The 56,343-nt window shown below is 40.2% G+C and overlaps 3 protein-coding genes across 3 annotated transcripts; 2 read left to right on the top strand and 1 right to left on the bottom strand.

Annotated features, from left to right (window-relative positions):
- Nucleotides 1-6,949: 6,949 nt before the first annotated feature.
- CHMP4C (charged multivesicular body protein 4C) lies at nucleotides 6,950-22,036 on the bottom strand. Its single transcript, XM_061343026.1, has 5 exons — nucleotides 21,708-22,036; nucleotides 14,513-14,690; nucleotides 13,456-13,570; nucleotides 10,407-10,515; nucleotides 6,950-7,887 (listed from the first exon to the last, which is right to left on the bottom strand). The coding sequence occupies exons 1-5, from the start codon at nucleotides 21,901-21,903 to the stop codon at nucleotides 7,823-7,825; spliced, it is 663 nt and encodes a 220-aa protein (XP_061199010.1). The 5' UTR covers nucleotides 21,904-22,036; the 3' UTR covers nucleotides 6,950-7,822.
- An 801-nt stretch (nucleotides 22,037-22,837) lies between these two features.
- ZFAND1 (zinc finger AN1-type containing 1) lies at nucleotides 22,838-34,462 on the top strand. The gene is made up of 8 exons (XM_061342764.1): nucleotides 22,838-22,911; nucleotides 24,003-24,045; nucleotides 26,271-26,310; nucleotides 26,675-26,802; nucleotides 26,888-26,979; nucleotides 27,767-27,891; nucleotides 33,646-33,801; nucleotides 33,955-34,462. Exons 1-8 carry the CDS (start codon nucleotides 22,857-22,859, stop codon nucleotides 34,123-34,125), a joined length of 810 nt encoding a protein of 269 aa, XP_061198748.1. The 5' UTR covers nucleotides 22,838-22,856; the 3' UTR covers nucleotides 34,126-34,462.
- A 6,217-nt stretch (nucleotides 34,463-40,679) lies between these two features.
- On the top strand, nucleotides 40,680-52,362 carry IMPA1 (inositol monophosphatase 1). The gene is made up of 9 exons (XM_061343035.1): nucleotides 40,680-40,808; nucleotides 42,582-42,662; nucleotides 43,881-44,014; nucleotides 45,941-46,045; nucleotides 47,353-47,398; nucleotides 47,531-47,639; nucleotides 48,357-48,465; nucleotides 49,970-50,121; nucleotides 50,557-52,362. Exons 2-9 carry the CDS (start codon nucleotides 42,600-42,602, stop codon nucleotides 50,673-50,675), a joined length of 837 nt encoding a protein of 278 aa, XP_061199019.1. The 5' UTR covers nucleotides 40,680-40,808; nucleotides 42,582-42,599; the 3' UTR covers nucleotides 50,676-52,362.
- Nucleotides 52,363-56,343: the final 3,981 nt, after the last annotated feature.

The following is a 56,343-nucleotide window of genomic DNA, read 5'->3' as shown; positions in this document are numbered from 1 at the left end:
AGATTAGATAGATAGATAGAGAGAGAAAGAGAGAGAGAGAGATGAACAAATGTAGTTTAGGAAGCAGCTGCAATGTGTGGAAAACCTCCTACTAGATCTCTCCTCCCACATTTCTATGTCTCTTCCCTAGAAGTTCCCAGCATTTCTGATAACCAGGTTACACGGTGAATAGCTTGTGATGTGTGGGAGGTGCCTCCCTTTCCCCCTCATTCTGTAGTATACATGTGCTTGTTACAGGGGTAAGCAGAGGCATCAGGCAAGAGATCTGCACTATTATGGCAGCTGCTTTGTACGTTTAGAGAAAGTATTGCCCTGATAAGTTTATTTTTTGTGTGTTGATGTGCGCTGTTAATTTAGAACTCTTACCATGTGCTTGTAGGATAATGTGAGCCTAACAAAACCACCTTGTGGTTCTTCTTAGATTTGACTTGGGCATTGAGATAATAACTTGTGTGGGAAGAGGTAAGTGAGAAAACTGTCTCATTCTATGTAATCTTTTGAAAAACAATTAAATGAGCCATTCAGTAAGATGCTGATGTGCATGTGGAGGTGGTGTTTTTGCTTATGTGTACAGAAGAGCCCAGCATAAAACAGCTTGTGGAGATCACTGTGTTTTCATCTCACACCCATCAGATCTGAACCAAACATCACTCCTTAAATAGGCAATTAAAAATAAATAAAGAACATTGTGAAATTAATGTTTAAAGTAATGTGTTATGAAGGAGTATTAAACAACGAACATTTAAACTTCAACCCTTCTGTGAGTTAACCTAAGAAACAGAACATGTGCAAATCATTACTTTTATCTGTCTGCTGTCTGGATGCTGTAGTCAACTGCTGGCATCCTCTGTGAGATTGTTGTTTTGATTCTGAACCTGGAAAGACATAGGAAGACCAACATCTTTCACTTCTCAAATGACGTGAGTTACACAAGACCCGTGATCTTCCAAAGGTCAGAGCACAAGATCTTTTCTCCCAACAAAGAGGCTGCTCTGTTCTGCACTTGTGAAGCAGCTGTTGGCTCAGATTTCAGTTTATTCAAACACAGTATGAGCTCTAGACAAAGTCTCAGGGTACATAAATTAATCTCAAATACTTATCACTTCCCCTCCCCCCATCATTTTTCTTCTCCTATTGTCTTGTGAAATGAAACCCTTTCTGACCAACCACAGCTGTCTGATACAACCTCTAGATAAGATCAGGTGTCAGTCAGTGCTATTACAAGCCTTTTCCAGAACCCCTTGGTCCTTGAAGGATGATTTTTTCTTAGCTCAGGAAACAAAACTGATCAGCCACATTTTGCTGACAGAGCTTGCAAAACATTGGGAGCTGAAGGTTTTAACCTGAGAAATGTGAGGTGGTTTCTGCTACCCACGCCCAGCTACTACCTTCTGAATCCCTGCATTACAGACATATGAACGTCAGAGGTAACATAACCCATTTTACTTGTGCAGCCATACACTGTTTCCACTGCATTTGGTTTTGGTTTAGCAGAAATTACCTGAGCCAAAGGCAGCTTTTCTTTTAACCTGCTTTGGCAAGCAAATCTGTGTTTGCCACTGCGCCATTGCTACTAGCGCTGCCAAGGCACTCTAGCAGCCTCTTGCTGCAGAGCTGAAGGGTTTTTCCTCTCAAGATGCTGCTTGTGCAGTGCAAAAAATATATTTGCGAAGCACAGTGAAAGCATCAAAGCACTACCTATATGATTTATGATCCTTGTCTTTGATATTCTCCTATTATGGTTTCCTCTTTCCAGCCTATCACCTTCCTTCCTTCAGGAGGAACATTTAATAGTGCCTTACTTTAGGTGCTCTTATAGTACTTGAAGGGATTACAGGAGATGATCCAGAGCACAGCAATACTTGTTCAGTGTCATACCAATTGGTCTGGAGTGCTCAGTAAACAACCCCAGTCACACACAGACCCAGCACTAGAACAACCCACTGGGCTAAGGAGTTTGCTCCTTATTGGGCAGAGGGCCCAAATCCAGTTCAGCTCTATGTAGCCAGTCCTGAAATGGGGCCGATCTGCGGACCATGTCAGCTCAGACCAAGTTTCCTTCCTTTCCATCATGGTAAAATTACCTTTTAAGCTCCAAATCCTCAATAAAAGTAGTGATTCGTTCTACACCTGAACCTCCTCAGCAGCCTCAAAACCAACAGTTGCAATACCTTCCTATAGACATGTCCTATGTGTTCCCCCCTTAACCCAATGCAGCACTGGCATTACCATACAACTACAGACATGCACTGAACCCTAGCAAGGGCTGAGAGACACAGGCTTGACTGAGAAATCCGTCTTCGCAGCTCAGTGTCTTGAGCTTGTCGTGATGACACCCAGCTTGCAGCTGGTCACTGCCAAGCACAATTTGCTGAACCAGCATTAAAGAGGTTGAGCCCCTTCATCATGCTGGGCTGAACTTCTCTTCCAAAATGGGTACCTTTAACTGATTTAATGTTTAACTGATTTAATGCTCCAATTTGTCATGGAGTGAGTGTGTAAAGAGAGGACTGATAAACTTCTTCATGAAGGTTTGCTTCTGAGGTCCTACTGAACTGCATGTTTGCAAGTCCAGAGCAGGAACCAAGCTGTGTGCCAAGGTAGCTACAGAGCAGCTTGTGGGGAAGGTAGAACAGAGGCCAGAAAAGCAGCTGAAAAGGTGGATTAGTATTTAGAAGCACATTTTAGCTTTGAAAAAGTGTGGATTTGGGGGAAAGTCAGAGGGTTCCCCCCCTTTTTTTGAGCAGCACTTCCAAGCAGGCCCTTTTCCCTCCAGCACAAGGAATAAGACTGAAACCAGATCCCGTGTGAAACAGCCTTCTGAGCCGTTGGTGTTACTGCTGTACGCTGAATCCAGAGCTCCTCCTGGAGGTCTGAAGAGTCCAAGCCATGCTGCTGATAGAGTTCATCCCTCCCGCTTGCCTCTTAACAGCAGAGCACCAACCACCCTACATACATATAGCGTGTATACACCAGGTAGGCACAGGATAATTACAGTAATCTTACATACACCTATATGTATGCAGTCCTAGCTGACTTCAGTTAGTTCAACAGCTTCAGCAAGCTACCTTTGACAAGCTGAACCCTAGCACAAATGTAAAGATAATAAATCTGGATATATTTACACATTAAAATATATCTGAAGAGTTACATTCCTCCTTTTTTTTTTTTTTTGAGGAAAGGATGCTTAACTCAGGGGGTGGAGTAAGTAAGGGGGGGGTGTCCATATAAATCCTACTAGAACCTACAAAACACTCCTCCCCCAGTCAGACGGTACATCTTTGCAAGCTGATGTAGCAATGAGAAGTATCGAGACTCATTCCCTCCATGTGAAAAGTCAGCTAGCTCAGACCAATTAGCCTCCCACCTCTTCTATTAAATTTAGCTCACTCACAAACCACAGAGCCTCAATTTAGACACACATTGCTATTCAATGTGTGTCTAGCTGGGGGCCAGAGGGAAGTTAGCTAAGCATAGAACATGAAAACACGAGGACGTGTACTATGCAGAAGGGGGGAGCAGGGCAGCTCAGGGGCCATGGTGCCATCTGACTTGCACGGGGGTGTTTAGAAATTTCTAGGCACATACTAACATTTTACAACTCCATCTGTTACACTGCAGCTATTGATCCCACGAGTTCAGTGACGGCCAGGTAATTACTTGTTGATAACAAAAGAATAAACCACTTAAACCATTATCAGCCACATGAACAAGGCAGGTTTTCCCTACAGTGCACATCTGACTGTACAGTGCTACAGCAGTGGGTCTTGTAATGGTCTCTGCAACATGGACAGACATGAGAAAATACGACAGCTATATCAGATTTCTAGTATCTGCCATTTCTTAAGATGTTCAGGCTATTCCCTGCTGTTCAGTCACTTTTGAGACTAAAGCTTGCTCCTTATATGTCTAAAATAATAATTTAGGTTCTACATCAGGAAAAACTGAGATTTTCTCATCAGAAACACTCACCATCCCTGCCCAACCTGTCTACACACCCACAGCTGTACGCACAGTTGCATGTGGACATACTGTACAGTTCCCTGAGGTTTTGTGATGAAGGCTTTAGGCTCCATAAAGAGGTAAAGATGAAGTGCCCAAGCAGTCGAACCCTCTCCACATCAGATAATGAATGTTAGTCTTAAGTCACTCCAACACTGTATACGTGTACAAATATACATGTATGCATGCATAAAAAGTATGAAATGCTATGCACACACACTTTCAGTTTAAGAGTTCAATGAGCTGCATTAAAAAGTGCATTATTTTATTTACGTCAATTCAGCCTTGCCTGTAGTAATTTTTCTTTTTGATGTTTAAAAGACCTGTCTATTCTTCGTTTCCTCTACAGGCTGGAAAGTGAAATACATATATTTATGAAACAATGAAGAGAGGGTGGGGAAGTGAAGTAGGTATTTTGGACATGTTAAAATAAAAGAAGCATTTGCTAAACAACTGTTACGTGTGAAGGAATGCAGCCCAAAAAATACAGCATATGCTGTTTGGGTTTTTTATTGTTTGTTTGCTTTTTCAAACCATATCACCTTCAAAGAATTCCTGGATTCTAGCCTGATGCTGAAAGATTAATACATTATAACAACATTTCCTAATATGCAGTATCCTCTAAAGAGCACTGTATCCTAATGACAGTGTAAGGAGAATACTTACAGTCTTGCCTGATAGGAAAATAAATTTAATAAAAACATATAAGACAAATATGAGACCAAAATACTTATTTACAGTATATATATATTAACTCTCTTTTTATTGATACATTTCCCTCCCTTTTAAAGATATCAAGATTAAAAACATCCAAGCCTGTGCAGAGAAGAAAACTTTCTCAAAACAAGTAAGAAACAAGAAAGGAAGGAGCTATAGTGCACCATCTGCTGCCAGTCCTCTTGTAAAATATCTTCCAGTCAACAGACAGTACATTTACAGTAACAGGTTGACACTGTTCACTCTCATCTGCTTACATACTAAACAAATACCATCTTGGCACGAAGAGAGATATGTTCAAAGAAGGAAGAGCCATTTGTCATACTATCATCTGAATTTATGAAGGAGAGAGCCGCCACCTCAGCTGAATTAAGCCTCTAGAACCCCTCTGCTTTTGAAGAAAACCCATCACCTACTGCCTGCCAGACAAATCTGTCAACAAGCACTCCTGTTCTGGAGACCCAGTGTTTTGGTGTGTACACCACAGTATCCCTGAGTATAGTGTCACCAACCACTCACATCCTAGCCTATAAACGGGTATGTGACTCTCTCCTCCAGAGCCACCAACTACCACACACAGGCTTTTATGGAAGCTCATCTGAATGACCAGTTTATTTTCTTCACCCTCCCTAAATCTTGTTCCTAAAGCATCTGGTCTGAAATCAATAAGCTGAAGACACCTGAAGTTTCCCAGGATCAACACTTGGCCAAAACATTGCTGAAAGTCAGTAGCCAGATGCTAGCTTGCAAAGGAGAAGACTTTGCCCAGATTTCTTCACCCTTGCAGAGTGTTCACATACAAAGTTCACATAAAACAGCAAGTCCACTTTTTCCAAAGCAGACTGAAAATCACTTTAGTTTCAAGCTGGAAGCTTAGAAACATATTTTGGCTAGGCTGTAGAGCACTTCAAATATCCCAAGTGCTAAGCAAAGTGCCAAGTATTGAAAAACTACTAATTCAACCAAGAACAGATGCTAGAAGCCAACTTTTCCAAGCTAAGCACAGGACTATGTTGGTATGGCCTCACATTTAGAATACTAGATGTGTTCACAGACACATGGCCAGCCTCACATAGTGGTGCAATCAGTGTACATTAATACTTTCTGTACCCAGTTCAGAGACTTGCATAAACTGCACACCTTGAAAACAGGATTCCAGCCAACAGGATTATGAATTGGATTCTAAGTAACTCCAAATACTTGTTATTTTATCAAATATGCCTGCTGTCAGCTGGCATCTCATCCCAAGTGTCAGCAAGCATTAAAACTGAGGAACATTTTGTTAGTGTTTGATTTCCTACTGAGAGTTCAAAATGTATTTTTAAATTTAAGGCAGGTTGGGGTTTTGTTAGGGTTTTTTGTGGTTTTGTTTGTTCCAGGTTTTCTCCACTCAGCAGAAAGGAACAATTTTTCTGGTACCTCCAAACCTTGGGACAGAATTAACACACTTGTGTTTTTTTCCGAGTAAGAAATGCATCCAAAGTAAAGTAGCAAAGCTTGATTGTCCTTTCAAATGGATGCAAATCAAAAGCAATTCCACTACAGAGAATAAAAAAGTCCTGAAAAACTGAATCTCTCCACAGGGTTTGTAAATGTGGTGTTTCATCCACCAACTCAAGTTGAAAGGTTTTGAGCATGCCCTCATGCCGTGCCCAGAAACACACATTAACTTATGCTTAACCTAAATCTAAGAAGCTGAAGCCTATTGCAGCCTATCGATGCTGAACACCCAGCACATCATAGCCTAAAGCCCACAGCAGGAGGAGTCGGTCTTCCACTGAAACAGAACTACAGAAACCAAGTCTCTCACTATACCCAAGTGGTTCAATCATCAGCAAATTTAAATTAATACGAAAACAAGAAGAGTGATTGATGTCACTCTGCTTCCCACATTCCTCGGAACTCCACAGTGTTTTACTATTTCCGTGTGGCTGACAGCAGACTACTAGCATAGAGCTTAAGTTTCGTTTAATAGAATTTGTTAGCTCAAAGCAGCCTATTCAATTCTTGTTCTGTATTAGAACGGTGATTTCTCTATATATGTAGTAGTTTAGCACTCAGAGTGGCTTTTTTTCCTCAAGCTATAAAGTTGTCAGTTGGACAGTAACACATCAACTTTACAACTAACCCAGAATCAGCTTTTAATCAGGGTTAAAAAGGCATTTTGAATGCAACATGCTTGTATTATTTCCATTCAGAAACTGAGTAATAGAAAAGAACGCTCAGAAGATTATTTTGAAACCGTATAATTAAAAATGTGTTACTAATTGCTTGGACGATGGGTATTATCATACAAAGTAAAGACTCAGCCTAGAAAGACACAGTAGAGTAAAACAAAGGAAGGTCAAATCTCTTCCGGATCTTTGACAGGGTTAGCAGAAATCAGTTTTGTTTGGCAGAGCTCTATAAGAACTTAGACATTTAATTTTCCCCAATCACTGTAAAAATGTTCTTTAACCAAGAGCAAAATAGTTGAAAACACAACTCAACCTGACCTACAGAAGTGCAGGGGATATTGTGGCCAAAGTTAAACCAAAAATACTTATCCCACTTCAAAATCCTGCAGAAGAGTCTCCTCTTAATATCTAGCTCATCATAAATTGCTCCAGGCAGACTGTTTAAATCTCCAGGTCTAAATGAATGGCTATTAGCTCTTGGGCTCAAAGGAACTTGCAAGTCAGGACATGTATAAGGTTTCTATGCTAATATTCAAAGTCTGAACCAAATAACCCTCTAGAATAGGGCCTTAATGACTTGAACTTTTGCACTTCAACAACAAATCCAGTTGTGTGTGAAGGTACATAGGTTTTACAAACCAGCCATAGTACAATATCACCTAATAAAAACTGATACTGATAACAACACAAATTTCTGGCCAAGGCTGAAAAAAAGTTTGATGCTTGGAGTTCTGGAAACTATTGCATTTTTAATTGTTTATTTTTAAACTAGTTTTGTAATATGGCAGTAACACTATTCGTAGCAAGATTGGCCATAAAAAAACAGCCTTCACGAAATGAAACCACAGTATATCAGTAGTTATAAAACAGCTTTACAGCTCTGTACATCTGCACTGTAATGTTCAGTGCTATAAAAGACCATGGTATTATGAAGCCCAGGCAGCAAGCTTCTTCATTTCATCTTCATCCTCTGTTCTCTTCCTCGCTGATGCTGCAAAGAGAGCAACAATAACCATCAACTAAATGTGATAATCAGAAACATTTTATTTATTAGCATGAGGACTGGAATAGTGCTTCTCAGTCTAAATATCTCAGATTAATTTATTGAGTAGCAAGCTAAACCTAGATAATAAAGTAATGAAGCTGATGAGGGATGCAACTACTTTGCTCATACTGTTATCTCAAATATAACCCTGAGATTAACAGTATGGGTCTGATGTAACTCGGAGCAATCCCAGGCACAGCTACAGGCTGGGCAGAGAAGAGATTGAGAGCAGCCCTGTGGAGAGTGACTTGGGGGTTTTGGTCAATGAGAAAATGAACATGACCCAGCAGTGTGTGCTCACAGCTCAGAAAGCCAAACGTATCCTGGGCTGCATCAAAAGGAGCATGACCATCAGGATGAAGGAGCTGATCCTGCCCCTCTACTCTGCTCGTGAGACCTCACTTGCAGTATTGTGTGCAGTTCTGGTGTCCTCAACATAAAAAGGACATGGAACTGTTGGAACAAGTCCAGAGAAGGGCCACGAGGATGATTAGGGGCCTGGAGCACCTCCAGTATGAGAAAGTTGGGGCTGTTCAGCCTGGAGAAGAGAAGGCTGCTTGGAGACCTCATAGCAGCCTTCCAGTATCTGAAGGGGGCCTACAAGGATGCTGGAGAGGGACTCTTGACTAGAGACAGTAGTGATAGGACAAGGGGTAATGGGTTCAGACTTAAACAGGGGAAGCTAGGTTGGATATAAGGAAGAAGTTTTTTACTGTAAGGGTGGTGAGGCACTGGAATGTGTTGCCCAGGGAAGTTGTGAATGCTCCATCCCTGGCAGTGTTCAAGGCTAGGTTGGACAGAGCCTCGGTTGGCATGGTTTAGTGTGAGGTGTCCTGTCCATGGCAATGGGGCTGGAACTATATGATCTTAAGGTCCTTTCCAACCCTAACTATTCTATGATTCCTACTGAAAGGCTCCCACAGAAAATACATTTAATCTCTAAGAGTTGTCACATAAAGCAAGTGTCCTCCGGAATGCTGCCAGTTCTCTCACTGCCACTTGAGGAGGCACAAGTGACCGATCCCTGGCTGGCTGCACATCCTGCTACCTTTCAAAATAGCACTGAAGAACTCTGCATGTGCAGGTCCAGCCTCACTGCATTTTAATGGGAGCTGCCATTTGTTAAAAGGAAGAAATTCCTGAACTGTCTTTGTTCAGGTGACATCAGTTAACCAGTCCCTACTCTGCAAGTGCCACTGGCTCACTGTGCGACTAGGGAAGATCACTATGACTTGCTCCATCTCAGTTTCTTCAGTTCGAAATCAGGAAGGTAACATGTATCTCCAATGAGAAATACTAACGGTTCTTATTTTTCTACTGCTGTGTAACAGTAAGCATGGAGTTTCAGAAAAGACAAGCTGGTTTTGCAAGGCCTTAAACTATAGAATTGTAACCAGTTAATTTAGGCTGAAGCAGCCATACAGATAGATGAAGCAGCAAATTAAAAGAAGCACACAGAGATGGCCTGGGTTTAATAAAAATGTCAACTGGCACAGTTAGATCTGGAAAAGGATGTATGAACAAGTCATAAATACCCAGACTGCAACTTGCACTGGGCTTTCCCAAATCCGTTTTTCTTTTTACTAGCTGCTTTGCAACTGACTTCAGTAGATGAGGCCACAGTCTCAATCTGAACATTTAAAACTGCTTCTCAGGATTTAAGTGCTGTCTGCTAAAACACATGTAAGAGTCTCTTAGCTGAACTGGTCTACGTAACCTGTCCTGCAGCAGAAAGCACCATAAACAACCTGTGTAACGTGTGTGCTGTCCTTATCATCAAACATTTATACTGTTTTACTAGCATCAGTACACCGCAAGTCTTTCAACTGGTAGAGGATGACAGGGACATGGTGAAAGATGTAGTAAAAGTCAACTGTCTTCGGGCTTAATTCAAAATGAACAGAGCAGAACTACAGAAAAAGAAGGCTACTGCTTAACACCAGGAATAAGTCTGCTCTGTAGAAAGCAAGCAAAGGAATGACAATATTTCTTTAAATGTGTACTTCCTGCTGCTTCCTTAATTTCTCATTAAAATACCAGCAGTAAATATCAAACCACTACCCTACAAAGCTGGATCTTTGCGATGCAAACATTTTCAATATAGGTCAGACTCCAATTTAAAAAGACTAAGGATTTAATTGTAAAAAAAAAATAAAAATAAAAAATGTATTCCCCTTCCTTGGTAATCTCACTGTTCCAGAAGATGCATCAGTACATGCCCAAGGTCAAGTTCTCCAAGTTTGTCTCCCCAGATCTACAGAGAATTTAGTGCTAAATGCTTTCATACAGGAAACCAGAATTCCATTCTGCTTTTCCTGATAAACGGACACAAAAATAGGAACAGGAATCTATAAGACTTTAAAAGTTAAACCAGAGTTAAGTATATCTTTGAAATTCTCTCTCCCTCTCCTTCTCACATCATGGCTTAATCATGAGAAATGGAAAATTGCAAGCAGGCAGTTTACCAGGGCGAGAAGGCAGCGATGTGGACGGAACACTTGGCAACCTGACATCTCTCATTCCCTTGTTCAATTCTTCTTGCTCCAGTTCTTCTAATTCTGCCATCAACTCATCCTAAATTCAAAGAAAACATTATTTACAGTTCTACTGCCTTGACAGTGACCTCAGGCAAGGGCACATTTAATCACCATGAAACAAAGCACTACTGAAATAAGCAAACAAAAAAGAACAAAACAAAAACAGTTTACACCTGAAAATAAATATGAAAAACCAGCATATCACAAGTATGATTTTTACTAACTGTGAGCGGTAAGAGTAAACCTCAGTTGAAAGTTGTAAGAAGGATAATGGAAGTTAGAAACAGGACAAGGAATAAAATTAGAAAGAAAACTGATACCAGTGTAATACTTATCAAAAGGCAAACACGGGAAAAAAGAGAAGTCCCACTGCCATCCTCAGGTTTGTTCCAAACTGGATCCTGTAGTCTTTAACAGATTCTGATTTTAATGTGCAATTTCTTCCATTTTAAAAACAGTTTCCACTGCTTACACTGTACGCTGACATTGAACATTATGCTTCAACCCTATCACACAAGTCCAGGATTATATATGATTTCAAAGGAGCACTAGAATCAGAGCTGTCCTTCTGGGTCCTGTGAAGCATGTAACACGCTTGGACTTCTAGCTGCAGAAGCTGATTTGGACAGATGTTCTGATCCACTTGCAAAATACTAAAAATAAAAGAGGCTATACATTTTTTTAAAAAAAGCCTATTTGTTGGCTGGACTTTCTCAAAGAAAGGAAGCTAAGTATTACATATTTATAGGGCAATGGACCTTTGCCACATTAATAAATAGTTTAAAAAGAAACACTTGGCAAAAGTGGCTGGGGAAAAAGTGGCTGTAGCAATGTGAGATCAATAGGTACTGAAATGGGCTTTGCTTACCCATTTATACCTAACATCACCAACATGGAAGTTCAAATGTTAACCACATAGTCACTACAGGCCTTCTCAGACTTACTTTCTCATGTTTTTATATCTTAATGCCAAAGAAAGGCTAGTTTGCCTACCTGACCTAGTTCACAATGCAAATGCTGGGATACCATCTATAAATTTCAGCATCAGGTCAATAGCTGATGATGTTCAATTGACAGCTGACCCCTCAAGGAAATGTGCAAGTTTGGGACCCCATATCTAACTTAGGCATTTAGCTGAAGAGCAAATGTGTCTGTACTTTAAGTGCCCCAGGCAGTGCTGTGAATACAAGCTTCTTTAAAAGTTAGTGTCCAAGCTGCTGTAAGGTCAATGGAAACAGGTAATTCTGAAGACCTCTACATGATCATCTAACACCCTCCAATACCAAATCAGTCCTTACCAACCTCTGCTGAACACAAACAATTCAGAGGTAGTATCAGCCAGAACAGGCTCTCTTTAAAAAAAGAAAAGAAAACCATGATCATGACTCCTACAACTTTAACATAATGATGTAGTGGCTAGAATATTTGCTATCAAAGTGAGACAAGTTATTCTCATCCTCAAGCATGGATTTAGCTTATATTTCCCACAACTCAGGAACTGCTGTACAACTAGGCTGTGGAGTATCGCAATAGCTATAACAAATCTCCTCTCTCTCTTATCCTAGGCCAAAAAGAGCAGGGGAAGAGATGCCAACTCTCAGGTTCTAAGCTTTGTCCACGGGAATGTATTTCACATCAGAAGCAGGCCTCCAAGAAAAGACTGCCTCTCCCAGTAAGCATCCTACTCAGGAAGGACAGAGCTTTTTTGCATTCTTCATAACATACACTGTGTCAATCCAAAGAGAAAGAGTCCTTAAGTTTCTGTGTCTGTCTGAAGCAGTAGAAATTACATGTTTCCATGATCTCCTTACACCCATGGAACACATATGAAGAGGAAATTCAAGTGTGTGGCCAAAATGTCCTTCAAAAAAATAAAATTAAATGTCATCCTCCAACACAAATCACCTCATAACCCAGCAATTAAGTCACTGATTCCAGTGCTCTCAAGCTGAAGTGTCCTGGAGACCAAACTTCCCAGTTACTGGACAAGTGCTACAAGTATTAGGCCCCAGTACAAAAGCAAGTGCTGATAAAATGATGCCCTATGTGACAGTGGCTTAGTCTCCCAGAACAGGAAATGTTCCCATCAACTTAGACTAGTATCTCTTAGGAACTGCCAGGTCAGTCTACAACATGCTTACTAAGTCTAGACTCCTACAATTTAAGCAATGATGAAAAGTAAAAGACACTGTATAGCTCTTTGGGATGGCAGTGTTTTTCAGTTGTTTGACACCCAGTTTATACAGGTCAAATCCCATTCCTTATGCCAGTAACAATTAAGCTGTTTCTTGAAAAGTCTATTTACATTCAAAGTGGAAAAATAGGAAAGCAGATAATGGGAATAAAATACAAAGAATCGTTACTGTTCTCAACAAATTATAACTGCTGAACGAAACCTCCCTTCCCCCCAAGTCAACCTAATGGATCTGCAGAAAATCTGGAACACAGGGAAAGCACCTGCGTTTCCAAGCACCAAAAATGACCTTAAAAAAAATGGTCCAAATATTCAGAATTGTGAACAGTTCATGGCATACAAATATGCACTTAGTCAAATGCATGCCTATTTGGAGCACAAAAAATTATATATTTCAGTGTCCACTTGTAGCAGTACAAATCACATGTTTTAGTGACCTCCTCCCATGGTACAAATGAGAATAACAACTACAGGAGTGCAGTTAAAGTTGCCTTTTTCAAAATGTATATACAAATAGAAATATTTTTAGAGTTTACATTTTTATTAGTTATGTTATATATATTAATATATATATAAATACATATATAAACACACACATATCTATCTATCTATAAAAAAAAAGATGTGAGAAGTAGTCAAACATCCTTGATGGGGTAAGCTAGAACCAAGAAATTTCATACCAACACCTTTTGAGAAACAAACCACCAGAACAAGCCACTAGACAACAACAAAATAGCTATGGAATCATTTAACAGCTAAAACTCGCAGGCCTGAAGTACTAACCTCATCAAACTCATCACCAAAGGCAGCTCGGTTTGAGATAGCATCTGAAATTTCCTGGGCAACATCTTGCTGTTCAGTGATATCTTGCATTAAATCATCGATTTTGTTCAAGTCCCTGGCAAGATAACATAGAAACATTTTTAAAAGATAGTTCATCATTCAAATCCTACAAAAGAGACTTGGAAAACCTTGAACAGACTCTATTTTCTTTTTATGCCATGGCTGCATATAAACAGCAGAATTCACAGGGAGTAATTTCACCCACCTGCACCTTAATGTTTCCTGGCAAGCTTCTGTGTGTTTTAGCCAGTCAAATTTCTTCCACTTTGGGACTGTAAGAAAAGGTCAAACTGCAACAGTTTGTGTCTCTCTCCCTCTCTGTGCTTCTCAGCCAAGAGTCACATCCTCTGGGCAGATCCCACCTCTTTCCTAAAGTCAGCATCTTTACAGATGGATCTTTTTTGATGTTAAACGCGGGGGAACTTAACAGGACTATACTCCATTTTAAATCTTCTCCTTATTGTTAACTTCATTATTGTTTCAGTTCCTGTTTACTTCTCCCAGAACAATTTTTCTCATTTAACTGTTTATTCAGGCAGGAAAACAGCTCATGAAATATGGGACATATAAAAATACTACACAGACAAAAAAAAAGTCCCTCTCCTTTATTCACGTCTAATTAGTACTTTGAATCACACGGCCCAGCTTATAGACTTTGAGGAAAAATGTCCACTTAGTTTCTTCAACTAAATTTTCTTCTGAAAAAAACAACCCAACAAACCAGGGGCAGAGGACAGTCTCCACTGCCAAGGCAGACTTAAGAAAAACCAGGTACTACATGAATCTCTCTAGTTAAGCGAGCTTCCTTTGAGACTAGCTGTTAAGAAGAGACATTTTTTTTGCCAAATGTAACACCACTGCATCAACATCATTCCTGACATTAAATGCCTGAGCCAAAAATTAAGTCAGAACAGTTTGATTTGATAAAATATTCTTCAGTGATGAAACAGCTTGAAAGTCGTTAATAGAGCTCAACTTGAAAGCTATTAGCACTTACATGTTTTCATGTACTTTTTTCATAGCTTGTGCAGCATAGCCCATATTCTTGAGCACTTCTGTGTTGGTGTGGGAATTCTCCAATGCCTCTCTCTGGAACTCAATGGTTGAAAGTGTCCCATCAATTTGACTCAACTGTTTCTCATATCTCTTTTTTCTCTTCAGTGCTTGTAAGGCAGCTGGAATGGGAAGAGGCAAAGTGCACTGTGTATTTTTATAGCAAAATGCAAGGACAAGAAGTTCAGCACCAAGCCAACCTGCAGAATTTATAATTCTCACCCTCCTACCTTACTAGTAGGGAGACAAACTTTGACCACACCAGATCAGCAGCCTGTTTATCACCAACATGCTGTTGCATTAACATGCTGGGAAGTCTCTTTTAGATTAACTCCTTTGAACACCACAGGGAAGAGCATCTTCTTCCTCCACTGCGGGAGATCGTAAACTCCATCCTGTGCACACAGGCGAAGCAGGGAAGACAGGGAGGAAAAAGAAAAATGTCAGAGCAAAGTCAGAAAGGAGGAGAAAGGGGAAAAAGAAAAGAAGAGGCTGCAAAACGTAAGTAAAAACTAAGGAAGACAGTGTAAGATCTGTCACAATAACCACACCTCCATCAGTGATGCTTTCTAAACTTTGTCTCAGCAGCAGAAACTGCCAGATGTAATGGAAAGCGCAAACAGCGTAACCAAGCAGGTTGTTAGATCAGATGAAGACTCATTTCTGTGGCTTTCAGCTGCATCTATTTCTTTATAATCACTTATGAGCATGATCCTTAAACCTTAGAACTTGAAAACATATAAAACTTCATAAACACAGCCACGGTCAAGTCCAGCTACTCTATTAACTTTGCAAATCACCGAGATTAGTCTTTTATATTTGCTAAATTATGAGCAGCATACTTTGCCCAGAGTAAATCATTACCAGAATGAATGCATGTGACACGGAGAAGGAGAAAAGAACTTTCTCTTGGCCGCTGGGTGTGGATCACACACAATCTTGCCACAAGCATTTCCTGATCACTGTCCTTTCCAACCTACACATGTGCCAGGCAAGACAACAAACAAAACCAAGAGACTGAGTTAACCCATAGCTTTTTCAATGCTATTAATAGCCATGCCTTTTCCTTTTTCTCTTACATTCAATTTTTAAATCAGGTTCAGAGACAGCAAGCAACAGCACTGCGGCCCCCCAAACTCAACCAACAAGCAGCAATTATTGTCGCTTTCCTATTCCAGTAATTGCCCACATGCAATAATACTGAATCTTGACACTGGGGTACACAAATTTGCAGAGTTAGGATCCTTCCAAGAAGGGGCATAGATTTACGGTGTGCAACAACACACTAAAAAAAAAAAAAAAAATCTACTGCTTTGTTGACATATGCTTGAATCAACATGACCAAGACTGCTCATTGTTAGCTGTGCAAAGACAAGCATTTGCACAGGCTAAGAGCAACCTGGCTTAATGGAAGGTGTCCCTGCCCATGGCAGGGGGGCTGAAACAAGATGATCTTTAAGATGATCTCCCAACCCAAACCATTCCATGATTCTAGCACCAGCAGTGAAATGTTTCAGGACAGCAAACCACAATCACAACAGATTAATCACAGTATTCAAATTCAGGATTTTCCCAGGTCTTGGGCGATGGTTCAAAGATCATGCATACTCTGAAAGCATGAATGCCAGGTGATGTCATGTAAACTGCAAATGTGAAAAATTGTAGAATTCCCACCAGCAATTCCAAAATACACCAGTTTGATTTAATCACAAATATTCTTTTTACATACTTATTTCCCTACTTATTTATGCTTATTATTGTTAGTATTAGGACACCAACCACTTCCTTCCTTAGCTTCAGTTGAATCAAAATTTGATCTTAGGATTCTTATGTTAGGAAGACAGAGATTTCAGGTAAATTTAATAGTCTAAAACTGTGCATAACACTGGCTGTGCCAGGGAGGACTTCAAAGCCCTGTGGACTGAGGAACACTAACTAGCTGGTGCAGAAAGACTTCCACTGGTGCAAGTAGCTACTACAAGGTGATATTTCCAATTGTTTTTCAGAAATGGGACTCTGTAATGGTGCTGTTATTACTGACTGCTCACAGAGAAAATGGGTTTCCTCAGTTACATACAAAGAAGTTGTTTTCAAAATCCTTAAGGTTCCTGTATTAACACTTAATTAAACCACACCCAAACTAAGAAACCACAGAAGCAGCTGAAATCCATGTGACTTCACCTATTCATAAACAGCTTTTCCTAATTACTGTAGTGCAACATATCACCTTTTTTAATTCTGTTTAGGTTTACCAGTGACTTATAGAACAAAGCGCTTCACAGGAAATCAATTCATATTCCTTCCTTACGAAGACATTATAAATTCCCACACCACACTACGTGACTTTTCTCATTTATGTTAAATGACTGCCCTTCATTGTGCAGTTTTGTTATAGTAGCTTCTATAGCTAAGAGAATTTCCTTATTTGAAATGTATTTTTTTGGTTTACAGATTATCATGAACTTTAAGTGCATCTCTACTGCACATACAAGCAAGTCTAAGAATGGTACTGAAAAAGGGTGTAGCCCATTCCAAAGATTTCAAAGGGAGACAGCCCAGGGAGGAAGAGTCTAAACAAGGGTAAAGTGAGGAAGCAAGTGTATCTAATACCAGAAAGAGGTGGAGATCTTCTTCTGGGGGGTAAAAAAAGCATCTCATACACTGTCTCTGTTGCGCTCCAAAGAAGCCAGTGCAACTCCTGTATTTCAAAATGAAATGATCAGCACTTGGCTGGGCTTTAGCACATTTCCAGCAAGCAGGAATAGAACAGAAGCTCACAGAATAAGAAACACTGCTTTTAATCTAAGTTTCTAACATAAAGGGTGGAACATCAGTAGACTAATACGTCAGTTTAAGTATGTGTATTAAAGAACTACTATTATTAACATACAAAAGGACTCTTTTTCCATTATCAGTATTATGCTTCATTAGGAAGCAGAAATGGCCAGCTAGGCAACAGTAATCCTGGATACATTTAATATCCAGATTTCTTAAGCAAAGAACAAAAGTAGTGACACAAAGATCTGTGGCACCCTCCTCATGGTTTCATGACAGATCAGAATGAAAAGACAGTTCAGTGATATCACTACCTTTACCTGTTAAGCCCACCACCAACACCCATTAGTATAGGAATTACAGATGATTTCATCTTTTGAAGTACAAACAAAAGCATGGTCTTTTAACCCTTAAAATTCCCGGGGGGAATTGGTGAAGAAGAATGTTTCTTAAGGAAATATAACACCCCTGTGAAAATACTCACTCATTCTCAGATACAGTTCACAGACCTCAACTTCATTCCTGCAAGAATTACAATTTCTGATCTCCCTTACACCACAGACAACCAAAAGAAGTGCTGATGAGGTTATAAAAAATTATACCACCCTAAGTAAACTCATTATCAGCATTCATAATCCTTAAAACCTTGAGGAAGAAACCACATACAGTTACAACTGAGGGGCTAATTCAAGAACAATAATGAATTCAACTTGTTATAACCACTCCAGTTCATGGCAAGACACTTGAAATGTGATCATGGAGATCAGAGAACAATAGTTGTAATTCACAGAACAAAGACACTTGTAGGGCTTCCTCATATCTCTCTGACAGAAACCCTCAGCCCCAACCTGTCATAAACCCTGCCACAGGCATGATCGCCCTGTCTGTGTTGAAGTGCAACTACTGTACTGTTGTTTGCTTTCAACACCCTTCTGGTTACAACTAACTCACTGAAAAGGAATGCTACATGGCCACATGAGCCCTGTTCATATGTACCACACAACATATTTAGCTACACCTACTTGTAAAGGCCTACCTATTACTCCAACTTTCTATATTGGTTCTGTCCCTAGTGGTACTATGTGACTCTTCATGGTTAAGATGTAGTCCTATTCTGGATGGCTGCTTTTAACTTTATTCTTGAGTTAGCTATTTTTTTTTAGGTTCTGTGAAAGATTCCAGGCTGAACCAACACCCAGTCACATGTATGTTATTTTCACAGGCATACGCACACTTCAGGAAATGCATTTCCTTTTAAACAGAGTTCTCAAATACTCAGCATCATTTTATGTCCTTTGAATTTTCCTGTATGATCTTCAAAATAATGAAAATGAAAGGCCAAATTGCACATGGAGTTGGCAGCTATGAGCTGGTTGAAACTGAGATACCCAAAAAAGTACAGCAAGAGATACCAAAAAAAAATCACGACTTTGGACCTGGAATTAGGAAGAGATTAAAAGGCAGTGGTAACTGTGAAAACAGATATTGCTTATCATGACATAACCTCTACAGAGGGAATTCCAACACACATACCTGTTTTGAAAACCCCTGAGTGGCCTGGCTACAGTAAGATATCAATGGGGAATACTGGAAATGTATTACAACACGAACTGCAGAGCTACTCACTTCATAAAGGAGAAGCCAAAAATATTTACATGATGTTTCACATCTATTAGCATAGCTAATGTGTTACAGCTTTTAAATCAAGTTAAGCCTACTGATGTCACATGAACCCATTCAAGAATCATCTGAACTAATGAAAAATTGCTGGTGCCTGAATCTGCTCTCTCCTGTGACAGTATTACTGACTCAGACTCACACACCTAAAATTAAATGAGATCATGCTAATTTGGTGCATTTTCTATACACAGATGCATCTGGCTCCAGTCTTGGACAGTCCCATTTTGGTTTCCATAGGCTTCTCCACAGATGCAATTAAGAAAAATCAACATTAAAAATTACCTGCAAGGTCCCTTTGAAAGATTCATTTTAACAAGGCAACATAGATTAAAACTTATTATCTCATGCTACAATATATGCTGGTTAACACAGATTTCCTGTGAACTATATAGTACAGTATAGCAGCTAATACACTATCACATGTAAATCAACAGCAATCAAACCGTAAAGCAACTGACATATCAAATGAAGAGGAATCATTAGGGATTTAAGTTCATTCACTAGCCTGCTAAATTCAAGCACTTCAGCACATCAAGGTTAATGTCTCTTGTTACTCCTCTGACTGGACTTAACACTGTCCCATTTTAGCTTTACAATCATTTTTGGCATGAAAAAAAATCCCACTCTGCACTTTTTGCTCTACTCCTGTCTCTTTATTGTTCTTAGCTGTCCAGTCCTGAACAAACAAGATAAAAGGGAGTTATTTTTAACTATGATCAGCTCAACAATCCAGTTTGCAGCATAACTCCACAAATAATCACACAGGTAAAGCACTGGGAAACTGCATACTGAGCACAGCAGCAGACACAAAGATCTGAGAGAAAAGCTTCATATGTCAAATGCTGCACGCCTGAAGCACAAGGCCAACACCTGAAACCAGCATCAATCAGCCAAGTTAAAGGAGAAGCAGATCCACCTTCTCCCAAGAACAAGTACTCATTCCTGCCTGTGCATCACCATTTCATTCAGAGGTACCCAAGCACTTGTGCAGCTGCTGAGACAAATAGGTAAATGGAACTTAATCTACCCTGGGTAAAAAAATAACCCAGTCACAAAACCCCACATTATACATCTGCATCCAGCTTTCTGAAATATGCCCTTCAGGGAGCTCTGACAAGGAAAGGCATGGAGCATTTCTTCTTCCTACAACTATGACAGCTTAAAGTCCAGGCTTGGAATGACATTCCACAGCAGCATGTCTGGATCTAAACAGGAATTGTTACAGTCACAGGAGCAGTCCTGTTCTCTTGCATCCACCCTGATGCCCAGCCATGTGCACAATGAACACAATCCCGGGAGCTATATGGTCACTTTGTCCCACAGCAAATTAGTTCTCAGCTGGATCACCTTCCTGAACTAGCTCACTGCATTCACACACAGGTGCCAGTACCTGAACAAAGGGATGAGACACTCCAGTTGCACCCAAGCAAGTGCAAAGTGTGGGACTGGGACAGCCCTGACAGCTCCCATGCTGCAGAGGAGCAGGCTGTTATGCTGCTGAACTGGCTTTACTCCCTCTGACCGTGCCTTCAGATCTGTCCCATCTTGACTCATGCTTTTAGATCCTTTCTAACTAAAAGTTTATCTGCCTTTTGCTAATAATTACTAACAAGTAAAATCATTAAAAGTAAATTTATTAACAAGCTAAATTATTACATGTATTTGGTTAGCCTTTTTATGGGACTTTAACACACAATTCTTCGCAAGTTACACCACAGTAGTTTGTTAAATTATCAAGCAACAGAGAGAACAGATGAAAGAGCTACTCTTGTTATGCCACAAATTGTTAACTCAAAATGTTTTCCTTCTGTTTTGAAGTATGTAAAGAAAAACAAAGCTCAGAGTAGACAAACAGGCCTCCAGGTAACTTCAGAAAGTAATTTACTTGTTTCTCAAAGGCCTGTATAATCCCTAAGACATTGCCTACCATTATTCCCTTTACAGAGATACCAACATCAGTAGAAGCAAGATCCAGCTCTTATTATCCCTTAGTATCCTCTCATCTGCAGATAACAGCAGCCCAGTAGTAACAAATATGCTGAACTATTATTCATTTTTTAGTGGTATCATGTACTTCCTATGTGATTTGAGACAAATAGCTGAATCACTTTGTTCCTCAGGTGCCAACACATATACTTTCCAACTCTCACAGTGGATATAACCTGTTTTCCTCCACGGATATACTGAAGATCCTCATGTGCTTCAGCTTCTTTACTATCTGCACAACCAATGCTCAAAACCCAAGCTGTGATCCCCTTCCCACCTTGAACAGAAGTACTTCACACAGCATGTATCCAGCTGATGCCTGCATTGACTGTGATGCTAAGCACAAATGAACATATGACACAGGGAACCACAGACAGTAAACTAGTGAGGAATAAAGCACCCCTTTATCATCCCACCACAGTAAATCCACAACGCCTTGAATACCAAGAGATGCCCAAGACTAAAAGCCATCGTCATGTCCCAGCGTACACGCATCATGGCAATGTTTGCTTCAAGCCCACAGCTGAACCACCAAGCACGCTGCATACCTGGAGAGCGCAAGCAGCAATGGTTCCCACGAGACCTCCTCTTAACAGAAACCACAACCTAGAAGAGTCTAAACCTTGGTATTTAAAGCCCCGCAAGTCACCCGGCGGCAGATGGAGAGCAACGGGCCCGGCTGCTCTACTGGGACTCACCTCGCTTGTTCTTGGTGCCGTGCTGCCGGGCCAGCGCCAGCTCCCGCTCGATCCTCGTCTCCAGGTACACCTGCTTCTTGCTGAGCATCTCCTCTGTCTCCCGCAGCCGGGCCAGCGCCTCCTGCGGCGAGGGCCCCCGGCGGCCCTTCGAGCCGGACGAGCCGCCTCCCTTGAAGAACTTGGAAATCTTGCTCATGGCGGCAGCACCTGCTCGGCACTCACCGACGAAAGCTCTGGCCAGGCCGGCCCGCAGCAGCCTCTCCCCCGGGCCGTGACGGCACTTCCTGGACCCGCGGGAGGTGGCTCAGCACCTGGCGGCGGGGCGGGCCCGGCCCGGCCCCACCCTCAAGCTGCCCACTCAGGGGCGGCTCTGCGGTGACCGAAGCGTTGCTGCTGCCGCTGCCGGCGGCGGCCTCACGCGTGACCCCTGTCCGCGCCGGGGCGAGGGGCGGGAGGGGCGAGCGCGCTCTGTGGGGCTGCCCGCAGCGGATCCCTGCGGAGAGAGGGCAACGCCCCAGGCGGGGCCGGGGTGCCCGCGCTCAGCTTGTGCTCCCCCCATCATTTCTCATTGCTGTGCTGCAGGAAAGAGCACTCTGAGGGGATTGCCGGGAAAAGGCGCCCCGAGCCCGGACGGGCTGGTGACACGGGCAGCGAGACTCAGTGACACTTAGCAGCACTATAAAGTGACAGCAGTGCAGAAAGCCGCGTTCCCGTCGCCTTCCCCTATGGGCCCTGCTGGGGGGCTGGCGCTACCACAGCTAAAACACACCAACTACTTTTCCCCGACAACAGCAGTCTGACGCACGAAAGTCACCGGCGTCACGGCTCTGGGCGCACGGGAACCCTGAGGCTCCGGTTAAGCCGACACACACCCCCCAACCTTGGGTCCCCGGAGCCCGGCGGGGCAGCCCCTCCCACAGCACTCCCAGCAGCTCCGCGGCGAAACGCCACGCCCTACGCGCTGGGCTGCAACGCAATCCCCTCACGGACCCCGCAGATCCCGCCCGCAGCTCCGCCAGCCACGCCCCGGGGCGGCGAGCACATTGTGCGTAGCAGCCTCGGCACCTTTCGGGGCTTGGCAGCCGCTGCGCGCTCGGGCTCAGCAGCGTCATCGCTCCGTCGTCCCCCCGTCCTCGGGCTGCGCGGAACATGGCGGAGCTGGAGCTAGGGCAGCACTGCGGGGTGGCGGATTGCAGACAACTTGGTAAGGGACGGCACGGTGGGGCCCGCGGGCAGCCGCTGATAGAAGTGCTGGGCCGGGGGCGGGACGCGGGGCGGGGCCCGGGGCAGTGGGGCTACAGGGCCCGTGAGGGGGTTGCGAGGTGTTTCCCCCTCGGGGCGTCCTCCGGACTGCTGCAGCCCTGCACGACCCATTGCCAGGGCCTGTCGCTTCAGCTGTGTCACTGGGCGGTTTGTCCTTGCTTTGCCAGCCGTCCTTATGCTGGTTTTCCGTTCTTCACCCTTGCTTGCCTTCGCTGATCTCGGGAAATGATGTTAGTGTAATGTAACCGTTAAGAAAGAGGCCGCAAAAAACTTGAAGGCTTTGTGGTGCGACCACTCGGTCTTACAGAGGAAGTGACCAAGATCTTTGGACTTGAGCTTTGCAGTCCAGTATGGTGGTCTGTTAAGACCAAATCTGAAGAATGGAGAACTGGAGTAATAACCTGGAGGTGGGTGTTTGTTGCCAGTGGTGATGTGATTTTATCTGTAGGAATTGGTGGGGATTTGTGCAGAGACTTCAGAAGTATGTGCAGTTTAAATTGCACAAGGACAGTGTGTATGATATGAAGGACAGAGAGGAAGGAACAGGATCATCAGGACTGTTAAATGGAGGAGACCTTAGGCTTTTTGGAAGGGGTAGCATCTCCTCCAGTTGGCAACCCGTCTAATAAAAACGTAAAATGTCCACTTCTCCAGCAGTCAGTAAACAGTATTCTGAGTGGTCTCGGAATAAATTATTTTTTTTAGCAAAACTGTTAAATTTGATGGCTAGCCACAGGTTTCAGATTTTTATATTGACACCCCACCCCCAATTTTTAAAGCATAATTCCAGCTTCTGGAATATATAATTTACTTATAAGTTTTTCAGTAATACTAACTAGCGGAGTTAGTGTAACTGTGTTAAAAAAGCCACTTCTGGGTACTGTGCAGATGCAGTTGGTAAGTGCCCTTGTAGAGATACCTACTTCATGATACAGGTAAGCAAAAGTTAATCATGTAAAAATTAAGCTAGAAAGTATTACTAAATCAATGACTAAATCAATGTCTAAGTGAAAACAAAACTCTTTGTTACAGATTTTCTCCCCTTTGTATGTGATGGCTGTTCAGGCATCTTTTGGTAAGTTCATAGAATCATAGAGTATCTCAAATTAGAAGGGGCCTCAAAGGATTACTGAGTCCAACTCCCTGCGCCTTGCAGAACTAAACCATATGACTAAGAGTATTATCCAGACATTCCTTGTACTCTTGACAGGCTCAGTTCTGTGACTGCTTCCCTGGGGAGTGTGTTCTGAGAGGGAGGTTCCCCCTCAGTGGAGAACCTTTTTGTAATGCCCAGTCTGACACAGTTTCATTCCATTTCCTCGTGTCCTTTTGCTGATCACCCAGGAGAAGAGATCAGCACTTCCCCTTCCACTGCCCGCCTTGGGGACGTTACAGACCACAATGGGTTCACCCCTCCGTCTTCTCTAAGCTGAACAACCCAGGTGACCTCAGCCACTCCTCATGCATCTTGCCCTCAAGGCCTTTCACCATCTTAGTCACCAACCTTGGGACACATTGTAATGCTTTCATGTCCATATATTGAGGCACCCAAAACTGCACACAGTACTTGAGGAGAGGCTACAGCAGTGCAGTGCAGAGGGGTACAGTTGCCTCCCTCAACTCTAGCTATGCTCTGCTTGATGTACTCCAGGGCACACTTGGCCCTTTTGGCTTCCATGGCACACTGTTGACTCATACTCAATTTGCCATCAACCACCACCCCAGATCTGCACTCCATCCTCTTTTCCCCCCGATTGTATGTATAACCAGGATTACCTCATACCAGGTGGAGAATCTGGCACTTGCTCTTGTTAAGTTTCATATGGTTGGTGACTGCTCAACTCTCTAGTCTATCCAGATCTCTCTGTAATGCCTCTCTACCCATGAGGCAGTCAACAGCTCCTCCTAGTTTAGTATCATCAACAAGCTGACTTAATGTACATTTGGTTCTTGCGACCAGATAATTTATGTAAATCTTAAAGAGCACTGGCTCTAAAATTGAACCCTGGAGAACCCAGTGGTGACTGGCTGCCAGCCTGATGTAAACCCATTTACTATTAACTCTTTAAGCCTGACCTGATCACCTGTTGCTCAGCCATCACACTATGAACTTGTCTAGCTGTGTGCTGGATATTTTGACCAGAAGGATACTGTGAGAGACAGTTCGCTAAAGTCTAAACCCACCCGCCACGTCTGCTGGCTTCCCTAGGTCAATTAGGCAGGTGAACTTGTCATAAAAGGAAATTAAGTTAGTTTTCCTGTAAGATTTCAGTGTGGCAGTTGCGCAGACCTAAGTGTTATATAAAAGGTTCTGTGACTCGATTCAGATACATTTAGTTAAAAGTAGTTGCTTCTTTGAAGTTGCCACTTTCTTCCCGAGCTGCCGTTATGGATCTTTGAAATCAGTAGGATTATCCTTAGCATACAGGTAGATTATTTTGGAAAGCATCTAATTTAGGCCCTGTTTTGTACTGATTTGTTTTTGGTGGAGGGAGCAGGGTATTCTTGTAGGGGGAAAAGACAAAGTTTCTTCCAAGGTTCAAATCAGGGCTTACACTTTGATTTACACTTCAGATTAGCAGAAGCCAGCTGAGATCAAGTCAGATCAACTACAGGCAGATTTCCCTTTTAATGTCAGAAGCCTTCAAGGGATTTCTGTTGCTGTGTGAGGTGATTCAAAAGCCATTAAAACAAACTCCAGTTGCTTTGAGCTGAATTCTTAAGCAGGGGCATTGGAACTAAATGGTGGTCCTTTCCAACCCTAACTATTCTACGATTCTATGATTCTGTGATTCTGTTCTGTATCTTGGGCCATAGGTTCCAAGAGCTAAATGTTTTACTTAGGAAGAATATGATCATAGAATCATAGAATAGTTAAGGTTGGAAAGGGCCTTAAGATCATCAAGTTCCAACCCCCCTGCCATGGGCAGGGACACCTCGCTCTAAACCATATTACCCAAGGCCTCGTCCAACATGGCCTTGAACACTGCCAGGGATGGAGCATTCACAACCTCCCTGGGCAACCTATTCCAGCGCCTCACCACCCTAACAGGAAAGAATTTCCTCCTTATATCTGATCTAAACTTCCCTTGTTTAAGTTTTAACCCATTACCCCTTGTCCTATCACTACAGTCCCTAGTGCATAGGTTAAAACAATTTTTGGAGAAGATTCGTTATTTAATTGAAGTGTTGCCATGACAAAACTTGTCAGATCATTCTTTAAACACTTAAATGTTTTCACATGCAGTTTTCTTTTACTGAAATGTAGATAACGTTGTGATATTTTCTTTTGCCACAAAGCCTTCAGCACAGAAGCCGGGATGCTCATGGGTGTTCTGAGGTAATGTAATAATATATGACTACCTTAAAATTAAAATTCTGTATAATTTAACTATTTCCAGATAAGATATATACATACAGTGTATAAGTATGAAATATATAATGTCTCATTGAGAATGTGACAAGCTTAAAAACAATGAATCTATTCTTTTTCTGTCTGTCAGAAGTAAACTGAGTTTGATTAGGATGATGGTTCTTTTTCTAACTGTGAGCTAAACTTAACCAGGACAAAAGTAGGAGAGAATTGCTGGACTAATTTTGCCCACAGAATGGAGAGCTAGCACGGTTCTTTCGGAAAGCTGGGATGGTGACTTTTATCTGTAATATCTGTTTATTTACACAAAATATTTTGCACTAATACCTAGGTGAATATAAGAAACAATTCTGTGAAACCAGATCAGCACAGATCTTACCCATGCTCGTACAAGGACTGTAATGGAAAGGAGCTTTTGCCACTTTTATGTCCTTACTGTGAAAAACATTTTTGTCTAAGGTAAGCAGAACAGAGTGTTTAAAAACCAATACTCATTCATTAGTGTATGAAAAAAGTACTAAAAGTTTTGCACTGTTGTTTACAGGCATCGGCATCAGTCAGACCATGAATGTGAGAAACTGGACACACCAAAACCTCGAATGGCTGCCACACAGCAGCTAGTTAAAAGTATTGTAGGCAAGTACAGTGGTTTATATATTCTGCAGTTTTCTTCAGAAGGTTATTTGAGCTTGTGGCCTCCTGTGAGGGTTCAGATTTAATCATATAAGATTTCCTTGTTTAAATAGCCCTAAACTCACATGTCACTATCTAATACTGTTCATCTAAACTGAGACAACAGTAACATATGTCTGTAAAGAGAATTTTTAAAGATTAAATAGGGCTCAGGTTTTTTTCAGAATTACTCCCATACAAAGACAGGCTAAGAAAATTGGGGCTGTTCAGCCTGGAGAAGAGAAGGCTGTGTGGAGACCTCATAGTAGCCTTCCAGTATCTGAAGGTGGCCTAGAAGAATGCTGGGGAGGGACTCTTCATCAGGGACTGTAGCAATAGGACAAGGTGCAGTGGATTCAGACTTAAACAGGGGGAATTTAGTTTAGCTAGAAGGAAGAAATTTTTTATTGTGAGAGTGGTGAGGCACTGAAACAGGTCGCCCTGTTCCAGTTGTGAACACTCCATCCTTGGCAGTGTTCAAGGCCAGGCTGGACGGGCCTTTGAGCAGCCTGGTCTAGTGGAAGGTGTCTCTGCTCATGGCAGGGGAGCTGGAATTAGATGATCTTAAGGTCCTTTCCAAACCTAACCATTCTATGATTGTCTTGATTCAGGATACCTGATATCATGACATTGGGAGGACATGAAAAGGATGGGAACCTTGGAGATGTAATGAGGCCAAATAGGCTAATTCCAAGATATATTACAGAGACGGCATGAGTCATCATATTAACAGTAATAATATTGTTCTTAGATTCTAAAAAAAAAGAGGAATCAAAAAGCAAAAAATGCAGAGGATCGAAAAACAGTGCAACAGCAGCAAAAGTGGCATTAATGAAGCTGAAAATGCATGCGTGTGGGGACAAGTCCTTGCCTCAGGTCAGTGATGTTTGTTTTCAGTAGTGGAATTCTCAAACGAAATGGAAAGTTTTGTAAATATCTTGATTTTCATCTAGTTCTCTCAGTTTGGTTTTGGATTTAATTCCTCAAGACCACAACCATTTATATGTATGTTTCAGCCTGGCACCCAAAAGCAATCTCACTACTCTTAGATCTGTTATAATGTGTCTCTGGAATGTGGATCAGGCAGGTCAAATTTGTTTATTTTATAGGAGAAATGTGTTTGTCTGCCACACAGGTGTCATCCAACACTGCAGAAACAGACAAGTTCATTAATGTTGCAAGAACTTTTACGTGGGCATTCCTGGTAGAATGATGACAGCAATCACAATTGCTGTTTTCCCACCCAGGCTGAATTTGTTTGTTGGGGCATCGCAGTGTACCATGGGGCCTTAGCATAAGAATGTGCCTTTTAAGGTTGAATTTGGTAATTTGGAGGGTCAGGAGTGAGTATGCCAACTTAGGTTGGTACCAAGATACTTTCAGGAACAGGTTCAGCTATGCACTCAGAATTAGCATCTGAAGATTGAGGGTGGTATAAACAATGCCCACAGTTTGATTCATTACCCAGTTGAGAAATTATGTTTGTGAACTGAATGACATGATTATCATCCCATTCTTGAAATAGTGAGAAAAAGGGTACAAATAAAGGTAAGTATAATACAGTGGGTGTTGTGATAATCTTTTTACAGCTGAGGTTTCTGTGAAGGTAAAATGATGATTCCTTGGGTGCAGTCCAGGTTTGTTCAGGTTAATGAATCTGTCCAAGTACTGTCCAAGGACCTGAAGTGAAAAGAAATTACTCATTCTTGAGCATTATCCAAGCCTCAGTGAAAGTTAAAGGGAGTCTCCATTTAGAAACAGTTTTCCATATGCCTTTTTCTCAGGGCATATGTGACAGATACTTTAACCATCAAAGGGTATTTAATAGGAACAGTTTCACTGTGAAAAGAATGATGGGCTGACAGTGGGGGTTTTGGATGCTTTATGGATTAGAGAGCAGGAAAATGAGCCTGTTGCACCAGGCATCCAGTCTGCTGGTTATGTAGGCACCAAACAGCTTTAGGTAGGGCTTTACTTCATCTTCCTGTACTTAAACTTTGTTCTAGAGCTCATTTTAATAGACTATTCCACTTCTTAACTGTTCCATTACTTTGGGGTCTGTGGGACCCTGGAACACCCAGCCAACCCCACAGTGTTCACACCATTCCTGGATTTCTTTATTTTTAAATGAGTGCCATTGTCAGAGTGCACAGCAGAGGGCATGGGAGGGCATTTCCCTAAGCCTGCTATTATTTCAACTCCCGTAAGGATGTAACGCCACCACTCGGGTGTTCGAGGGAGAAGTCCGATATAATCTATTTGCCAAGTGGACCAGGGGACTTACTTTCTATCCCCCCTATCCATTTGGTCCCACAAAAGATGACTCCTGGCTGGAGCCTTGGCGTTGTTTCTTCATCAGTTGTTTCAATAGCCCAGTTACTGTTGCCCTGTCTCTAGCTCACAGAATATTCATACCAAATATATTTAAGTTTCCTGGTTCTATTTGCTATTTTCAGGGGGGTTTAATGATATTTTTCTTGGTTGTTTTTTTTTTTTTTAATAACTTGTGGCACTGTTTTTCAAGAGACACTCTTTTTCCAGACTATCAGTCTTTAATTTGGTTATACCAATTCGAAATCCTTTGCTGATAATTCACCTTTATATTTCTTCCTTTAACCTTTCAGCATATCTGTTCTCAATTTTCCATACTGCCAGCACATTCCTTCCATCTGGCCTTCTTAACTTTACACATATATTTCCATTTTTTAAAACTCATTCCATACGGCTTTTGAATTGTGGCTTATTGGCTGTAGCCACTTCTTGGGATTTTTCCATCTATTTTTTAAACCCCTTTCTCCAGGAGTCCCATTTACTGGGGAAGTCAGTTATCACTCTGACCCAAGGGCTATGCCAACTACACCAATTTATTCTGTCACCCAACAACATGGGGACAGACATATCTTTCAGGATCCCTGGCAGAATGATGACAGCACTAAGTTGTTGCTAAATCTGTATTATTTTAACAGAATTTGTTGATCAAAGTAGCACAGAATTTTTATAATCACAGTGTAGCACCGTTTTTTAAGTGGTGTAGTGAATTTTATAGCACAGCTTAGCTTATTGTTCCTAACCACCTGGATTCTCTGCAGATCGGGTCAAGTGTTACTACTTGGCATGCAGTATCAATATTGCAGTCATCTTCATTGGGGACTGTAGTGATAAGACAAGGGGTAACAGGTTAAAACTTAAACAGGGGAAGTTTAGATTGGATATAAGAAGTTCTTACTGTTATGGTGGTGAGGCACTGGAATGGGTTGCCCAGGGAAGTTGTGAATGCTCCATCCCTGGCAGTGTTCAAGGCTAGGTTGGACAGAGCCTTTGGTGACATGGTTTAGTATGAGGTGTCCCTGCCCATGGCAGGGGGTTGGAACTAGATGATATTAAGGCCCTTTCCAACCCTAACTATTCTATGACTCAAAACATGTAAAAGAATAAAAGTCACTTACTCAGTCCTTGGATGAAGCAGACGACAGTGGAAGTGTCCCTGGCCACTGACTGTGGGGTTTGCTGTCCAGCAGCAGTTCTGGTCCATGTCCCACTTAGGGCTTGTAACTGCTTGATTTATGGACAGTGATCTGTATGCTGCTGCACTTCCCTGTTCTGTGACAGGCTCCTCACCACTGGCTTGGCGGGGTGCCTGAGACCTTCGAGGCCAGCAAGGATGGGAGTAGTCGTCCTGCTGCCCAGGGACCTTGAGGCTGAAGGGGAGGGGAAGGGGAGAAATCTGTCTGGTGCGCAGGACCTTCAGGGCTATCAGCAGGGAGGAAGAGGGACTGATAAATGACCAGTTTGGTCACAGAGAATTGCTATATGAAATGATATTGTATATTGCTGTATAAAATGGCATTAGTTATACCAACGTTATTACCAGGGGGTATCAGTCACAGGGATGCTTTTCACGCTGAGTAATGAGAGGCTTTTGACACAGATAGGACACAGTCTGCACAACTCTATACCAGTAGTATTGAGCCTGTCTCATACACAACTTAGCTTTTGTTCTGCAAAGCTCCATTTTTATTTCTGCTACTTAGATATAACAGGCATATATTGCATTGCTGGGTGAAGTATGAAGGACTTGAGGTCAGTTGTTCCTGCCTTTGGGTTGTAATAGGGTTTTGACAGTTGCTTTCAGCCTTTCATTTCTTTGATTTTCAAAGTTATTTCACAGATTCCTTTATTGTTTTTCACTACCGGGGCCAGTCAAACCTGGTATTCAAGGCTTTTCCACATACCAGGATTAAGAAACTCCTTGATTGGGTTTAGAAAATCCTTGATTCTTTCATCAAGAGTTTCACTTTAGATCTGTATTTATACATCCTCTTAAAAGAACTGTATTTAAATTGTTTTTCACAATATTGTTATGTTGCAGCACATCACGTTCAGGCCCATTAAATTTATTTATAATACTGAGAACATTCTATGTGATAGTCATAGTTTTATTGTTAGGTTTATCTCAGTAGAGTGCATTTAATCACTGTTTTTAAAATAACTACACCTACTCCATTATTGAGTCCTCTTATTAACTTTTTTTATACTTTGTTATGCTTAGAAAACTGCTTATGCAGAAGTTGTAATACAAGGATCTGCTTATAGCATTCATCAGATAGCATCACTGTAATAAATATGTGCTGGAGGGAAAGTGATTAATTTAAAATATTGTGGAACATAATTTAAAAAATCCACCCTGAATATATGTAAGAAATTTTTAAAAGTGACTTCCTAATTCCAAAGCTAGTAAGCTCTAAAAAGTGTAGTACAAATTACTGTATGCTGGTTTCTCTTACTGTTCATTTTCTCATGTGGATGTTAATTGTTTAATCATCCACAATAGTGATAATTCTGACTGATAAATTGAGCCTGTTGATCTCCAGCACCCTCTATTTAAATTGCTAGACTCCTCCTAGCTGCCTTCTGTCTACCTTGTTCTAGTTCGGTAAGATTTTTTTGAATATGAATTTTCTGGAATGCCTCTTATGCACATCACTTTTCTCATCATGATTGATTGACATTTTTTTGGAGGTGCACAGGAAAAGGACAGGGGGCAATGGGCACAAGCTGCAACATGGGACATTCCAATTAGATGGTAGGAAGAAAAATCAGTGAGGCTAGTCAGACTGGAACAAGCTCCTCTGAAAATCTGTGGAATCGGCTTCCCTGGGATGTTCAGAAGTTCTTTGAATCTGACTTAGATCAACCTGATCTACCTGTATTTACAGTTAGGTCTAGCTTTAAATTTCCCCCTGCTTTGAGTATGGTTTTGGACCACATGACACCAGAGGTCCTCCTTCCTGACCCTTCTTACCTATGATCAGGAAAATCAGGCTATCTTAGAAATACCTTTCCCTTGGCTTCTTTATTCAGATTAGCTTTCTGCAGATGATTGTTTCTTTTAGTGTCAGACCTGATAACAGGTTACAGACCTGACCAGCTCAAAACAGGAGGGCTATGCTGCAAAGTAGCATTAGTTGTTGTGTCCCTGCCTGACTGGTATTTTCTTGGATATGGCACAGAAGTTCCAGGACGTATATCTCATAGGTAGGGGTGCAACAGTGGAATGAGCTGGTTTGTGAATTAAGTTCCAGTGGACTGGAGGATCAGCTGTAGGAAGTGTGGGGCACTGATAGCAGTTGGGTGATGTTGGCATGTGTTCGTAATAGAATGGCCACTGTGTTAGCTGGTTTACAAACTGTCATTTACATTTTGGCAAGATACAGGTCCTGCTTCCATTGCCCCTTTGTAATATTCCTAGATGTTAAAGATTTTCTTGTGTGTGGAGAGCATTCAAGTTTTGAGAAAAATGCACAGATTGAAATTCTGCCTCAGCTTTATGAACACAGATGGGGAAAAGGTAGTTCTGTGTTTTTCTAGGGAGGGCCTATGTAAACCATTTTAAAAGACTTCTGTCTTGTTTGATCATGGCTTGGCTTGGGCTCAGCAAGAGCTGTTTTAACTGGTGAATATACCAGTCATGCTTGTGCTGTGTCTTCTCTTGAATGTCAAGAAAAAATAACCTTGGAGAAGGGATTGTCCTGATCCCTTTCAAAACCTTTTCTTCACAGGTTACTTTTGTTTTGGTCTGTCAGATACTGAAAAAGTGTTTAGCACATAAAAGGTGGAAAAACAGGATAAAGGATTAGCTGGCCATGACTGGGAGTGTTGTTTTGTGAAACTGGCATTTCTGTTACAGTGAATTGTTCAGTTTTAACCCCCTTTGCATTCCAATTTGAGACATTATACTGCTGCCAAAAGACAGCACTGCTTATTTATATTCACCTTCTTCTCCCCAGAGTAGTCATTATTATCCAGCAAACCCAGGGCAGACACCTTTTCATGTCTCTCTATATGTAGTAGTCTAGCTGTGGGACTCTGGCTCAAGATGTCCCACCTCTCTGAACTTCTTGTCCATCATGCATGTGCCTGCAGCTGGAAGGGATTCGACTTGATCTCATTTATATTCTGCAGGAAACTGGGGTCTTGGTTTTGATGGAATAGTACAAGTTTGAGCTAGTAATTTGGGGGTTGAAATGTAAAGGTTTGGGGTTTTTTTACTGAAAAACGGTTAATGTGTATGACTGGTATTATGTGCTGTTTCTGTGAATAATTTTTTGTTTATTTTTCATGTTTTTCTAGACAGAAAGAATTTATTTTCAAGTATTTTTGCCAAAGGGAAACAAAGAGAAAAGCAAGCCCATGTTCTTCTGGAGTAAGTGGAGTATTGGCAAAGTAGTAGATTTTGCAGCTTCCTTAGCAAGCCTTAAAAATGACAACAACAAATCAACATCCCAGGTAAATCATAATAATAACAAACGTTTTCCAGGTTGTTGGATTTTGATTTTGTTTTGGTGGGTTTTTTTAACCACTTAGTCCCTCACCCACCCTACTCCTTGCATCTCAAACGAGCAAATCCTTATGTTAATTTCTGTGCTGTTTGTTTTGCAGAAATTGAGATTATGCCATGCTGCCTCTGGAGAAGCCTTGCCATTTGAGCACACATTGGAAACATGGCTATCTGATAAAGACTATCCATTGTACAATGGCGGAAATATAATTTTGGAGTATCTTAATAATGATGTTCTATCTATAGAAGATACAGAGTCATACTTTAGTTAATCAGTAAATTATCACAAACAAAAAAATATTTTTTATTTTTATTTGTTTTTAGAAATGTGGTATTTAACAAAACCAAGTCCAGTTTTATTCTGAACTCACTGGTATGCCAGGGTCTGTCCTCAGTTGTAAAGACAGACTTCCCATCAATTTCTCAATTTTTTGACTGACAGAAGAGCTATGTCCTGAAAGGAAAATTAGTTATATTATTAACTAATATCACAAATACTCGCTTTCTATAATAAATTCTTACTTTATGTAGCTGTATCGTGTCAATATTTTTTTCTTAAATTTTATATTTTATGTAAATTATGGGAAAAGTATGTATTAAAATCTATAATGAAAACGTAAACTTGCAGTATATCAATTCTCTGAAGGAAAGAAACACACTCGCTATTGCAGCATCTTTTCTGTATCTACAAGAATATGTTTCATTGAGTTTGGCATCCAGCACTGTCCATGCTCCTAGTCCATGTTTTCATCTTGTAATAGCATAACAAAATTAGAAGGAAACCTTTCTGAAATGAAAGTAAATTCACACAGATGTCTGTCTTGTGTTTGTAAATCTCAGCATTATTTGTGATTAGAAGGAGGATAAGGAAAGAGAACCTGAAATTATCCTTTTCTAATTCTTGTGTAGAAAAGGAAGAAATATGGTAAGAGAGGAAGAAATACAGCTCAGCTACAAGCACAGCATTCCACAGCTTGCATTTTCATCCTGGCATTTCCAACCTTACATAAATCCGTATTGTTTTCTCTTCAGCAGTCTGCAGTATTGACTTACTAAGGTGTAAAGCTGTTGTTTACAGTGATTGTACATGAAGTTACACCTCTGGGTGCATAAGTATAGAATTAGTGGATTTCTCAATTAACTGTGTCTTGAAGGTGTTTGGTGCTAATGAAAAAGATTGTTCAGAATATCAGTAGTTGGTGTGCTCCAGTTTTTGGATGTCATGGTAGATTTCAAAGCTGGACTGTAAATTCAAAGCAAATGTAACAAAGAAGATTCGTAAGATTACTTTCAAGGCTGTTTCGAATAACTGCAGCATAAATTTGCAATGTTGCATGTGTATTTACAGCCAGCACTTTCCTAACCATAAGTTCTGATGTATGACCAAGGAGCTTTACTTCATCCTTCTTGAGTGGGCCTGTTAACAACCTAAATTCATTCTGCAGTGGCCTTGACCCTCTAAGCTGGAGGAGCAGAACCCTTTCAAAACTGATCCCTCTAATTTTCTTTAATCTGTTTACAATTTTTTAGCCAATGTTCTTCATTTGGGACGAGCTGAAAAGACAGTCCTACAGTGACAGGACAATGTACGAACAGGTGTAAACAGCAGTGGAAAGCACAAGCCTAAGCTCCATTTGAAAAGCAGTATACGTTTCTACTGCTCTGTGGTGCTGTTCAGTATGAGTGAACTACTGATGCAAACCTAGTCATCAGATACTAAATAAGTTAGCAAGATTTTCAGCTGGAATAAGATGCAGCATGTAAGGTATGATCTAGTGGATTGTGAATTGAGTGCAGTATTCAAAGTGAGAGAAGTCTCTGCCTCCCCCAGCCTGTCTCACTGCTTGATCAGTGTGACTCACCTTTCAACGCATTTTCAAAGAGAAAGCTACCTTTCTTTTTCAGACATGGGCCGCTTTCTTTCAGGCAATGATATTCATGTGCTATTCTCATATTTGCAAGGGTGTTTGTCTTGTGTGCGCACTGTGACTTTAACATACTCAGTTAATGCCTGGAGGTGTAATTGGGCCGCAGGGAGACTGAATATATTGTTCAAAAATGTCAGTATGATACATTTCAGGAACATTGTCCTGCCACTGCAGGGAAGAAACTCTAAGGGGAGGACAGGAGGCATAAGACTAAGCAATATTGCTAGTCCTGTGGAAATGGAATTTTGCTTTGAAGAACATGAGGCAGAGAAGTGTACTCAGAGCAACAACTCAGAGGTCAACACTGCACCACAGTCTGTTGGGCAGCCACAAATCTGGATCTGGTGCTTTGGCTCATTCAGTTATCGTGTTCACTAACTGAGAAAAATGGTCCTGTTTTTTCCCTAGTACATGCTTGCCTAAAAGGAACCATTGTCTCCTGTGTTACCGTATACCTAGATTCTGGTTCATTTGTACTGGTTTGAAAACAGACATGCATGATGTACCCATTCTAGGCACAGCTGCAATAAAAACACATCACAATGTAAGAAGAGTCTGCTTAGCATCTTTTTCAAAGGTACACTCCATTGGCAGAACAAAAAGCATCACGGATTTCAATACTATCATGTAGTATACCTCTATAACAACTTAGGAGTACTGTAGGATTATTACATATGATTATTATATATTGAAGTTGCATAAACACCCAAAAACATCTCAATAAGCATTTCACTATTAACTGTCTTCTTTTTATTTACAGTACTCTTTACTGTAGGTGTAACATGACCTAGATATTGATAAATTATTTTACTGGATATGGTGTGGATGCCACACAGAGTGCTTCTGGTTTCCATGAGGGAAAGGGTCTTCAGTGGCTAAATACTTAGTCAGTTACCTGGAAGCAGGAAGCACACATGCATTTCTTTGCTTTCCCCCACCTATCCCTCCAGCCGCTTGTCATCTCCCTTTCCAGCGCAATAGGAACAGTTCCCTTTTCCCTTGTTATTTTTTTTCCTCCCTTTCCTCTTCAATTCTCTAGTCATCTTTCTTACGCTGCTCTGGTAAGGAATATGCACTAAGAGGCCAAACATCATTGTGGCACAATTAAGTCAGGGAAGAGCCTCAAGCTGAACTTGTTCCTGCTGCTGTTGTTACAGAACCAACAATACTTACTGTAGCAAAGTCTGCTGCTACAGAACAGTAATTTTTTCAGCATAGAACTCTTCATTTACCCCTTCCTTCTGCCCCTGACTCTTTTGCCCTAGCAGTTACAGGCAAAATTATTAAAATAACATTTGTTGTGGATAAAGGGAAGATAAAACTTGGGATGCAATAAGTAAATCTTTGGTGAGACCTCAAAGGTTTTACTAGGAAGGCTGCTTTCATCACTTGCCAGTTATTGCTAAGGGCTAGTAGCCTGTAAATGGCAGTACAAATACAGCAAGTCACTCTTGATAAGACTCCAAAAAGTTTTCACATCTTATTCCAGGAATGTGTCTGGGGTTGTATACAGAAACTCATCCCACTTAGTTTTCAGAAACTGAGAACTAAAACTAAATTAAGCTAGTCTGACAGAAAAAATAATTGAGGACAGCTGAAAACTGTCCTAATCATCGACATGAGGAGCAGAAGCAGAAACTTTCTCAGGGTGTCAGTATCTTGCCTAGGCTAGAACTGCTTACATTTCAAATGTTTAGCCTCTATGGTATCTTTACCTAGCGTATATAATTTTTTGTTTTTAAAAAGCTAGTTATCTTGGCACATTTTCATAGGGGAAGTTAAACAACTCGATCTGGGGAAAAAAAAAAACCAAACCAACAAAAAACCACCAAAACCAACAACTCAAAACATTGTAGAGAGGACACCAACATTTGAAACCATTGTTAATTTTACGAGCTTGTGTTTAGAAGTAGCTGAATTATTTAACTTCAAAGTTAATAAATAAAAAGTTAAACTCACTTCTGGTAGATGCAAAGAAAATGTATGCAGTTACTTAACTGACAAGTGGAATCTGTAAAAAGTATTTAGTGATTTTATAATAAACAGTATTTTCATCCAATCTATTAAAATAAGTATCAAGCTTTTTGGTTGTTATATCTGTATAGCAATTGTAGAGAATGCACAAGGTCAAGGCTTTGCAAACATTTTATCACTGAGAATAATCCTGGTAGCAGCTCCTGGTCTTGTTTCAGTTCAAATACTGCTGCAAAATCACTTGGCATTTGTGGTATACCCAAATGCTGTTTGGAAATAGTTATGTTAACATCAAGAGCTCAATTTTGCTCAGATAAGTGACCAGTTAAACCAGGCAATGCTGTAACAAATAAGAAATAATACATCACACTAAAAAAGCAGACAGCAATCTCTCATACTTTTATTTTCATCAGTTTCCTTTTGTGTGTGCGTTTTAGAAAAGTATGTACCTTGGAGTGTCATCAGTCTGGTCTGAAGACTTATCAATAGATCACCTCTGTTCATCTCACGTATCAGGTGTAACATACAAATACAGCTCCTTGCAGCTCAGTTCTCCTCGTAGTAGTTTCTTTCATTAAATACAAAATTTCCTTTCAGCTGAAATAGAAACTGTGGTTTGGATCAGGAAATTCTTACACTTTTGAGGAGAGAATTCCAGGCATTCACTTCTACTGATTTTGGGATCAATGCAGAATTTGAAATCCCCTTATAGACCCTGTAAAACCCTTGCTGTAATGTTAAGTGTGTTATTAATGTCAAAGAAGCCATTTTCCATGTAGCTTGTACTGAGAAATATTTGGCATCTTGCCTCAACAAAAGATGAATCAGAGCTGAAATGCCTCTTTCAATTGGCTGTATGCTTTTTGCATAACCTTGTAAAGAATGCCTGCAAAATAATTAATAAAAACACACCTTATCATCTCTGGTTCTTCAATGACTGTGAATACTTTAAATAAACAGGCTAATATGACTATTCCTGTTTATGAAATGGGAAGTAGGAAACATGGAAGGGTGCATTGATTTTTCCCACACAACAGCACTGCTGGGGATGGAAACCACATCATCACTGATGTGGAAAGTACGAAAGTACTGCCATGTGACCTTCATCAAGTGTCTTACTGTGGGTTGGACTGGCACTGGGGGAAGGGGATAAGGCTGCTTTTGGTGAGGTAGATATTTTACACCAGCTTCAAGTCCTAAAGGAAACTACAACCCCTGTCCTGTTTACAGTAGACCATCATTTTACATATGACAGTAAATTACATCAGTTGCAATTTGTGAACACAAGACAGCACCTCAGTGTTTTACGTGATGAAAGACAACAGGAGACCTTATAGCAGCCTTCCAGGACCTAACGGGGGCCTATAAGAAAGCTGGGATGGACATTTTACAAGAGCATTTAGTGATAGGACACAGGGGAATGGCTTCAAACTGAAAGAGGGGAGATTTATATTAGATATTAGGAAGAAGTTATTTCCCTGTGAGGGTGGCAAGGCACTGGCACAGGCTGCCCAGAGAAGCTGTGACTGCCCCATCCTTGGCAGTGTTCAAGTTCAGATTGGACAGGGCTTGGATAAACCTGGTCTAGTGGAAGGTGTCCCTGAACGTGGCAGGCATTGGCACTGAGGGAACTGGCTGTGTGGCCCATGGCAGGGAGGTTGGAACTAGGTGATCTTCTAGGTCCCTTTCCAACCCAAACCATTCCATGGCTCTTTGAAAGACCAAGAAAAAACAATGAAACTGTTATCAGTCAGCCTTGGAAAGATTTTTTTTTCCCCCCTGTATAATTTTAGTCATAGTAATGTTGAAAATGCATCATTTGTACTGCCTGGGGTTTTTTGGTGGGTTTGTTGGGTTTTTTTTAAATTATCAAAAATCCTTGTTTGAAAGCTAAGCAGTTTTCTGGAAAGTGTGCTTACTATATATTTTAAAAGTATTAGTTGTCTCTGGTTACCAATTTGGCATTATTCTGATTGGCAAAACTGTCAGCAGGAGGGATTTGTGGAGGGCAGAGGAAGCTGCTTCACTCGAGTTTCTGGGGAGAAAAACCCAGACGTAATGGAGACCCACTTGTTCATTTTACTTGCTCATTTTACTGTTTTTAAGCACTGCGAACTGGATTGATCAGATGCTGTTTTACTTTGAGAGCTCTGTTACATACATTTATGTTCCTTCTCATGGGCCTTCATATTTTTTTTCTGCAAGCTGAGTAACACAGCCTCAACAGCAGTACCTTTAGCAGCCAGAAGCCTTGGTAAATGGCAACCATGTGCCCCATGGTGGTTTATACTGCGTTCAGTTCTGGGCTCCTCGCTACAAGAAAACAGTAGGTCCAGCAACCGACAACGAAACTGGTGAAGGGTCTGGAGCACAAGTCTGATGAGGAACGGCTGGGGGAACTGGGGTAGTTTAGTCTGGAGAAGGCTCACAGGAGACCTTATTGCTCTCTACAACTACCTGAAAGGAGGTTGTAGCCTGGTGGTAGTCAGTCTGTTCACCCAAGTAACAAGCAATAGGACAAAAGGAAACAGTCAAACTGTGCCGGGGAGGTTTAGACTAGGTATTAAGGAAGAACTTCTTCACAGTCAGGTTGTTCAGGCATTGGAACAGGCTGCCCAGGGCAGTGGTGGAATCACCGTCCCTGGAAGTGTTCAAAAACCGTGTACATGAGGCGCTCAGTGACATGGTTTAGAGGTGGTGGTCCTAACAGTGCTGGGGTAATGGTTGGGCTTGATGATCCTGAGGGTCTTTTCCAACCTAGTTGATTCTGTGGGAGATCATTGACAGTATATTCATCTTGACACGTCCAATTATTAAAAATAAGCCGACATCAAAGGCTGATTTAGCCCCTCGACTGCAACCTTTAAGGAACAAGCCCTGCGGCAACCACACTCACCCCCACGACCTGCCCCGCCGCCGGGCTCAGCCACGCCTCCCCCGCGCAGCCGCAGCGGCGGCCGCAGGGCAGCGGGAGGAGGAGGCGGGGTCAGCGATTCGCCCCTGGCGCCTGCGCGCCTCAGCGGGAGTAGGGACAGCGGCGGAGGGCGGCCGGGGTGAGCTGCTTGTTCCTTTTTTCCTCCTTCAGCCGCCATTTCGGTGTGTCGTGAGGTGGCTGTGCCGCTGCCCTGGGGAGCTGTGTAGCCCTGCCACCCCTCAGGCCGGGCCACACGGTCACGGGGCGGGAGGTGCACTCACCTTGGGCGGGCTATGTGGGCCGACCTTCATCCCTTCCGGCCGGGGGTCCAAACCTCTGTGTCCGGATTGAGACCGCTCTTTTGAATGCGCTCCCTGATTCTGTGGGACGAATTCCTCACAGGGCATCTGGAGAAGGCAAAACTAAGCCTGGGGGGGCTGAAAAGACTCTTCTGCTAATCAGTTTAGGTGCTGCTATTTGTACGTGTTATGCAGTTAACGTTTTGGTGAGGTTTTAGGCGTAAATGAATTGCTTTTCTTCTGCTACACGAGTCTGTGTCGTTCTACTCGGTGTACTTAAGGTTCCACTACTGCTCCTAGTCTTTTATGGATAACTTAGTAACTTTATGTAGAGCGGTTATACCCAGTTCTGTGTCCTGACAATGTATGTCTGTGTTTATGTAACAGCCTGTACTTCAAAGGCTATGGCAAGAACATTAGCAACATAATTGAAGCATCATACCTTTTGCATGTTATCTAGCTTTTATAGCCATGTTTACCTGTTTAGGACCAAGGCTGAAAGAGGCAATGACCATTAGAGCAGGGCGATTGGGCTGGGGACTCACGGATGATGTTAATTGCATAGGGCTTTTTATACTGTTTTAGTGCTGGAGTTTTTTATTATAATATATGTAATCTTTGTGAATCTGCAAGTGTTACAAAACGGTTATCCAGGTCATCACTTAAAGGCTGAATGACTTAGGTAATACCCAAAAGGTTTTTGAAAGTGTTAGGGCTCAAAAATCAAACTTTCAAAAATTACTTCTAAAATTCAGATGACATTGAGTTTGTCTCTGAATTGAATTGTGGCATGGAATGAATTTGTGGTCTGTTAAGGTTCTGTCAGAAACAGTGTGTGATATGCTGATTGGTATTTCACATTGCTCAAGAAAGTAGAGATGCATAGAAGATAATGTATATTGTATTGCTTCGTAATATGTAAGAATACAGAAGACACTTCTAAATGACTGTGGGGTCTTATAACTTTCTCATATAGAATCCAAACCGTTTCGTATTTGTGATTGAAATAAACCCTTAGAAAATGCATGGAGGACTAAAATACAGAAAGGGTGGATTTGGGGTTTGAGATTTAACTTTCTAATTTAAGATATTTAAAATAGTTTAAACCATGCTCAATGGATAAAGCTGTATGTGAGCAGTCATCTGCAATGAATTACAGTGAAGATTATAATATTTTAAAGCAAAAAGACCTGGAGCTGTACACTGTGTTTGAGAATGTGCTTGTGTGTACCCACACTACTGCTTTTCAGAGCCATTATGTACATTGAGGTCAGTGTCTAAATGTGGAACCTTGTATATTCATGTATCTTTCAAGACTGAGGCTCTCTCCTTGTTAATGTTTTTGTTTCACCTTTCTTTTAAACCACAAGATGGGGGGGTGCGGGGGGGGCAAGTCTGGTAACTTATACTAAGCTTTTAATACTTTCTAAGTTTGGGTTGTTTGTTGTTTGGCTTTTTTTTTTCAGAGTAAAGCTAGAACAAAATTCCATATTTCAGCAAGGAGAAAACAGTGCAGTCTGGAACAGCAGCACGAGAAAATTAGAATTTGTAAAAAAAAAAAAAAAAAAAATTGAAATAGCCATAATTTTTGTGTTTATCTCTCCTTTTGGTAGGCTAGATACCTAAAAAAGATGGCAGATCCTTGGCAAGAATGTATGGATTATGCAGTTGGCTTAGCAAGGAAAGCTGGGGAGGTAAGTATAAACCATTTACAAATAACATTATTTATAGAGCTCTGTGTGTATATGGGTTTTGAAGGAGTTAAATGTTAGATATTCTTCCAAGGAGTATTTTGTCAAAAAAAAAAAACAAAAAACAAACCAAAAAAAACCACCAAACCCAAAACATAAACTAGCAGAATTCTTCAGTGATGTTAAAGATTGAAGTGTCTTTCATGTTTACAGCTTGGTTAAGAAAGCAACTTTGCTCTTTTCTTTGGAGCAGAGTCCACTTAAAGACTAAGGAGTATCTTTTTATTCCTTAAATTTGATTTTAAAAGGAAATAAATTCTGAATTGTGGCAAACAAGGAAGATCTCTGATTTTCCCTTTGCACTTCACCTATCTACTTTACCACCTGAAAGCAGTTGACAGTCTTTCTTGCAAACACCTCAATCAGCTTTACACAGTGGCTTGTTATGGACACCAGATACCATATCATGTTCTCTACATGAAGATCGCTTTTCTTCTATAAATAAGAAGCATCCCTTGCAGTGTGGTACTTGGCCCACTTGTGATCTAAGAGGGCTTAGAACAAGAAAAGAGTTTGCACATCTTTGCAGAGCTTCAGCATAAAGAGTGCTGAAGCAAAAAAACAAAATGTTCTGTTCTTGGTAGTTCTGCTTCCTGTGTTTGAATGCTGTTTGAGCCAGACAAGATGGCACATGTACTGATTCTGTCCCCTGGAGCTGCAGAATCTGTAGAACATTGTCCCTGCAATGGCATCATTAAAGTCTCCCCTCAGAAAATCTTTCTATGTTGTAGTAAAATACTTCCGTGGGCTGTGAGGCATGGATTCTTGCATAAGCTGATTCTGATAGTTGTAAGATCATAAATGCAGAGTCTGGCTAAAAATAGATGGCTTAAGCTTAGGCTTAAGTGTTTCATTCAACTCTGGTGCTTAAATGTATAAATCTAAAACTTGTCCTAACAAAATAGAGTTTTGTTTCATGTACCAGTGGATCTTTTTGTAGTACGCAAATTTAAGGTCACATTGAAGTTTTTGTGCTGAGTAGGGACTGGAGATAAATGCAAGGGTAAGACCCAGCTCCTGCAGTTAAATCCAGTTTTTGTCACTGCTTGTGTTTTGTATGTGCAGTATAGAAAATTACAGTAAAAATGATGCTCAAGTTTTTATGAAAATTAGTATTTTCCATAAATGGGTAACTTTTTTTCTCTCTTGTTTTTTTACCAGATAGTCTGTGGAGCACTCAAAGAAGAAATATCTGTTATGACTAAAAGTTCACCAGTAGATCTTGTGACAGAAACTGATCAAAAAGTAGAAAACTTCATTATTTCTTTGATAAAAGAAAAGTATCCTTCTCACAGGTACGGCTTCTTATCAATACACTTTTGGTAGAAGAAGGGGAGGGGTGTCTGGAAGAAGAAGAAAATGGAAAGTTTATGAATTTGCTTGTTAAAATTTCATTATGATAGGCATGCTTGAAAGTTACAGAAATCTTCCTCACCCTCATTATTTTAAGTATTTTAGAGGAGTTGTGGGTTGACATTTTGCCCAGGGCTGTAGCATAAAGACAAGGTGTCCCCAGGGTCCCTTTCCCAAGATACATGCTGACAGTCACTTCCACTTGAGTCAGCTGTAAATACATTTGTGTTGGAGAATCAACAGTGGCCCCCAAATTTCTTGTCTCTTGTTGGCTGTTGAGATTGACATGCCTTTGCTGTCTGTGTGGGATATGTGTGCCTTTGTGAAATCTCAGTTTAAGAACATCAAACATGCTTGAAAGAAGACAGGATCTTCTGATTCTTTAAGTCTGTCATACAAAATATTGATTTTTTTTTTTTAATTCCTTTTCCTTTTTTTTTTTTCCCTGCCCCTCCTGAAAGAAATTTATTCTTAAAGGGTGAATTGTGTGTATTTCACTTACTTACATAGAATCATAGGATCAACTAGGTTGGAAAAGACCTTTAAGATCAAGTCCAACCATTACTCCGGGACTACCATATATGGGACTTTCTCTCCCATTTTGACATAATGTCTCAAGTTTAAAGTGGGCTTGCTAATTTTTCTTACATTTTCTTCAAGACTTTATTACTGTAGCTGTATATGTGAAATGTAATAAATCTGCACAAATTTGGAGCAACTTGACATGGTGCAAAATGTCAGTAACCCAGTTAAATTAGTGTAAGCATGCAGACTTGTGGAATGACCTTGACATAACAGCTTCTGTGATACTGATAAACGGTAAAAATTTTAGGATATTTTAGCTTCTTTTTGTTACATAATTGATACCACATTAGACATACTAGTGTTGAACTCCTTCTAATGAATTATTCATCCACCTAGATAACTATTCAGTCTCTCTCTTATCTTTGTGAAGATTTGTCACATGCTGTTTCTTTCTGAGCAATCATCTTCACTTCTATAGTTAATCATAAACCCGCTAATCAATATTAAAGAGACCTTATTTGTTTACTCTCAGCAGTTCTGATTTTACGTGTTTGTGGAGGAAGTCATGTGTTTGCATACTTTTCGTAGGCTGAGTAATACGCGATACATTAATAAACATGCAAAAGGCAAAGAAAAGAATTACACCCACTTAGACTCATCCACATAATTTTGCAGTTGAAAATAAATACTTTCATGTGCAGCTAAAACTGTGAATTTGAGTTCCTGTAGCACTGTGCCTTGTGTGGCCTTTGGGTTGACTATATACTCTGCTGTCTTCTTCAGGAGGAGCTCTGGTTTGGATTTTATCCCTTTACCACCGTTTTGTAATGCTTGTAAAACCAAACAGTTTTGAGAATAACAACTTTCTGTCATACTTGGACTGAAATCAGACTACAAATTTAACTGTTACTGCAGTGGTCTAACCACAAAGGCTTTCTTCAGTTAAAACACAAGCTAAAGAGTAGTGTTTTGTAGCACAAGTAAACTGAAAGTGGTAAACAGCTACAAATATTCTGACCAAAATTTGATGATGCTGTTACTGGAAACCATGGTGAAAACTTCAATGTTCTGAATGGTGAATTTGAGTAATGGGTATTAAAATGTGAAGTTCTCTTCCCTGCATACTGTGCTTACCTGTGACATCGTAAGTATTGATGAAAGCTTGGTCAGATGTGGTTGGTGTTTTCCAGATAAATTGTGTATTTCTTAGCTTTTTACATTTGATCACTGGTGGTACAAAAACCTGTGTCTCACTCTCTTTTAAGAACTTTGCTTTCAGAGACTGTGTTGCATTTCAGACATTTTAATTTCTTTGTATCTTTGAAATGTGTTTGCTACTCTAGCTTCATTGGAGAAGAATCTGTTGCAGCTGGAGAGGGCAGCGTGTTGACAGATAACCCCACATGGATTATAGACCCTATTGATGGAACTACCAACTTTGTACACAGGTCCACCTTTCATTTCTTTGTTAGCAACTTCAACCATTATTTCTTTCTCCAGTTCCATGAAAGTATGTTGTTTTTTTTTCTCACATTTAAATTTAAATATTAAAGGTATTCTGAACTTGTTAATAGTTACAAGTTATTATTTTGATATATTAAGAGCAATGGGTCATTTTTTGTAATATTTTAGTATTTCTGTGAGAACTATCGTAGCCTCTCTCTGTAACCGACAGCAGTTTTTCCGTGAGAGGCCTGTGCTACATAGTAGGAGTCAGCAGCCTTTAGCACAGGTGCCAAATATAGGTGGGCAATTTTTAACAGTAAAGCAGCAAGACTCATAATTAGGAGTTGCATCATCTTCAGAGGGGTGGTAACAGCTTCGAGTGCTGATTGCTAAGAAATTTCAAAATTCATTGAGATCTAGAAGCTGCTGCCATGAACGGAAGCAGAATATTACCAGTAATTGTCTAGTGGTATTTTGCAGGATGAGGAAGGGATTTGCAGTGTAATGCTGACTCCCTATTCCTTCTATCTAAAACATGATAGAGTTTGGCCCTGATGAGATTTTCTGAGTGTACTTGACTCCAAGTTTGGAATCTCTACTACTGTGTGCACCACAGCTTTAAACAGCTGCTGAATCCTGCAAAATAACATTTTGAGAAGCTGTAAGAAGATAACCTGTTCTGTTGGATTTGCAGACATCAAAGCCTGTATTTTTTGCAATTAATTTGCATTAAAGCAAATGTTTTGGAACTGCAAATTTTGAAGAGTAAAAATAATAAATGATTGATTGTGAAAAACTTAGACTGCGATGCAACCCACCCTGTCCCATATACTCCCACTGCCTTCACTCTTTCCCGTGGATCCTTCCTTCTCTCTCCAGTACCTTTCTTTGGTGTAGGAAGTGGAGGTGGGGGGAAAAGCTACCTTGCTTTTTTTGACAAGACCATTTTGGCCATCTTGTTCCTTGTGAGCATGGTTAGTAGCACAGAGGTTTGCTTGTATTCTTTGGCTATAAAATATCAGTCCCTGACCTAATAAGAGTTTTAACAGGAATGGCAGTCCGTAAGCTGTAATAGGCTTAGTTTCAGTGGGTGGAAAAGTGCATATTTTAAATGGAAATTGGTGTTGTTTCGTCTGTTTTCGTAGCAAATTGTGCAAATTTTCAGAAAACTAGTATTTCCTATATAGTCCAGGTTTCTTTTTGGAATGTACATTACATTTAACTGAATATTGTTTTCATTAAAAGTAAGCATGGTAATGAAAGAAGCATAGTATCTAACTGTAAATTAGTGAAATGTTTTGTTTTGTAGGTTTCCATTTGTGGCAGTTTCAATTGGCTTTGTTGTAAACAAAAAGGTACTCTTTTTATTACTTAATATCTAATAAATCAAACCCAAATTAATTCCTTGTTGCTAACTGTAACTAAGATGTGTATTTTCACAGTAAATAGGAAGAAAGGGAAAAATACCAAGATACTTTTTCTTGCAGATAGAGTTTGGAGTTGTATATAGTTGTGTAGAAGACAAGATGTATACTGCCAGAAAAGGAAAAGGTGCATTTTGCAATGGTCAGAAACTTCAAGTATCAGGCCAAAAAGGTAAGCTGGACTGAGTAGTTTATTTCTGGTAATTACATTTATTTTTGCAAATGAGGCATCGACAGTTTTAGGCCTGGATATATTCCTATTTCCTAGCTCATAGTTTTGTTTTGCAAAGAGGCTGGGTTTGGCCATGGGTTGTTTGGTTTTGAGAAACAGTGTTTATGTTCTTTGATGTGTATAGCATGCTTGTGATCTTTGCAGAATTGGGACCCAGCAACTTAAGATTTTATTACCTGTGTGTCGTGGTTCTTTGGTTGGTTGGTTTTAATTCCTTGTATGCCTATAATCCTTCTGTGATTGTTCTTTTAAGAGTCCATAACAAATCTACCAAACAATTCAGCTTCTTCCAGGTGTGAGCTACTGGTTTGAATCACTATCACTCTTGTAGACTTACTACCCTATGTGAAGTAAAATCCACTCTTAAAGTGGGACCTTAAAGATCTGAGGACCTTAAAAGATCTATTTTATAGCAACAGAATTTTATTTACTAATGGTACTGATTAATGTAGGTGCACAGTTGAACCAGATCATGGTTTATTTGCAGTATTTTTTTTACCTGCTATTTTCCACGTAAAGAGAGATTTTTATACATTCGATATGTGCAATATTTAAACACCTATTATTCAATCTCGTAGGAAAACAAGTAAAATCTGCTAATTACTTTTACTCTGTAAGTTGCGCTGTTCAAAAAGTGAGGTTTTATTTCTTTTCCAGACATTACAAAATCCCTTTTAGTAACAGAATTGGGATCAAATCGTGATCCAGAAGCTATGAAGATAGTTCTTTCTAACATGGAAAGGCTTCTCAGCATTCCTATTCATGGGTAAGATATTCCATATTTTTCATACTTGCTGATAGTGTTAATACTGTAAACATTATCATCTTCAGGAAGGATTGGTTGTGTTACACCTTAAATGTGAAATAAGATTTGAATGTTTTCGTCTAGTAGCTTCTTCAAAGAAACTGTTTAGTGTGTTTAACTTTTTCAAGCTGGGACATATATTAGAGCATCCAAAGAACCAGTATTGAGAAGCAAAGCATGTTTGATTTTGTAGGACTAAAAAGCATTGTATTTACTGTTAAAAAATGAAATACAATTTTGTGCCTCTTTCCTCCCCGCACAAATCCTCCTCTCCCCCCCCCCCGCAAAACCCACAAGGAGTGAAACAGAAGCTGTGTTACATTTCTTAGGTTCCTTTTCCTGTAGTAATGAAAATCATTGGGTTTTTAAATATGTGTCAGAAGTCAAAAAAGATCTCCCTTTTCTGTTTCAACACTACGCAATTTTAATTTGTCCAAGTAGTTGAAATTGCCCATAAACTGCTCATAATTTAGTTACATTCCCTGGTTCCTCTCCTACAGAAATGTAGCCAAAGCCTACATTTCCAAAAACCATTTTATATCTAAAACTGGTTTCAGTAGACAGTTTCTTGTTTACTTTCAACGCTACTCACGTTTCTGATCTATAAGGGGTTGTACTTTTGTGCTGAGATTCTCAGGAGTCTTGTTCTGACACTTAACATGTAGATTTTTTTTTTTCTGCTTCCAAAAAGTCTTCTGATGTCATTAAAGTATATATCCTAAATTGTAAGTAGGGAATACATTTTAGGTGTGTTGTCAGTTCAACTTCAGTATTTTATTTGGAAACAATAAATTGAGATTGGAATTGATTTAGTTGCTTCTTGCAATAACTTAGCTTCTATCAGTTTACAATTTAATCTAAATTTTACTGATAATTGAAATAACTGCAATTATTCGTACAAGTCACACTTACTAAGTACATCAACATTTCCAGAAGAAACTGGGATTTGTAGCACAAGGGTTTTGATGAGATTATCCAAATTTAGACTAAATTTTATGCTGTGTACTTTATTTTTTGTGATTATTGCTGTTAGGGTTTTTTGTAAGTCAGAGATGCCTGCTGAGCATTACCAGAGAAACTGAAGTAACTGTTTTTTTCAGCACTGAAATTCTTTTATTCAAAAGCAGAGTATCTGTTACTATTCCATGGGTAGCTATCTTTCATAATATGTTTTAGGTTAAAAAGTTGTTTAAGACGTCTTTTCACTTTAAACCAGAATTTTTTAGCAGAATACATAAATGTGATTTTTGGAAATTGTCTATATTTCGGGAACTTTGCAAGCTGCTCAAGCAAGACTTCATTCCCAGTTTTTTGTTTCGCTGCATCACATTTTCACATCTATCATGTTTTGTCTAGCTCAGTTCACTTTGCATGCAGTGCTTCTGTGTTCTTGGTGCAGTGTACACAAGCATTGTGGCTTTCGGACAAGCTGTTCTCAGTTAAAAGAATCATCTTTCTCCTTTAGGATTAGAGCTGTTGGTACAGCAGCTGTGAACATGTGCCTTGTGGCAACAGGTGGAGCTGATGCCTATTATGAAATGGGGATTCACTGCTGGGACATGGCAGGGGCTGGAATCATTATTACTGAAGCAGGCGGAGTACTGCTAGATGTATCAGGTAAATACACTGAATGCAACTTTAGCTTTCAAATTAGCTTTTAAATAGCTAATTGGGAGCAAAACATAGCAGAAATGAGAAAGCAAATAGGTTTTTCAATCCTCTTTCCAAGTTGCTGCTACTGAATGAAGTTCCCATCCAGTTACTAGACTCTCAATTGTATGTTCTTAAGCTACCAGACAACCTTTAGTCCCTTTGCTGAGCACCTGGAAGAGTGAAAAAACATAGTAAGCAAACACTGAAGAAAATTTAAATGTAGCTCATATGAGGTACCCGTTGTGTTAAATGCGTTTTTCTCCAGGGGCAAAACTTGGTCCTAAGTAGTAAAGTGTCATTTACACTTGCTTTTTTTATTTTTGTTCAGTGCTCATTTTCTTACTAAGTTTTAATTTTATCTAGGTACAAGCTGGTTACTTTGCTTGCTTTGATTTCTAGGTGGACCATTTGACTTGATGTCTCGAAGAATAATTGCAGCAAGCAGTCAAGCTATAGGAGAGCGAATAGCCAAAGCACTTCAAGTAATTCCTCTGAAAAGGGATGATGCAACTAACTGAATGCCAAAGCTGCACCTTAAATGTAATTATATAGTGTCTCATAGTCCCATGTGGTGGTTGTTCTACACCTTGAACCTGATTAAAAAAGATAGATGGTAGTCTTTGAGTATTGGCGTGACTAGCTACATAGTGTTTTGAGGTTGGATCAATGTTCTAAGTTAGCTTTTACTATTAGGTATTTTATTTAACATCACAATTACATAAAGATCTATAAAAAGAAGCAAATACGTACTACTAAGTTTTTCGAGTTTTATACTGCAAGAGTTTCTCTGATGTGTAAAAAATAAAAATACCTAGTTCTGTCAGTGACAAACCAAAATTCACTAACACCACATCATCACATCAGGTCCTGAACCCAGAAAGATTAAGGCATTGCTGTTTAACCAGTCTTTCTCTAACTTGTCTGTTGTTTTCTTCAGTGTCATCAATGTATCTGTTTCCTTACCTTGCTACATTTTTTGTAGAGGTAGTCCACACATTTCCAAACTTTTTTTAGTTGTTTGTAGTTTTGGCTCTAATTTTAAGCCTTTGTTACATGGCTGTCACTGTTTTTGTAGTAATTGTTCTACCTTAGTCATTGTTCTACCTTTCTTATGGTAGTTGAACACAGTCACTTCTTTAGCCTCTTAAGTGGCCAGCGCACTTGCAAATTCATTGAAGTTGCAAAAATAATACTTACTGTGACAGAAAATGTGTATCTCCCAGAAATAAGTTCTGAGCATACCTTTCTATCACCAGATGGACTTAATGTCAATTAAGATGAAGTACAATTTGCATTTGACCATTGGAATCAGCTGATACTGTGTCCTCTGTTTTATTCTCAGCAGTTATAATTTGTGTTAATTTTGCTTGGGTTTCTTATGGATGAGTGTTTTAAAGTCTAAGGAAGCATTACAATCCAAAAGTTTTCATTAAACTGCTGGGGAAAAAAATAAGCCCATAGTCCAGATTTTTTACATAATTTTCTCTAAGTTATGAAAGCAGTGACCAACCAGGATCAGGTTTCCCCTGTGTTACAGAGTATACAGGCACAAAAGAAGATGCATATCTAAAACTAAAGGGTTTATAAATCTAAGAAATATTAGTAATTTCATTCTTGGTGTCAGTTCTGAACTTTGAAACTATACTGGTTCTTTGATCTTTTATATTTAAGCTTGTTAAAAGTATCAGTGTACTGTTCAAATAATTAATGCACTTTAAAAAAAAAGGCTTCACTTAGATTGGTTTTCAGACTGATTTTTTCCATGTCTAAAGTTTCCTAAAGAAAGCTGTCTCATTGGTGGTCCAGTCAAGACACAGCAGTGCTTTGGAAAACCTGGCTTTGTACTGCTGTTTTTATTTTGAAAAATGGTGTTCTCTGTCTTGAAATTTTAACAGATCTCATCTTACAAATTTCAGTCCTTTATATCAGTTGATTTTTGCATATTTTGTAGAAATATTTAATTTGAACCTGATGTCAGAAGAGTAACATTGAGATCAGCTATTTAATGGTCTTGTAAAACAGACAGACTTAGGTTAATTGTACTTTTAAAATTCCTGTTGACAAGAATAGAAAAGGTTTGAGTATTTCACTGTAATTTTATTGCTGCAAGTGAGGTGGGACCATAATTATTTCTTGAGAAGTATATTACCTGTACCATTTCTGCTGCTCTTGTATAACAAATACTGCATAACTTTTTTAAACTGATTTATTTGTGATGAGATGGAGACATGTCTATACTTGAGGTGGGAGAACACATTTGGAATAAATACGCTTTAGCAGCAGTGGCTTCAGATAACGCTTCCTTTTATAACATCTGTCAGAGTACAGTGCTGCATCTCAGCAAGCTGGGTTTGTGAGCTTCAGACTTTCCCTGAGTTGCACACTTTTTTCTTGATATACGTAGATCATAAACCACTGTGCCTTCAGATAAGTGGGATTATGTGTACATCTGCAGGAGGTTTTTAGAGCGAAGATTCTAACACCTTGCAATGTGATCAATGGTGCATTAATCATCTCCAACCTCAGAACTCAAAACTTTACGGGCTATATTAGCTGTGATTGATTTTGAAGGCCCATGAGCTGGTTGAAGCATGTAGGTTTCTTGCTGTTAGCTTTCCTAATAATGTTCTTCAAGGAAAAATATATATTAATTTCCCATCTTGGTCCTCTCACTATTTGCGTTGGATATGAGCCTTTTTTTTGTTTGTTTTTTACTCCAAGAATGTAGCTTTTATGAATTGTCTGAATTATTTTTAATATTTTGGGGGGATCAGAAATCCTTGTTGTTTGCTGTTTTGCTAAGCATTATCTTCTCAGATATTCATCTGATATTGGCCACTTCTTTCGTCATGTGACAGGACACCGAAATGCAATTATACAATTTAAAGGCATTTTCTTTATTGTTCTGTGCTAGCCTGTAATTTTGGCAAATTTTTGTAATAATCTGTTTTTCTAGTAAAACAGAGAAGTTACGATTGCTGTGTAATCAAAATGTTTTTGAGAGATTATATATGAAAGGTAGTTCCTAAATGTTCAAAACAATCGTACTTGGTTTTTTTGCTTTGAAGGATGCAGTGACAGAGATAATCATCTGAGATACTTATTTTTTAGATACAATTTATGATAAGTTTATATATTTACAAGATGTCTCATTGCCCAGTGAAAGCTAATCAGAAAAGTATACTGGTTACCACCGAATGAACAGATAGACTGTCAAGTTAAAATCACGAATATTCCTCATGAAGACATCAACAGTTCAGTACATAGGAACCTTTCTTACACAGCTTTTCAGTGACTAACGCGTGACTTCTGACGGCAAAGTTTGCTGTGGTTTGAATCTCACCAAACTTAAAAGTGCTAGAAGGAAGACATCAGCACAGATTCAGCAGCTGGAGCAAGCGGAAAATTCTGAGAAATAACTGCTGGAAATGAAGGGATCATTATGAGGAAATTTAACCAGCCCTTTTATATTGAGAATTTGACTGAATGGTCCACATGACTGTGGTCGCTACAGAACCTACTGCTATTTTTAACAAAGGTCTTTGGAGTAGATGTGCTGATTTTTAGCCCAAAACTAAAACAATCAATACTACAAAATAGGTAATACTGATTTTTATCCCTGGTATGCATGAAAAAGGGGAAGTAGCCTTAGTCTATCACTGTGGCTGGTGGTAGACTACCACCTACCATCCCTGTTCACTAGCTCTCTCCATTAATTAACTTGCTGAGAGTTTGTAATTGTTTGCTGTGACAACCTGCAAAGCTTTGTTGCTTCTTCAAAGCAGGATTTTCCATAGATTAAATCCATCAGAGCTTTTCCCAGAATGAAGTAGTGCCAAAGACAAAGTCATTAAAGGCTTCAGGTTCTCATCCAGCCCCGTTAAGCAATCCAGTGGAAAACCCACAGTGAAATGGATTATTCCTCATTATGACCCAAAGCTATGATTTTAGTTCTGCATACTCTGATGGCTCAGCGTGAACTAGACATTCTGACTAAATATAAAACATTGATTTACAATCTCACTATAAAGCAATCTAAATAAGGGACACCTCTTTCTTTTCTTGTCCTTCCTGTCCTCTCAAAACCAGCTGCTAATTCAGCTGTATTAATTACCTGTGAGTGAAGTAATTGCTTCGCAAGCCTTGTCCTGTTTCTAAAGTGCTGACAGGCAACTCTCCAAAAACACATTGTTTTGGGATCTACAGCAGTTGGCATAGCTTCCTTTGTTTGCACAAACTCCAGGCACGAAAAGGGTATTGTCAGTGATGTGATACTTCAAGAGTCTCTGCCAGAGCTAGAGTCAGCCAAATCTGGACAGTATAAACCATTCAATCTCTAGATTGCTTGTCCACAACAAAGGTGACAGTGAATGTGGTCTGTCCCATCACTCTTTAGTATCTACAGTCCTCATACAAAGATCCACAGCTTCTGAAGGATCAGCAGGAGCTTCTGAAATGTCTTCTCTGCCTGCTGTCCACTGTCTACCTGCTAAAACAAGGCAAAATCTAACATGCCACAAAGCCATATGCTACGTCGGAACAAATAAACTGAAAGACTAAATTCAGCTGAGAGGGCATTTCACTGAATTAGAGCTATAAGCTGTTGCCTGTTTGAGGAGGATGGATTAGATCTTCCACAATAGAGCAGAAATAATTTCCTAGCACAATTTAAGCTAGTAAGGTACTGAAAATTATGGTGTGTATATATATCCTGTTCCAGAAGTTTATTGCCTGTTGATGACTGCTGCATTAGTCTGAGTTTATACATTATGTGTCATACTTATTTTTGTTTTGCATAGTTGCAGTGATGGTTTTTACACTGGGATGATTCTCTCTACACCAGTGTTGCTTCAGTTAGGACTCAGGCCTTCTGTACACCCATTGAAGTGAAAGGAAAATAAGGCAGAATACAAGAGCAGCTACTGTACCACAGCAGCAGGGAAGAACAGAAGTCTACCCCTTTTTCTACAGTGAAGGGTTTATGTTTTGTTATGTCTGTCTTTAACTCAGCAGAGTTGAAGATACGCTCACAACCATGTAAAACAGTTAATTCGGAGAATGTGATACTACCTCAAATATTTGAGAACTAATTTCACAGGAGCTCATCCTCAACTTGCTGTACCAAACATTCCTCCCCTTGGAGAGTTAGAATTCAGTCTTAGATACAGAATTCAGTCCTGGAGATTCACACACGCTCAAATAAGCCGTGCACTTCACCGTGCCTGGCAGAACACTAGATGGCAGCCGGAGCTAGGAAAACACCAGAATAACCAGGGTTCTTTTTATAGACAAGATTCCCTTTTCTACTCCTCCCTCCCATCCTCCTGCTGTCTATAATTATTGTTGGATACAGCGAAGAGCGTATCTGAGAGCTATTCAAAAGAATTATGCCACTAATATTTGAGGACTTGGGATCTGTTTTTTTGACTTGACAAATTTGAAACAGGACTTTTGACAGCAGCCTTAACATCTCCTCCTTTTCAATGTAAGCGTGTTGAGGATTGTGCTATCACAAGAAGATGAATCTGAATTCTAAAATAAGATAAAAGCCATACAAATGATCAGATTATACTGCATTTGAGGCTGTAATAATTCCTCTGAGATTTTTGCTGTCATACATTAATACTTGGCTTTTAGAAGCCTTTTTTTTTAAATCTACCAGATAATCTCCTGGGCAAGCATGCATCAATGCAGATGCAATAGCCCTTGGACCACAAACCCAGGCTTAAATGACCCTCTTCATGAGACCAGTGACATTTCCCTGTTAATGGCTCAGTTTTCTCTCCTTCAACTTTTATCACTTGTGCTTCATAAATAAAACAAATCACGTTTTCCCTCCTTAGTTCTCTCATTTATGCCGGCTCTCTTCTGCTATGACTTCTCTAAGGTGTGGCAAGACAGATACACGTTGCTTCCTCCAGCTATCCTCAGTTGTAAATTCCCATTTGGACAACAGAATGATGTTTCTGGCAGTGGTGACCTTGGCTGAGGGCAGATAACTGCACAAAGCGAGTCCCCGATGCAGGGATGTGCCCACCTGGGAAATGCTTGCGGTGTGTGATCTTGGGGAAGGAGGAGGGTGGCTGGCCAGAGAAGACCAACAGCAGCAGGTAGCCTCAAAAGGGACAAGAGCTCCTAGGCTGGGAGCAGCTTATATTAATACCCGGTTCTAGAAAGTTCATCCTT

Source organism: Neopsephotus bourkii, unplaced genomic scaffold, assembly GCF_033783945.1.
Source record: "Neopsephotus bourkii isolate Nb327-2 ecotype Australia unplaced genomic scaffold, CSIRO-AGI_Nbou_v1 NB_1820, whole genome shotgun sequence".
NCBI lineage: Eukaryota > Metazoa > Chordata > Aves > Psittaciformes > Psittacidae > Neopsephotus > Neopsephotus bourkii.
Note: the sequence above shows the minus strand (reverse complement) of the source record. Positions and strands in the feature narration are given on the sequence as shown.

Coding starts and splice junctions, on each gene's coding strand:
- ZFAND1 (XM_061342764.1), top strand. CDS start 22,857: ATGGCGGAGCTGGAGCTAGGGCAGCACTGCGGGGTGGCGGATTGCAGA. Junction 26,311..26,674: donor ATGCTCATGGGTGTTCTGAG/GTAATGTAATAA, acceptor ACTAATACCTAG/GTGAATATAAGAAACAATTC. Junction 26,980..27,766: donor GCTAGTTAAAAGTATTGTAG/GCAAGTACAGTG, acceptor TATTGTTCTTAG/ATTCTAAAAAAAAAGAGGAA.
- CHMP4C (XM_061343026.1), bottom strand. CDS start 21,903: ATGAGCAAGATTTCCAAGTTCTTCAAGGGAGGCGGCTCGTCCGGCTCG. Junction 14,691..21,707: donor CGGCACCAAGAACAAGCGAG/GTGAGTCCCAGT, acceptor TTCCCATTCCAG/CTGCCTTACAAGCACTGAAG. Junction 13,571..14,512: donor AAAAAAGTACATGAAAACAT/GTAAGTGCTAAT, acceptor TTATCTTGCCAG/GGACTTGAACAAAATCGATG.
- IMPA1 (XM_061343035.1), top strand. CDS start 42,600: ATGGCAGATCCTTGGCAAGAATGTATGGATTATGCAGTTGGCTTAGCA. Junction 47,640..48,356: donor TCAAGTATCAGGCCAAAAAG/GTAAGCTGGACT, acceptor TTTCTTTTCCAG/ACATTACAAAATCCCTTTTA. Junction 50,122..50,556: donor AGTACTGCTAGATGTATCAG/GTAAATACACTG, acceptor TTTGATTTCTAG/GTGGACCATTTGACTTGATG.